This window comes from Leptosomus discolor, chromosome 9 (genome assembly GCF_034619465.1).
Source record: "Leptosomus discolor isolate bLepDis1 chromosome 9, bLepDis1.hap2, whole genome shotgun sequence".
NCBI classification, from domain to species: domain Eukaryota; kingdom Metazoa; phylum Chordata; class Aves; order Leptosomiformes; family Leptosomidae; genus Leptosomus; species Leptosomus discolor.
In genome coordinates, this window is record NC_141399.1 from 41855369 (window position 1) to 41927457 (window position 72089).

General features: G+C 42.8%; 1 protein-coding gene across 1 annotated transcript; it reads right to left on the minus strand.

Moving 5' to 3' along the window:
* Positions 1–7750: 7750 nt before the first annotated feature.
* Positions 7751–52427, minus strand: KIAA1210 (KIAA1210 ortholog). The gene is made up of 12 exons (XM_086470059.1): positions 52366–52427; positions 36915–36991; positions 31823–31991; positions 27037–27166; positions 24342–24500; positions 23236–23301; positions 18083–18295; positions 16362–16464; positions 13667–15250; positions 12746–12909; positions 11954–12059; positions 7751–8262 (listed from the first exon to the last, which is right to left on the minus strand). Exons 1-12 carry the CDS (start codon positions 52425–52427, stop codon positions 8090–8092), a joined length of 3006 nt encoding a protein of 1001 aa, XP_086326185.1. The 3' UTR covers positions 7751–8089.
* Between the last annotated feature and the right edge of the window lie 19662 nt (positions 52428–72089).

Sequence of the window (72089 nt, forward strand, 5' to 3'; positions counted from 1 at the left end):
AACCCCCTGGTTGACCCCATTGCACCCAAGCCAGGCATCAGCACTGCTGGCCAGGGCAGAGAAGGTGAAGCAGGGAGGGGAACTGGCTCTGGCATACCTGAAGTCTCCACAGAGGGATCCAGGCATCCCACTGCTCCATCCCAGCTCCCTCTGCTATGCCATTAGCTTTCCAGGGAGACAAACTGTCTTTCTAAAGGAGTGGCATGCTCTAAAAATGAATTAGTCATGGCAGTACATCTGTATCGTCTCAATCTTGAGCCACTGCCTTCAAAGGAGAAATCCGTAAGAAAAAGGATGGAAAAAGATCTAAACCAGCATTAATAAATTATCTCCCAACACAATTCCAGTCAATTCCAGGGACTTTGGTGAAGTTGCAAACGAGACTGTCACTACATGTTGGGACAGATCAGTGGCATGCAGTCACAAGGCCACCTGTGCTGTAGGAAACCCATTAAACTAAATTAATTAAACGTACTATGAAAGAGACCAGAGCTCACATCTGGACAATGACTGGCAGCAGCTCACTCATGGAAGTCCTGAAACTGAAGCTGAAGAAACATTTCTCTTGCTGAATTGCAGGAGGGAGCTTCTGTCTGAAAGTAAAGCAAAACGTACTGCAGAGCAGGGTGCCTGCTGGCGTGGACGCAAGCACGCTGTGTGGAGCAGCTACCCTTCATTTGGATTTCAAAGACTCTCAGAAGATACTTCTCAAACTTGGCTTTAGGGAAGATGTATTTGCTTGGAACCTCTGACTGATGTCATCAGGTCCTTCAGATAACACCATTTTGCGTTGCATTACCTAGGAATAAGTGAAGACCTTCACACCCAGCAAGTCTAAGCCAAACACGTCTCCAACAGGTGTCGGACGGATCACAGCCCCAGAGCCAACCATGTTACCAGACTTGGATTTCTGGGAGCAACCGGTAACACCCAATTTTCCCCCCCATCCAAGGGTGTTTGACTCGAGATTGCAACATTACGCTTTGCCACCACAGCCCATGCCATCTTAACCCCCAACTTACATTGCTTGGATTTGCAGGACATGATTGACTATCAAAACCCCCCACATTTTTCTGAAACATTTTGTTCCATTTTGCTTAAACATCTCTTAAAAGGGACCAAATCCCATTTCCACTGTGGTCAGTCAAGAACAGGACTGGACCTGTAGTCTGCCTTTCAACAAGCCACACAGAGTCAGTCCAAGCCCCAGCCCATACTGATCCATGCTAGAGTACTTCAGAGAATCTGGGCTTTAGTAGCAAGTCATGCTCTGAAACTATTAAATAAATAGCAAATAAAAAGTGATGTTGATTCTTCTAGCATTTTACATGCAATGTACATATTCCCAGTTATTATTCTAACACAGCACGTAGTAGTACTTATCACAGTCAAAGCTCTTATTTTATAAACAATGTAAAATAAGGAGACAGTTATTTTTATAAGCGATCATAACACTAAGAATGCTTATGTAATAAAATGTCCTGTCAAAGTGGGAAAAAAACAACATAAAATGAGGCTCTGTTCTGATTTCCTTTCATGCAAGTACAGATCAGGTCACTCATCTTTGGGCAGAACACCCTTTACCAAATGCTCTACCAAAACAGACATATATTCCTCCTCTTTGAAATATGTATGATTCAGGATCGAAACTGAGTAAATGCCTCTTGTGTTTAAAACACATCTGTAGTTTAATGTAGATAAATCCTAATTTGTCCATCTAGCTGTGACAGAAAAGTGACTTTTGGGGTCACAACACCCCTCCATTGCTTCTCAATGACTGTCACTTTACTCCGTTTGCCCACGTCACCAGTGACGTAGGTCTTTAGCACAGCAGGAACGACGCACTCACTAGGAGCCAGCCAGCAACATCTCCTCCTGCTTTGTTAGTTCTCAACGGTGTGGTGCCAATGACATCATTAGGGAAGGCTGCTGCATGTAATTTAAACTCTATGGAAACACAACAGAGCCCCAGGACTTCAACCCTTTCCCATACATCGCTGCAGTTGCTACAATGAACTTATTGTGTAACTTGGAAAAAGTTACCTCAATGCCACAGAAACATATTCCCGAGCAATGTGGAAAGCTTCTAATTTTAAAGCAGTCAACCTCACCCTTCTGTGTTGGAAAAATACCTGTAAATCAAAACTAATCTGGCACCAGAATGGTATAACAGGGAAACCATAATGAAGTTGTTTACAAGGCAGTGTTGCCAGTATTGATAGGTATGTGATCCTGGATTTGTCAGCTTTTCATCAGATTTCTGTAAAATATGGCTGACTACAAAACAGGTTAAGTAAAAAGTCATTTTGATCCCAGAAATAAAAAGTAAGACTGCTTAGAGAGAGGAAGTTACGGGTTTTTTTTAACTGAACTATTCTGAGGCAGATAGAAGAAAGGCTGGAACAAGAGTTTCAGGTATCAAACAATCTTTTCCATTTAGCTTATTTATGTCTCAGCAAGTTTGCCAACAACACCAAGCTGTGTGGTGCAGTTGACACACTGCAGGGATGGTGGGGAGGGACTCTTTGTCAGGGAGGGTAGTGATAAGACGAGGGGTAACGGTTTTACACTGAAAGAGGGGAGATTTAGGTTAGAGATGAGGAAGAAATTCTTCACTGTGAGAGTGGTGAGACACTGGCACAGGTTGCCCAGAGCAGCTGTGGCTGCCCCCTCCCTGGCAGTGTTCAAGGCCAGGCTGGATGGGGCTTGGAGCAACCTGCTCTAGTGGAAGGTGTCCCTGCCCATGGCAGGGGGTTGGAACTAGATGGTCTTTAAGGTCCCTTCCAACCCAAACCATTCTATCAGTCTGTCAATCAACCCTTTCTTGCTGCCTTTTAATTTCTACATCATACAAAATTATATCAATGAAACACTGCACACGTCAGCCATTTTCATACCTGTTTCTTGTTTAGTGACATAGATCAGTCTAAGAATTGACAGTTCATAATCCTGTTTAGGTAATCTGCCCCTAGACTTTTCTTTTAACTGCCTCTAAATAATGAACAGCTATTATAATAGCTTATTTTTAAAACCTTTCTAGCACAATAATGATAATAATAACATCTCAAATTTTCCACAGTCAATAATCTGCCCCTCAAGTCAGGGGAAACTGCTAAACTTTGGCTCAGCTCACTTCCGAGAAGCTGCATTTTTAACACAGAGATCATACGTTCTATTTAAAGTGCCTCATTGCTGTGGACTTGACCAGCAGGTCACAACATGCTTTAATTTGCAGTGCAGTCAAGGTGCTCACCTGCTTAATGCGGCTCAGAATAAGGAATGAGATCTGTGTTACCTCTCCTGGGCCAAATAAAGTGGAAAAGTAAGGACTGCATCAAATGAAAGAAAACAAAGAGCTGCAGATGGCAGGGGGCATCTCTGATGTATTTCCATTAATTTACAACACGCGAAATTCTGCTTCCTCATGTGCAGAGAGAAGAGATGCATGAAGAGCTTCACCACTTAAAGGCCCCTTTCAATACCCTTCCTTGGCCTTAGACACATCCCACTATGGAAGAGTAATTCGAATTGTAGCTTCCCACTCTAAGCCTTTTGTTTCTCAACTTGAACTGTCATTCTTCCCTAGTCATTCACCTCCATCCAGCCATGCCCCTTCATCCATCCAGCTGGAAATACCTGAGCAACCTTTTTGTTCTGGGCAGATGCACAGTTTTGTGTTCCAAGTTCAGAATTCACAGTTGTTTTCACCTGCCTACTTCCGTAAAAGACATAAAAAACATTTTCAATGAAAAACAGAGGTTTCGGTCAACCTCTGCACCAAGAACTAACCCAGACCATAACAACAACAGCCTGTAACAAATTTTCTCACTTTGGCTGCAATACTTCCTGACAACACAGAAGAGACAGAACACAACAGCTACAGCAAGCAAGAAATCAAGGTCAGAATCCTAAAGAGATGCTCAGACTCCCCAAATATGAGAGGTTCCACATCATCATTACTAACAGTCTGGTGACGGTTGATGAGACGAGTTTGTAAAATGTTATAACCAGGATAAATCTCTAACAAAATGTAGCTATGTAAGCTAACATACACTAGAGGAAAAGACAAAGAGAGATGTTTGTTTTCCTTATTTATTAGGCTGCTAATCTCATCTCTCATTACCAGTACCCTTCAGAAGCATCACCTTCCAGCAGGATTCTAAAGGACAAAGTATCTTCACAGGCTAATATCTTTCCTGTATTGATCTCAAAAGCACTTAACAGAGCAGGTGGCACAAATTGGGAACTGCAGCTTTTCTAAGCTGAGAACTTCTACTGTGATACTTCAAAACAAATTGCATTTAATATTTTAGACGACAGCACTTAAAAAGAAGGGAGGCTCCCTCTATCCAAACTTTCTAACAGGAAAAGGGCTAGTGTTTAGTGTTTTCAATATGGTTAGTCTTTCCTCACTATTCTAAGACTTTCTTTCTAAGTATGGTAATTGAAATGAGTATTGGCTCCTCAGTTATACCTGGATTTTAGAATTTATTCTTTGGGTCTATTTAAGGAGATGTGTACACAACATTCTGGTAATAAAAGTGTTGTCATAGTTGTGCTAGAGCAGAAGTGTGTAGCTTGGGAAACTTTGGAGTCTTTTTCCCTCACTTAAACTGACTCATTCTCTCTTGTCCACAAACCCCCTTAATTACAAGTAGATTCCCAGGTGGATGATAATGTAACAGATTCTCTTTTAGCCCAAGGCTTTACAGCTCACGGTTACAGCAAAAGGAATCTCCGTAATCTACAACTAGGTGAACACCACCTTGCTGTTTGTCTCTCTAATCTCCTTTGCAAAATGATCAGATTCTACATCTGGCTGGGGTGATGACCAACCTCTAGCCAGGCAGCAGTTGTTCCAAGCAGCTAAAATGCCAAACTGCGATGCTCTTTTTGGACACGTTCCCCTCTCTTCCCGCATGGCCCCACTGCAGGACTGAATTCATCACATAACCTACTTTCCCCATCGTTGTCACCAGTTCTCAGGGGCTTCTTGTAAGAATGAGGTAAAGTTTTTTTTCCATACTTTCTAGCTCCGAAACGTCTGTCAAATCACAAATAGAAATACACCTCTCTCTCAGACCTCTCTGTGTTAATGGAATAATGCATAATTCTCTGCGTTAATGAAAGCCTCCAGTCTCCTTACTGTAACAGTGCAGATACAAATGCATGCTGAAATATGCTTTCTGGAACACCGAGAGCCCTCCTGCGCACCTCGGGGATGGCACTAGCACCCTCTGCTGCCACACAGCAGCACCAAAGTCAGCTGAACCCCCACTCGCTGTACTGTGCACAGGGAATTTCAGGGACAGCTTTCTACACGCTCCACTAAAGCTCCTCAGCCATAAAACCTCAGAGTGACATTCTGCAATGAACTCTGCACTTCAAGACAGCTTATTTTCAAAGACAGTGACTATGTCTATAAATAATCACCCAAAATGAGCTTATTCTTACTGAGCACTGATTGAACATCTAAAAACTACATTAGGATGACAGGAAATCATAGCCATGACAATAGATACCAACGTCTATAAATGCTGATATTTCAATGTTTATCTTAAAGCCCCCTCTTCTCAACTCTTGTGATGACATGAGACTCAGGTTTTGCTCCACATGCTTTTTGTTCTCTTGGTTGCAGAGAGAAACTTGAAAGCGTTCATTTCAGAAATCCAGAATGCAAGTAAACTTCAAATGTAACATAACAGGATTCTCATGTGTTTTTCTTCTTTTTTGAGGCAACCCCAAAACGTCTTACAGCAGCTGGCTAGCAATGCCAAAACACACTCAAACAAGTATTTACAAGGCTTCCTGTGACCACAGGAGTGCTACCCTTCAAGCCAACCCTGCACTGAAGGAGCAATAACTCCAGAACAAAAGGAGATCCATCAGCTCTCTGGTGATGTTTTAAATTTTTAAATAGCCAGATTTAGAAAAGATCATTAGTCCGACCAGCTGTGTTGATCAGTCCTAGGCCACACAAATTCATCTCAAAACAGTATCTATGCAGAATACCCATATATAGAGTCTATATTGACCAATGGCCTCTTTTTTATTTTTTCCTTAATGAATGAGGGCCATCTATCACTCTTCTTTTCCCAGTAATTACATCATCATCACTGGCAACAGCATTTAATTGTAAACCAAATACAGGAATGGAGTACAAAAGGGGTTCCTTCAAGACAAGGATTACAAAATCATATATACATACCAAACATAAAAGACAGAAACAATATTAAGATCAAAAGCAAATACAGGGAAAGAGAGATTATAGTATCATTTGCAGTACTTTGGGTGAAGGATCACAATCCACACTAATAGAAAGAGAAGAAAGTTTGCTGCATATAGAAATGCACCTATTTTACACAGGGTCAGTAAGCTTGTGATGGGATGGCAGCTGTACAAAACTTCAAAGCTGAGTATGTTCATTTACACTACACCCAAAAGTTTCAGGGAAATACAAATGTTTCAGTTCTTTGTAAGAGAAGATATGCTTCCTAAAATAGAGAAAAACAAGTAGTAAAATAGTCATGGATTACCAAGCCAATGTGAAACTCTTAGTCTTTCTGGTGTTAGTACAAAATAAACAGTATCTATAGTTTCAGTGAGCCTACTTGGGTGAGCAAGTTTTCACCTATATAAAAAAAAAGTCACAGTCTAGCTCCTAATTAATACTGCTTTCAAATCGCAAAAGCTATGTATTAAATCCAGGTGAAGACTGGAAGATTAAAGTCTCACTTGAGCTGATCTGAAACTAAATCTTTTGTTTTGCAGTTAATTGTATCAATAGATAATATTTTCCTTAAAAATACCTACCAACTTTCCAGCTAAAAACTGTCCATCAGCCAAGTCAGCCTTCAAACTCTGTACTGACTGTAAACAAAAACTACATAAATGTGCAATGCTGCAAAAACTGAGGACTGGTAAGTGCCACTGCTACTTCAGCCACTAACATCATTTTACAAAGCTTCTTTTACAAGTGTCTGCTCCCTTCAGAGTCGATAGCAAAACTTCTGTCAGCTTAAGTGACTGCAAGGCCAGGCCCTCAGAGAATAATCCTTTCCTAGCTGCATATTCTTAGACTGATGGTTAGTTACTGGTTAAAGACTGGTGAGGCAAGGAGGAAAGCAGATGCCCTTTCTATCACTAATATTAAATACAACTGACTAAATACACATCCACCTAGAGAGTAAAGCAGCATTTGTTGAAAACAAGATGCCACCTTCTAGGGAGCATATAGTTCCCATCCCCAACTCACTCTTTAAGAGAGACAACTGGCTGAGGAATCTCACAAAAAATAAGTCACTATTTGCCATAATTAAAGAAAGGAGTTTGGGTTTTTTTTTGGTAGAATGCCCAAATTATCCCAGATTTCCAAAGGTGTAACCAAAAGCAGAGTATATGCTCGAGTGTGGTGGTTTTCCAGTGCATGGGAGAGAACAGGTGTGTGGCCCTGGGCCATTCCAGTGGGCATCAATGAGGAAAGCACAAGACCCCCAGCGCTGTGACTTCAAAGCACCCAAAAGCCAGAATCACTCCAACTCACGATGCTGTTTAGATCTCATAGCTATCACAAAACGGATCCGTTAACAATCAGCAGCAAAGTCAGACTACCCATCCCAGAGCATTAGCGAAAGAAGTGTGCTGGCATCAATGCCCATGAGTCATGATGTGTCAGTGCCCAGCATTGTATCTATTTTACAGCATACATTACTTTCTTAGCCAAAGCCACATTGCACACAATACTGTATGGTCTGCGGAAACTTTAGAAACATATTTTGCAAGGGAAATGTTTCAAAAGCCTGAAGCGTGTCTTCTTAGAACATCACTGTCAGCTGTGTAAGGATGTAACAAATTGATCAAGTTTTTCTATCAAGTTTTCAATCAAGTATTTGGTAGCAGGAAATGCTCAGCTTCCTAATACTTCAAATTAAGCCTGCGGTGGCGTTTCTTCATTGCGTATTTATATACAGCAGTCTGATAAAAAGTTTTAAGGCTCTTATTTATCAAAAAAAATGGTCACAGTAAAGAAAGGATTAAACGGAGTTAACGCAGCTATTGGCAATACAAAGAAAGATGCTCATGTCATTTGCTATTGTACAATCTGGGGCATTTCACTCCATGCTTTGGCTTTCTTCTTGGCCAGGGATAGCCACGGTGGTTCAGCAGGGCTGCATGGTGTCATTGGCAGGTTAGAGGAGTGTCTTGTTTCCTTTTCAACAGCAGGAATCACAGATGCTTCCTGAGCAATAGGTCCAACTTTACCTGCCAACAACAAGATATTCATCACTCATCAGAAGGCTAGAGAGTTAAAAGCTCAATTTCTGCCAATAAAATTTCCTTCTCTCTAAAGCAATTGTTTTATAGTCCAGAATGTTTGTGACTCAAAAATAAGTCAGAGGAATTGTTAAACTGGGTATTGCTAGAACGATCTGGTCCACCTACAACAATGACAAGGACTAGCTAAAAAAAAGAAAAATTGATGCTGAGCTGTTAGTGAATAATCTGCCCATAAAAGACTCATCTTCTCAGTCCCAACAGCAAGTGCCTAAGCCCTGATAAATGATGAAGTTCTTCAAAATTCTTCAAGCATGTGGAGACTATAGCCCCAGGTATTTTTATAAATTATATTCTTGGCTAGCTCATTTCTTAATCTTTTCAAACTCTTAATTTCCATGACAGTGCACCACAAGGAGTTCCACAGGCTTTTTCTGCTCTGTGAGTTCAAGAAAATCTAGGAATAAGACTCCCAAGTATGCAGCAAAATGGAAACAAAACATCTGCAGGGCAAGGATCCCCCCAGGCTTGCTGTGGGGTTAAAAGTAACTGGTATATGTTTTTCAACACTGAGAAGTCTTAAAGATTTTTTTTCAGTCTTCACTGCCGGCACAAATACTGCTCCAGCAACATTATTAAATACTAGGCAGGGATCAAACCAGTGCTTTACGTTCTTGGATCTGAAAGCCAAGAGGGTGCAATTCTGGTGGGGCTAGGTGTTCCTCTTCATGCAGCCTAACACAAGCCTGCCATCCTCACAAAGGATGGAGGAATACTGACAACACTCCTCGTATGGCTTTAGGTTACTATTTAGAAAAGGCCTCCTCCATCCATCTCGCTTGAAAATTTTCAAGATCAATGTCTTCAGACAGACAGCCTGGAATGGGCCTTCACAGAATGCAGCTTTGAACAGATGCAGCTTTCATTTCCCAAGACATGGTTCACAAGTCTTTCAACATCGTGCTCTCCCCATCCGTTTCAACCCAGGCAGTACTTCATTTCTGTGCACAAGTCCAACTGAGAAAATCCACATGTTTTCTCATACTTGATTAGTCTGTGCGCGGCATGTGGCAGGCATGAAGAGGCTGCTGTGCTGCAGCACAGGAACAGAGGCCACCTGGGGACTTAGCAATGTTAAGTACAAGAAGTTTGATCTTGCTTGCATTGAAATCAATGGAAAAAGACCATCAGCTCCATCAGTCACACTCCTGAGCAAAGCCAAAGAAGTTCCTTACCTCCACTCAGGAGGTCTCTGGTCTTTTAAAAATCCTGGCTCATTGGTAGTTCTTGCAGGAGGCAAGCTATACTCAGGGATACTGGAGGAAGTATACTACCCATTAAAACCAGGCTGTAGCTCCACAGACAGAGCAAATTTTTCAGAAGTATCTAAGGTGATGTAGGAATTTAAGTGTTACTGAAATTTTGATTTTGGAAATGAATTTTCCCGTTTTGGAAGACTTCCTTCTTTGTAATAAGCAAAAGCGAGTCTAAAGCCCTTCGCATGCTCTCAACAGCACAAGGTAAAACAAAACCCCAAAATGGTGGCTCATGCCTATTTGAGGGAAGATAGGCTTTGGGACAAACCTCACCATGCTAAGGGTGAAGTGGGAGAGAGAAGAGGCAAGCTAAGTAATCTTCCCTTGGTTATGACATGGGCCGCCACGTAGCAGTAACAGAACAGTAACAATACAGTAAGGATCTGATTTCTTGGAATCCTCTTCCAAATTTAGCTGACCTTGAGGTGTCCCGGCTCTTGCTGTTGTGTGCAGGATGTATGCATTCCACAGAAAACCTCAACTATCCATCAAGAAAACTGCTAACAGTTAACATAAGCCAAAAAGCATGATCCAAATTAATAACTCCTCTGGATATTAAATCTACGTCCTTTCCACCACCAGCACCTTCCACTAGACAAACTGGTGGCTGTGCTAATGGGAACCAAATCAGAGAAAAGGAGAGTTTACATTGGGGATTCCCAGTTTCCTACTCATGTGCTGACAGTGCTGAACATTTCCTAAACAATAGGGCATGGTTTTCTAAGCAGTAGAGGAGTAGTGTTTTCCTTAAACATCAACACTGGTCAGAGCTCTTTGTGATATTCAAGAAGTGGAAGACCAGAATATGCCTACAAATGCTACCCCTGGAGAGGAGGATACAGTCATTGGATGTCAGGAAACTAGGCCAATTCTTGGGAAGGGGTGATGCAGAAAAACTTGTAATTCTGCTGCAAGGACCACAAGTGGTGTAAGTTCTAGTAAACCAGTAGCAGCGTACTTTGTGGAGTTCTGAATTTTGACTGAAGGCTGCTGGGTTTCCAAGGTTTAGATGATTCAACACACAGAAATCCAGTCTGTTTGTGGCAGCCTTTCAAAGGAAGACCTTCTAATCTGAGCAAAAATCTTGGCCTGTTTATGTTTCATCACTCACTTGGCACTGAAAATGGTAAGACAAAGCTGGCCTGTAATAGAATCCCTTTTAAAAACCACAGTATTTTAACCACACACACAGAGTTAGGCTGGCAACTGACATCAGAGCCTGTGTGTCGGTGCACATCCTCAGCTGGTCAGCTACACGCAGTAAGGGAGAAAGCTTATTTTGTAGGACCTGTAGATTCAAAAATGGGTAACAGCTCTATAAGCAACTACTACAGAGAGCAGGCACAGAGGTACCCCCCAATATCTCCTAACACAACAATTCTGGAAGCTGGTGGATTATAAGGGGAAAGTGGCCAGGTGCGTGTGACATCTCTTACTGAGAGTGTCAGCAACAGGAACCTGGAACAGAAAAGCCACTGCTCTGACACAGTGGGGCATTTCTTATCTTCTCAGGCAATATCTGAAATCAATAGCTTTCAGCTAGCACAATATGCTTTTACAGTTGAAGAACTGGCTTAATCTATATCTAGCTGAAGCATGTCTCTGAGGTTCGGCACCACACTGAGTAAGCAGGGAGAGATAAGCTGCAGCCCAGCAGTAGCCTTGGAAGAGGTATGTGAGTCACGATGTCTGAGTCACACTCTTTCCCTGAATCTTTCTTACAGAGAATCACAGCTAACAGGCCAGGAGAGGGGCCATTGAGCCTCTGTGTTCACCTGAGGGTAGAACTGACTCTACCTAAATTATTCGTGGTATGTGTTTATCTATTAAACACATCCAGCAATGGAAACTGCACACTGTAAGCAACCTATGCTATTCCACACTTCACCACTCTTATTGTCAGAAAGCATTTCTTAATGTCTAAGCTAAACCTCCCCTGGTGCATTTTAAGCTCATACAGGACTTAAAGACTAGTCTTGTCCTCTGCAGCAAATTAAGTTGTCTTCTCTAGACTAAACAACTCCACTCCCAACAGTATTTCCTGGCTGACTGGAGGTCTAGAAGACCTGACCTTTTTTGCTGCTCTCTTCTGGACACCGTCCAACTTCAGCTGCTGTTCTTTAGTACTGACCTTTGCCAGTAATAAATCACCATACTGTTTATATGTCATTCCATGAACTGGCAGTGGAGATAAAAGTTTCTCACTTGCTTTCTCTGCTGAGTGAGCAAGCCACTATGCTGACTTATACGCAAACTATAGTCTGAACAGGCCTTATATAAAGTGTGCCAATTATCAAAAAGGTAGCTATCTCCCCCCACTACCTGTCACCCACACCACTTACTGGTGTAAAGAAAGAGAATACCTGCTGCAGCAGACACACTGGTCTTCATTTGCACTTTCTTGTCCTGAGAGCTCAAGCTAGAAGGCATATTCTTCTTCAGTATGTTCTCACCAGCACAGATCCCTTGCTATAAAAGGAGAAGAAAATAATGCAACTAAGAAACTTGCTAGCCACTGGCACTCAGAAAGCTCACCCTGGCAACATCTCTAAAGCCTGACTGTGGAAATGCAGCAAAAGCCAGACAAGGATGTTTGGGGACATCTGGAGGGAGGGAGGGAGAAAGCAAGAAGGAAGACAGCGGCTACAAATACAGGGTTACTTCACATGCACGCAGGTTATTCTCTCTCTCTTATGGACAGGGCATTGAAGAAATCGCCCAAGCTGCACAAGAAACCTGTGTGAGAGTCGGTCCAAAAGCCAAACTTTCAGTACAGAGTCTCCAGAGCAGAGCAGTGAATGCAGTCTGTAGGTCTGTAGGTCACTACCAGCGAGGAAGCTAGTGCAACACAAAGCAGCTCTTTGGCTACATAAATACATCCTGGGCAACAGGCAAGCTATGAGAAGGTTCAGGTTTGAGTAGTGAAAAGGAACATATAGGAGGATCCAGCTCTAAAGCTAATCACTGTGACAGTATAGTCAACACATGTGCTTGCTCACTTGCATAAAATGTTCGTGCCAATACATTTTAGAGGCCAGTCCTGAAAATCTCTCTTTGAGTAGTGCTCACAAAGTTCCTCCCATGAAGATGATATTGAACAATTTGCAAAAGTACCCAAGCAATCTGGTGCAGGATTCACACCCATGCAACATTACTTGGTACTTTACCTCCCCTTGATCCACTTTGGTCAAAGCTTTCTCTTCAGCTTTATGCTCTTTGGCAAGAGGGTGGTCCTGGAAACCCTTTTGTTTTAGTTTTGCCATGGAGACCCAAGCTGGTACACAGGAAGCAGTTTCCAACTGTGGAGAGGAGACTTTTTCTACAAAAGAAGCATTTTTGAAGTAAAGAAGAGATTTAGGTCAAATCAGTCTAAAGCTAGTGTTTTGTGTTTTAAATCCTTCAGCATCTGTAATACCCTTTGAACACTGTGTAGATAAAATTACCTTTCCTGATGATTTTGTCCTTGGCAGTAACAGTTTTTCTGTTTATTCTGGAGTTTTTGACCTGACTTTGTTTCCGTTTAAGTCAATGGCAGAACTCCCACTGAGATCATTGTGAACCGGATTTTGCCTTTGAAACAACATCCTTACATTGCAGATTAAATGAGCATGGTAACCATTATTTTTTCATGTAGGCAGTAAAATACAGGCTGCCTTTTCACTTTTTAAATATCTTAAATTAAGTGACTGTAGAAAAAAAAAAATCACGCCTAATGCAACTCCTAGTTAAGGTTTGAGCTGCTGCAGTCTGGAACATTAACTACAAAACAACAGCAAGTTTTAAAAAGCTGTGTTAAAACTCCAACTACAGGCACAATTAGGTCACACCAGAAATGTTTCAGAAGCTCTTAAACTATTACTCTTGTTATTCTTGCTGGAACACACCCCTCATTAAGATAAGCCAAGAATTCTCTTGACTGGCCAAATCATCAAGCCAATTAAACTGCAGTGCTGACGAACTCAAGGCTGAATTTGGTCCTCGTCAAGAGGATTTTTATCTTTTGTTTGCCACTCTGCCAAGGTTCTTACACAACCACTGTTTTCTGCAATGTTTGGATAAAAACACAGCATAAACACCTGAAGCTTTATGACCATTTTGCTTCTTTGCCACTTCTTCTGATCTTGCCTTGGGAGGACTCGTGTCTTCTAGCAGATCTGTTTTTTTAACAAATGACTTTGTGCTGACAGGAAGGCCTGGAGGTAGCTTCCCAGTGCCCACCGATTTCTGATCCTCCTTGACTGAAGCAGAAGAAGCAGTGGGAACAGCTGAGGGGATCAGCTTTGGAGACTCAGCACGGCTTTCATTCTGGTATTTTAGTAAAGAAGATGTTCTCCTTAGCCTGACCCCAAATGGGTTTTCAACATTTTGTGCTTCACGATCAGCCCAGTCCACAGAATTCAAATGCAAATCACTGTCCTTACAATCTCGATCCGAGTTGGTTTTTGCCGATTCCTGGATGACTGCATCAAAACGTATGTTTTCTTTTGTCACTCCTTCAAACAACTCTGGTCTTATAGGGGATGTGGGGGAACTTCTGTTATAGGAATCTTCCTTTGAATTTGAACCCCCTGAGAGAGATCTTTGCCATGCTGGTGCAATGGTAAATCTGACTGGTTTAGCAGAAGCAGTCTTCAGCAGACTTTTTACATTTTCATCTGAAGATCGCCTGTCTTCCACTGGTTTTCTACAAGAAGCTGTACTGCTTATCTGATACTCCTTACTGTCATCATCAGAAGAGATACTACTCTTCAAGCCAGCCAAACTTGAAGAGGCAAGACATCCAATAGAAAGTTTTTCAGAAATGTACGTTGTCTTGGCCTGCTGACTGCCTTGGTTACCCTTCGAAACAGAAAACGTTTCTGCTTTAAAATGTACTTCCAATTTACTGGGAGGTAGCATGCAACCTGCTTCCGAGACAGATGCAGCAGTGTCTTTTTTTTTTCCTGCATTGCCTTTGGATGACTGAAATTCCATTATTTCACAAGTTTCTTTGTCATTTCTTATTAGTGAACAGTTTTCAGGCTTCAAAACAGCCACTGTCTGGATGTCAGAAGAAGACTCTGAATCAGCCACTGCAACCTGTGAAGTGCTTGGTGCACTATCTGAGACAGCGTGGTTAGGATTCTCAATAGTATCCAAGCAGGCTTCTACTTTGCCAATAAACAGTGGATCTCCCTTTTCCCGGTCTTTGATATTTGTGTCCACAGAATTTACTGAGGACCCTTGTGCAACATCTGCCAATATATCCATGCCCTCTGTTTCCACACCACTGCTAAACAAGTCATCTGCTAGTATGTCTGGAAACACAACAGTTTCTCCTTCAATTTCCTGCAAATGTGGAAGTGCAGATACTTCAGCACTGGTATTTTGCTGATGTAATTTCAATTCATCAGCAGACTCCTCTGAACAGCATGACACTTTTGCACTGGGGTGTTCCTCCAGGTTCACTGAAGAAGGCTCAGGTCTCAGAAGGGGTGCAGCTGCTTTATAGTGATGGTCCGTGTCTGGAAGGCATGCAACCTCTTGCAGCAAAGCACAAGAGTCTTCTGCCACAAGTGTGGAATCACAAGAGTCACAGGCAGCATCAGTGGGACTTTTTACGCCTGGCGTCTCCTTAGAACCACCTCCCTTTGCACAATATCCCACCTGGGCTGACAATCCTATATAAACAGAGGAGAAGAGTGTGCACTTAAAGGTTACAATTCAAACACCAGCTGTATCAGTAATTCATTCCAGATAGCACAGTCATTTAGCCTGATTTCCCCATGTCTGGGCACTGTTGTCTGATAAATAAGGCTCTTAAAAGAGTATTTAGAAATGGGCTGTCCAAGTGAGGAGACTAGCAAAGTTTTTAGTTTGAACATACCTAATCCCAGGAATGACTGAAAGTTGTCGTCTGCTTAAAGTGTACCACATCAGTTGCTGTTTGGCTCTTTTCTGTGCATACCCCTACTTGTAAGACTACTAGCCAGATTTCCCTAGACATTTCTTCACATGTACGCCTAGAAACACTGTCTAGAATGTTCTGGAGGACTTTCTGTATTTAAGCAGAACACCTCAGCATCAGGTAGCTCTGCCTGCAGTTCCAGCAGGACTGCTGAACACCTGGATAGCACAGATGTGTCTGCACACACAGGAACTCTGATGTGTGACAGCATCAGGTCCTGAGTCTGCCCTGCCACCAAAGTGCCAACATTCCCACTACACTATAGCATTACCATCATCCAGTGCATTTGTAATACAGTGCGAAAGATAAAAGTCTTTGGTGCTGTTTTGGAGAAATTTCTTTTTTTTTTTTTTTACAATTTACAATTACAATTGTGTTACCACTGGCAATTTAGCTATTATTCAAATGATAAGGGGGGGAGGTGGCAAAGGAAAAATCTAGTAAACACAAGCCAATTAAAGTCATCTTACACACATAACAGATATAATGCTGAAGTTAAGGCTCTTCTGAGTTTCACGGAACGCGGATCCCCAGTCAATGAGATCTAGCCAACTGCGTAGCACAGGTTCTTCTGAACATGGTACTTTCACCTCATGTATTTTTTAATGCTGCCCTCAAAGTTCACCATTTCAACACCACTGTGTTGAGTGGAGTACATGACTTTTTCCATCATAACACTTTAGCATCCAGGATTGGGTTTATGACATAAAATTGAAAGTTGACTAATTTGAAAGGACTTAAAATTCAAATAGGTCCTGTCAGCCTTATGTAGAAGAGTTACAAGTAGTATTGCTACCCAAAGTACCAATACATGCCTTCATTACCTTCCCAAACGCTTTTATGCTGGTCACTCTCAAGTAATTCTGATGATTTTCCCTTGTTTTCTGGAGTTGCAGGAAGACATGCTTCATTTTCCAGCTGTTCCACCTAATGAGGTGCAGTAAGATCTTTCAGTTAAAAAACAATGCACAGAAATTGTATTTTATATACATGCGTGTTTATGAGCACTCAAAAGACAGACACAAAACCCCCATTCTGTAATGACAGACTCACAGAATGTTAGGGGTTGGAAGGGACCTCGAAAGATCATCTAGTCCAATCCCCTGCCAGAGCAGGACCACCTAGAGTAGATCACCCAGGAACGCGTCCAGGTGGGTTTTGAATGTCTCCAGAGAAGGAGACTCCACAAACCCCCCGGGCAGCCTGTTCCAGTGCTCTGCCACCCTTAATGTAAGTTTTTCCTCATGTTCAGACGGAACTTCCTGTGCTCCAGTTTGTGCCCGTTGCCCCTTGTCCTGTCACTGGCCATCACCAAGAAGGGCCCGGCTCCATCCTCCTGACACTCGCCCTTTACGTATTTATAAACACTGATGAGGTCACCCCTCAGTCTCCTCTTCTCCAAGCTAAAGAGACCCAGCTCCCTCAGCCTTTCATCATAAGGGAGATGTTCCACACCTTTAATTATCTTCGTGGCTCTGCGCTGGACTCTCTCAAGCAGTTCCCTGTCCTTCTTGAATTGAGGGGCCCAGAACTGGACACAATATTCCAGATATGGCAACTTATGAACACTGTGGATAATGTACTATTTCAGTGAAGAACCTAGAAATCATTCATGTTTAAAATGTCAAAGGCAGCCCATTGGTCTCTCTTGAATGCGAAACACACTGGGATTGACATATTCTGAGTGAAGAAGGATGTTTTTAAGACACCATCCAAGCTACCTCAGCATACAACAGACGAAGCCAGGGATGTTGTCATCACTTCTGGTACCTCTGATTGACACTCCACAATTAGCTTTACTCCTTCAGCACTGTAGTCATACCAGCTGCAGCACTAAGAATATCCAGCAAAGATGCTGTAGGGCCCAAGTTTCCAAGAAAACCTCACTCAGTATTACACTCATTCTGAATTTCTCCCCACCCCACCTTTAGAGCAAGGCACTTCTAACTCCAGGACAGATTTTGATGCATGACTCTCTGATGGAGAGGGGAACACACAGTAAAGAAGCGTTACTCCATATTTCTGTCAACTCCAGCTCAACAACCTTTTCTTTCTGGTGAACTTCATCTTCACAATGTGTTTCCCAGAAGCCAGGATGAGAAGCATCTCATCCTAATTCCCCACATGCAGAGCTACATTCCTTCCCAAAGCCCTTCAATCTTTACTTTGACATACAAAGAATTAAGTTAAAGCTAATCTGAAATTGTTTGTAGAAATAGACTTAGGCTTCTTTAAAATTGAAAACCAGCTTTTTGAACAACAGGCACATTTTTACAAATGAAGCTTAACCCGCAACTTTTTTGGCTAAATAATGAAAAAAACAAAGTTGTGCTTTTCTTCAGCTCCCGTGATATTGAAGTTTTGTGAGTCTTTTTTTTGGTTGGCTGGTAGAAAATAAGTGGTTTCCCTTCTTCCAACGGAAAAACAAAAGTAGTAAAGGAATGTGGACAGGAAAGAAAAAAATTTAAAAAAATATTTAAAATAATAATTACAAATTCACATCCATTTCCTTCTGCGCAGTGATTCTTTTCCAGAAAACACCTACCTGGGAGGTTCGCTGGTTCTTGTTGGTAAAGCCCTTCTGTTTCCGGGGGTTTATGGCAATCCTGTGCCTGGCTGCTGAGGTGTCCAGGCAGCCAAGGGGACTGGCAGGGATGGTGAAGTCAGCAGGAAGGAAGCTGCTGCCTTGTGAGCCAGGTGCCCCCAGGGTTGTGGAGGATGAAGGACTGATGGGCCTGGAGGAAACTCCAGAAGGTACCTGTAAAACAAACACATCACTATACATTTTCATAGAATCATAGAATGGTTTGGGTTGGAAGGGACCTTAAAGATCATCCAGTTCCACCCCCCTGCCACAGGCAGGGACAGCTTCCACCAGACCAGGTTGCTCCAAGCCCCATCCAGCCTGGCCTTGAACACTGCCAGGGAGGGGGCAGCCACAGCTTCTCGGGGCAACCTGTGCCAGTGTCTCACCACCCTCACAGGGAAGGGTTTCTTCCTTACATCTAAGCTAAATCTCCCCTCTTTCAGTGTGAAACCGTTACCCCTCGTCCTATCACTACCCTCCCTGACAGAGTCCCTCCCCACCTTTCCTGTAGGCCCCCTTTAGGTACTGGAAGGCCCCTACAAGGTCTCCCTGGAGCCTTCTCTTCTCCAGGCTGAACAACTCCAGCTCTCTCACCCTGTCCTCACAGGGGAGGTGCTCCACCCCCCTGAGCATCTTCATGGCCCTCCTCTGGACCCACTCCAGCAGCTCCATGTCTTACGCTGGGGGCCCCAGAGCTGGGCACAGCACTGCAGGTGGGGTCTCACCAGTGCAGAGGGGCAGAATCCCCTCCCTAGACCTGCTGGTCACACTTCTCTCGATGCAGCCCAGGAGGCGATTGGCTTTCTGGGCTGCGAGCGCACATCGCTTGGCTTCCCCACATCTCTGAGACAATTCTCCTGCTAGCTCATTCCATTTCAGAAACCTGAAAGGGCTGTATTTTTGGACATAAATCCACACTTTAAAATGCATGCCTAAAGTCACCTCTGCACAGAGAGTACTCAGTTCTGTGTGTTCAGCTGTGTGTTACACAAAAGTGAGAAATACTGTCTGTCCCCCTCCCACACTAAGAGCTTCAGCTTGTCCGCTTCCCAGTTCTTATCTGAAAAGCCATTTGCAATATGGGTATGCACCAGCAGGAGACACTGGTGCAGTTTTTATAGCTGCCTTTTCATTCCAATAATGTGACACATTGCAGGAATGTTATTAAAAAGCCACAAAAGTACCATGGATGCTTACTCCTCATTATCTCTATTTCTAATGAAGTTACCATAGACACTTCACTCTTTTAATATCCACTCTCCCAGGAAAACTGAATGCTTCTCACCAACAAATATCTCAAAACCATCTCCCAGACAGTAATGTGGATCTCACCCTCGCAGCAAGGCTACTCTGTGGAACTAAACAGCAGTAACCTTAGATTATGCTATCAAAATAACGGGTTTACAGAATACTTGTAGAGGAATCCCTAAACACACAGTTTGATTGGTTTTATTACTGTTTAGAAATGTAGACCAGACGTTCTGGAACATTTGCAAAATTTCACAGACACGCCGAACAAGCTTCATTCAGTATAACACACCTGCTATTTTGGCTTTGGCCATAAAGCTAGGTGAAACACAGCCATTTAACTGTGCTTGGCATTCAGATTTTAGTTTTGTTTAAGCCTAGGATATAACATGGCATTTAAAACATGTATGCTGATGAAGTTTTAAAGATAATGAAAACATCTTCCCATCTGATCTACAAAAATTGTCTAGGTACCTTGCCTTGTGTTTCAGGTAGCTAAAATTAATCCCCTTATTCTCCATTGAATTTTTTTAGTTCCTAGATCTGAAAGAAACCACAACAGTGTATTATGACAGATACAGCCTCTTCACATGAAAAACTTACACATTGTGAGAGAAAGAAGAACACAGCTGGTAAATAAGCCAAATGTTGTTATGATTCTACAAGATTAATGATAAACCTGTAAGGATCACTAGAACTTACAAAAACAGTAACTGTTACTTATTTCTACATACAAGTTCTTCTGCCTTTCAATTATAAAATTACAGTTGTGCTTATTTAATATAAAAACACCTGAAGCTAGTATCTGAGCTACTGCTGCGCATAAATGGCAAACTCCCTACTCCACTGAGGATTCAGGATATTTTTTTCTCTGAGCACTGACAGTTGGTATCTTCTCTCAAAGTGTTTAAGATAAATGTGGTGTTTGTTGGTTACTGGGCAGATGCAGGAGCCTGCACAAGGAGACTGCTGCAGCTAGGAGGCCCATTTCTTAAAGAGTGTTTTTGCCAAAACACTGTCCTCAACCCCATAAGCCGAGAGCTTGTTTTGCTTTTAATCAGTCCGGGTTGAAGATGCCAAGAAGGAAGTTGGATTTCCGTAATGGCTATCTGGCAAAGGCAGGGTAATGCTGGTTAATGTCTCTGTGAAGTCACTTACTGCTCACTTTGAGTGATAGCCTCGTATTTAGCTTTAGATTAGTCAGAAAGTGGGTATTTATAAAAGTGGAAGGCACTAAGAAGTTACATGGGTGACACATCAGGGTTTCACACAGAGGTGACAGCAGCTTGAAGCTCTTGGAAATCCCAGTGAAGCAGCACAGGGCAAAGAAATGAAGTAACTATCATCTGCAGCAAGAGCAATACAACAGTAAAATGTAAACCACTACACCCTGTGTAACACTGTGTAAATATACAACACTGTTAAATGGAATAACTGGTGTAGATTTCTTGGTGCTTTTCACAATTGTCCTCATCTTTGGGATGAGGTTATCCAGTTTAACAACTTGTGTTCTGCTAGCTCAAATCCTAGTATTACATACATAGTTTCAAAAGCTACTGAAAAAAATAATGATTATTTAGGAAAAGGTTTTTTATTTCAGATAAACATATTGGCAAAATTTCTGCTAAGCCAAACTGCTGACTCAGAAAAATATTTGGGTAAAGGAACATACAGAGTACTGTAGAGAAGCTGGCCGCATTCCTAGTGAGCTGGGGAGAAAAAGGAAGAGTCTTTAAGTGGGAAATTCCATGCGATATAGAAAAGAGGAAAAAAAATTCTCTTGTCCCTGTCTTTCTTTCGCATAGGAGATGAGGTTGTAAGACTGAAAGAGCTCAAAGACTTCAGACCTGGATAGAAAAGGGCTTTTTGCATTGTGAGGAAAAAAACAATATGCAAGCTTACAAAATGGAGCATATTAGTCAAAATATAAAATGGGACATGAGTTAATGAAATGTACATTGAAGTAAAGATAAAATATTGTGCTAGTTTTGGCTGGGGTAGAGTTAATTTTCTTCATAGTAGCTAGTATGGGGCTGTGTTTTGGATTTGTGCTGAAAACAGTGCTAATAGCACTTTTCGTCAAGGCCTTTTCTGCTCCTTACGCCACCCCACCATCAAGTGGGTTGGGAGTGCACAAGGAGCTGGGAGGGGACACGGCCGGGACAGCTGACCCCAACTGACCAAAGGGATGTTCCAAACCATAGGACGTCATGCTCAGCAATATAAAGCTGGGGGAAGGAGGAGGAAGGTGGCGATGTTCAGAGTGATGGTGTTTGTCTTCCCAAGTCACTGTTACGTGTGATGGAGCCCTCTTGTCCTGGGGATGGCTGAACACCTGCCTGCCGGCGGGAAGTGGTGAATGAATCCCTTGTTTGGCTTTGCTTGTGTGCGCGGCTTTTGCTTTACCTATTAAACTGCCTTTATCTCAACCCACGAGTTTTCTCACTTTTACTCTTACAACTCTCTTCTCCATCCCACCATGGGGGGAGTGAGCCAGCAGCTGTGTGGGGCTTAGTTGCTGGTTGGGGTTAAACCATGACGAATATATACAGTAAGTTACTAAAAACAATGGCAATCCAAGTTACCTAGATGACTTGGGCCTCTAAAGTTGTGTGACTAGTAGTCTACTACAAGGGGGAGACAATGCTTTATCTTTCTATCCCTAAAGCAAAAAATCTAGGAATGACTAAGCAGAAGAGCATCTGATCTCAACCATGGACAGGCAAGTTGAGCCGGCCAAAGAGAGAGTGAAAGGGAAAGCTGCCTTAGCAGTGCAGTTGGCACTAACAGTTTGACCCTCAAGATGCTGTCAAGGCTGCTTAAGACCCTCTTCATCAGGAAGGAATCTTCTGGGTACCCTGCTACCTCCCCTTTACTCGTGGGCTATTCTCAGTTTCACAAAGAGCTAAATTGTGCTCTCTCTGGTGACCCTCTCAAACAGGAACTCTGTACGGAGGACTGCAAAGCTTGGGCCAAAATGGCCCATGCCTGTTCTGGACACATAAATATTCCCCTTCTCAGCTAAGTGGCAGATTACTTTGTTTATACAATTGCAAGGGCTATCCCATGAATCAAATCAGCTGTTGGAGTGGTGCCTGCCTTTGTCACTGGCACTTGAAGACACCATTGGTATAACTGTGGTCTGACTGGTCTGTCAGATGTCTGACTGAAGAAAAGCAATATAAGCAAAACTTGCAGGCCTTGAAAGCATGACACGGGCAGGAACTCAACTCAGCTCCAAGTAGCAGGCACAGTCAAGGTGAAGGTCCCCAGGGCTCCTCTCCAAAATAACAACCTCTGTAAATTTTTCTGACCTCGTCAAGGAACAGACTGTGTTGGGCTGACAGCAGAACCTGCCGTTTCTGATGGCCACTTAGCATCCAGAGAAAACTGCAAATTGCACAGACCTTTTCCGGTGGAACACCTGGTGTCAGAAAGGGCTGATCCTGCAATTATTTCCCATGGTGAGAGCGATGCAGACTGTTGACAAGCAGGTGTTATTAAGCTATTACTGCTGTTGGGTACTGGGGCCCTGGGACATGGAAGCAGAACTGAAGTGCTTTGCCTTGTCCAGTTTTCTGCTGTGTGACTTTACGGATTCTGTGTCACAGAGCCGACTATGCTGTTCAAACAAACCACTTACCAGTACATTTCTGCCTCTCTTTATTTGGTTCTTATTCAAAACTCTGTGAGAGATACGTTTTCAGTATCATTTGCATCACTCTGGACTGCTTAAGAATTGTGTGCTAGGATACACTGTACCCAGAATAGATTAAAAAAAAATAAAGGATTGTACTGGCTCCATACAGACACCACACATGCTGTCTCAGCAAAGTTTATTAGCAGGAAAAGTATCTATTTACCTGTTCATCTTCACTGTCTGTCCCGCCTAAACTCAAAGAGCTATGACGCTGAACAGGGTTGGAGGACTGTGGGATAAAATAAGGAAGAGGGTAAGTCAAGGGAAGTATCACATTGAATTAGCTGGAACTGGGTATCTAGTGCTAATTATGAGAAAACACAAGAGGAAAGATAAAGGAAGGGTCACTGAATCCCTGCCTCACAGGATAGGTTTCATTTATTCATCTGGGATCAAACATAAAGTAGGGGAGCTTTATCCTGCTATGAGATACATCATGAAGGTTGATCACACAAGTCAATACATTTTATAGTTATTTTGGCTTATTGTTTTAAGACCTTCAAATTTACAAATGCTCACATGTTCACTCAAGTCAAAAATCATGCATCTGCTGAGAGAAGCAAATTCCTAAGAAAGAAGATAACCCAAACCCCCTCTGAGTCCCATGAGGACCCGTTCTCCTCAGACTTCCCTGTCAATTCAACGAATATTGCCCTGGTTTTGAGCTATTTCATTCCAGAACCACTAATTGTTTAAGATTCTCTTGCAGTCCCCATCGTTTTTTATTTCCTCACTAGCTTTAAAACACCCAAAACCTCTTCCCCTTTCACAGCTGCAGGAAACTGCCAATCTCTCCAGCTCTTTGAAGCTGGAAGACATGGGAAGTTTGTGCAGTGTGAGTACCTTAGCTTGTTCTTGGACTGCAAGTGGAACAGTCACAGTAACATGACGCTCACCCGTGAATAATTGACTTTTTATGCTTTCTGCCACGCGGACCTGCCAGGAGAGACTGCCTTGCCGAAAGGCACTGAGAGTTGTCATATCAACTGAGTTTCTCTCCTCTTTACCTAATGATATAGGTCACAACTGCCCCAGCACTAGTCTACATAAAAGCAGAGAAAATTATACTCAGAAGGGGTATTTGTAAGGCCACTTCTTAGGTATCCCACACAGTGACAAGTCCACAATACACCTAGGTAATTTGCTCTAGTTCTGATTGATCTGTACCATCAGATTTTAATCACAAGCAAGCAAAAAGGTCTTCCACTTCTCCAAGCAGATTTTATCTTTTCTGTACAGGTGGTCACTAAAGTGACATAACAATTATACCTTGCTCGGTGAATCTGTCAGAACTTCATGAAGGGTTGAAATTTCAGGAGGGCTTCTAGGTAAACCATCATCTTCAGAAACAGCACCTGCATCTTCCAGTTTCTTTCCAGTTATAACAAGAGGAGGCGATCCAAGTCTGATGTTCTGCTGCAGCTGAAGCTGTGGTTGAAAAGAAATTTAGAATATAGACTTTCAATGGCATCATTTATAGGGGATATTTTGGACACTTTTATCCCAGTTGTTCCCACCGGCCATGCAGAATCTCTTAGTTAGTAGAAATACTTGAAGAAACAGAACATTTACAGAAAATAGCCATTAATAAATTTTTATTTAGTTATATTCATCAGGGTTCCATCATCAGAACTGGTTTTGGTACAAAATTAAAATCAAAATCATTTTTTTTCACTAAGTTACCAAAGACAGAAATTTCACCATTCCAGAAATTTTACAGCAGTTTAAGTCAGGTTAAATTTAAAATTTTCAAAGCTCTAGATTAAAGTATTCTTTAAATAATTACATGTATCCAGATGTCCCAAAGAGTCACACAAAGTACTGTCAGTCAGCAGTTCCCAACCCCAGGTTTATGTGGTCAGCTTTCCTTCACAAAGCCCTTCCAAATATTGAGAGCTTGTCACCACCCTCTCCTGCACAAGTAGCTGAGTCCCATTTTTTATACAAAGATATTTTAATACAATTTCTGGTCCACCCTAATGAATTGCTTGTTAATTTTCCCCAGCATCACATCCTGCTCCTGCCTATAGCAAGAATGACAACAGCAGCCAGCAACAACTTTGTCTGTAAAGGAGTATGGGGCTTCTTTTCCAAGACTGCACAAAAGAATGCTCTGGCAGGCCCTGACCCTAGAAAAATAAAACAAAGTCTGCAACCTCACAAGCAGCCAGATGTTCCCTCAAACTAAAAAAGTTCAGATCTCAGGAAACACCATTACTAAAATTCTTGGCTTAAGTCTGTCAGCTATGTCAAAGCTGGAAAAGAAACAAGTCTGAACAGAAACTTTGTCCTTCAACTAAAAACACCTCAACTGAATATTCCCAAGATAAATATGCAGACCTGTTTTTTTTTCTGTTTCTTCGCTTATTAAACCAGATTGGGAAATTCTAGGCCTAATTCCATGCTCTTCTGCAAGCTATGCATTCATTTGTATCTCTGTAAAACAGATCTAAATAGCTGCTATTCTTATTCAGCAAGATTCACTTGGAGTGTAATTCCTACAGACCTAGCAGCCACACAAGGTAGCACAACGTCAGTCTTTAATCCACCAGTCCCCCAGTTCAAACAGCTTTCTTGCCCTCTTACCCCACACAATCAAAGAAATATCACCAATATGATCTGCAAAAGCAGGACTGATGACAAACTGCACAAAGATGGCAATATATGGGCAAGACAAGACATACAACATATTTGTGCACCTCATGGGAAGGAAAACACAGAAAGTCAATTTTGCTTTTCTCTCTTTTCACAACTTCCATCTTTGATTTATTAAATTTATTACATGCAGACAGCAAAGTGTTGGGGGGAAAACTCTGAATTTACAGTCTATCTTCTACTGGTGGAAGTTAACTTACATTGCTAAGAAAATAACAGCTTTTATTAGTGCTTGGCTTTTATTCTGACAAGAGTCAAGCTCACAGAAAAAGGCTCTTTTATGGCTATAAAAATAGTGCTGGCAGTATTATGTTACCATGCAGGATGATGGATGGATAAAGAGAGGGCACAGTGGACCGCAGATAGCATGAAAAGAGCTTTTTTTTCCCCCAACAAAGTTCTGTCATACATAAACACGATTTCTCCTGCTACTCCTATTGTTATACAAAAAATACCCTGAATTGAAGCTTAGCCTATTTTGCAGTCTTATGGAGGAGCAAGTCCCTCTGTGCATATTCTGTTACTTAACATGTGATGCAATTGTGTTTTGCAACATGAAGCTCACACTGAGCAAAGTAAGAATTTCAATGGCCTTTGGCTGCCTTATCAACAGTTTGTTTTCGGTCTCTGGAAAAACCTTAAACTTTTATCTCAGTGCTCTGAGCTGGGTAGTTATTTAAATGCAATTAATATAACCAACAGTTGATAAGAGAGCTGTCAAGGAGGGTTCAGTATGTGCCTTGGAAGAAGGAAATGACCCAGCAGAATGCAGTATCCTTTGCTGGCAGAGATCGGAAGAATAACGATATAAATAAAGCTGTCATTAAGCGTGCCCTGACATATCCATCATCCCACACACTTAACACAGACACTGGTGCTAGCATGTTCAGCGAAAACATCATAGCCAGAATTGCCAAAAAGAATAACATATAAAGAATATATAAAGAATAACAGCGTAAGGGACACGCTACAGTATAAATAAATGGCCTTAACCCAAAGGCAGTAGCTATGAAGTGAAGAATGGAAACCCCACCGGACAAGGACATGGTCATTACGGAAAGTTTCCAAGAGTCCATGAACTGGATTCATGTCACTCGCACACTATGAGACCTGAGCAAGGCTGAAAGCACGAGGACTGCTTAAAGATGCAGCTTCCAAGAGTCAGAATAGATCCAAAAGTAGTAAATTTGTCTTTGGACACTTTAGTCAACAAAATCTTAAGGCACAAAGCAGAGGAATCAAGCAACAGAGTTTCCTAGGAGATAGCTAATGCAAAGCAGCACCATGAATAAGAGGACAATGTTCTCACCTGCAAAGTTTTCACTCTTCCAGGTATGTTTTCCTGAGACAACATCTCACCTGCCACATTCCCCGGTGCAGATTCAAAAATAAAGACGCTGTCATGGGACAAGGCTTTGTTCCCCATGCTTCCTTTGGGCCTGGGAAGGAAGGAAGAGTGGTCAGTGCACTGGGTACAGCCCTCCAACACTTCCCTGCAGTACTTCACTAGGGCAGAAGGATCATAAAGAGGCCAGGGAGGGATGCATCCTGCTGAACTTCAGGTTTGTGTATGTTAGCTGTCTAAGGTAGTCACTGCTAGCTCCCTTTGTATTCAGAAGGGAGGAAGAAACACTTTTTAGGATGTTGATCGAATGCAGATGTGTCTTTTCGGGGGTACTCAACATCAGCATTGAACACACAGGCCAGTCTCTGTGGACTAGAGAGGGCGATTAAGTCAGATGCTGGGATTTAGTTGGATGCATGCCACCCTGAGAGATGTCTACAGCACAGAAGGGCAACAGGAGACCCCTGCCCTCCTTTGGTGGGAATGTGCCTAGTATGACACATTCAGGATACCACCTTTGCAGCCTGGTGTGCGTCATACCTGCCAAAGATTGTGGCTTATTTTTCCCCTTCTTGCAAATGCGGGCAGAAAATGTAATTCTACTACGTTAATGAATTTGATTCAAATCCTCTCCAGTCCAGCAACAAAACCAGTTTTGCTCACCTGTTCATCAGGAACGTCACCAGATTCCAAACATATTAAAAAATGTAGATGGGTCAAGTGTCCATGGCTACAGTTATATACCTATCCATGGCCAAGTTAAAGCACCCAGGTAAGATATTCCTGCTCTGGTTCTGTGCTTACTGGGTGTTCAGTCCAGTGAAACACTGCTGAGTTCCCACAGCAACTGTTAACTGAGTTGTAATCAACTGAGATTGATTGGGGTTGGGCTACTAGGTTGTGCAGAGCACATTCTGCACTTGGGTGGCACGACCAGGAAGGCTTCAAAGCTTTTATTCACCAAGTTCCACCAGTATAAGCAGGTACTGTCCGCACATTACTTCATTCAAAAGACCACAAGGATGGCCTCTACCAGTATTTCATTCTAGCATTTAACTGGAAAACATGAAAGAATATTCATGTTGTTGGCTGACAGCCTCGTAACCCACAAGTTACAAGGATTCCTTGGCTCAGCTGCTGTGCAGGCAATGCTCATTGACTCTGAAAGTTTGACTCTGGGTAACAAGGGATGATTAGGAACAGAACTCTGACAAGGAAAATCCAGTAAGTCTAACACTCTTCTGCAAGGAAATCAAATAGAATAGGTCTTTGCTATTTGCCTTAACCCCAGATTCTCTCTTTATTTAGAAGAAACCCCTGAAAGACTGTGAACTTTTCATAAAGTAAATACACCATGTAAAAAACCCCAAACAAATTACTCTTTTTTCCTCCTGCATCTCCCTTCTTTTCATCTCCAGAGACAACATCTCCTTTGTTTGCGGGACTAACCCTGCTGTTGCCCCAAAGGTGTAGTCAATCAGTATACGGTTATGACAAGTCTCACAGTAGGGCAAAATAATTTTGCCCTGTGTTTATGTTGTGTCAAAGACAATCTGAGCTCTTTCTCTCACAGCTCAGGTCAGAGTTTGTGCTTCCTCCCACTACATGTAATACTTAATGTCTCTGTTAGTTTATAGGACAGCCATTCTACACACAAGTAAGGCACTTGTCTTATTTCATCACCAGAGTGAATGAAGCCATCCCATCTTTTTGTGTGTTCAATTTTACAGTCCTTTTCAGCATGGAAGACACTCTGTATGGGCAAGACATAATTTTACTGCATTCAGAAAGACAGTCACGCAACTTTTATTTCCTGTAATGTGTATTCATTATTAGTTGGCATATTTTATTTACTGCAAATAATGCATGTGCATTAGGATGTATTAACCTTTTTAATTGGGTATTTCCTCACTTCCTTTACGTGGAATTCTTTAGCAATAAGAGCTGAGGTTTCCTTGTTCTCGTGACTGCCAGTACAAGATCTGTGTCTGCCTTTCTCTCTCTGCATACCTATCATATGCGTTTGTAAGAGAATTATTGTATTTTCTTCTGGCAGTCACAAGATGAGCATTGGATTAAATACAGAATTAACTGCAGCTTTAGTACAGATGAGTCTCTTATGTGCAAATATACATTCACGTGTAATTCCAGGCAGTGTATTTATATTTGTGCTGAACCTAAAGACACACTGTTAGCTAAACCCCCAGATGTTTTAGCCACTGCATCTCCACACTAATTTCCCGATACAAACGCTCAATTCATTCATGTGTATCAACACTTGAGCTCCAAGACTGAGGAAAGGATGAGACTCTACAGCCAGCAGTAAAGCCTCTCCTAAACTCATCATGGCCTGTGCTCTCTTCCACTTCTTATTGCTGCGACCCCACTCCTTTTATTAGTGTTTGAGGTAGGGGGAAGAAAGGTAACACAATTCCTTCAGGCAGCTGCTCTCTCAAAAACAACTGCAGTCTGCCAAAGGAGTGAGCGTTCGTTACGAAGACCAGGACAATTTTACATATTGTCCCAGCAGTTTTTCCTGCTCGAAGATTTTAAATTGGAATAAGACTATTTGGGACCAATTTTCCTCTATGTAAGGTCTTTTATCCTTTTGATGATACAGAAAAGAAGTCATCCATGGCACACGCTTTAACTTTGCCATCAAGGTTTTTTCATTTCTGCTCAAACCTCATGCCTCAGAAGATAAAGAGGCAGTGGCACATAATGCTCCCTTCCTCTTCACAGATGCCCAATCCCATTGATCCGCTACAGCACCTTGAAATCTGGGCACATCCCTTTGGCTGTTACAAGAAGCATTTGGCACATCTGAGGGTTTGGTCTCTGGTTAGTACTCAGGAAAGTTGAATTTTAAAATGATTACATGGTTTAAAATTTAAAAAAAAAAAAAAAAGAAGGAAAAAAGAAAACGAATGCTTCTGCCTCAAGAACAAACAAAGGGCAGCATTGTTCTAGGATTGGTTTTGGTATTCTGCATGCCAGAAATTGCAAAACTCAAGGTCCTGCTATAAACCCCTCACAAGTTGTATTTCCACTGGCTTCAGGATCAGGTTTTTCCAAAGGATTATGTAGTTCAGTCTCTCTAGGTACTTATAAAACTTATGCCATGAAGGGTCTGGACATGATAGGGTTTCCAAGTAGCACAAACATACTCTCTAATTTTTTGGGTAGTCCATCTAATCCTATCTCTAAGAGAAAAAAACAGAAGGGTTTTACTCACTTCATGATCTCTGATCTTGCAAAACAGTTCATAATCGCTGGAGGATAGTGCTGAGGTAAACAGCAATTGGACTTGAAGTACTTGGTTAAGGGCAAGAGAAAGAGCTTGCACCCACACTGCTTCTGGAGCAGACAGCTGATTTTAAGCCAGATCTCCCTCGTATGGGCTGATAGGATAAGCTCAGCTGTTCCTAAGCTTTTTGGACCAGGTTAACTGAGTCACTCTAATTCCCCTTACCCCAGGGGACTGGTTGTGTGGTCACTTACTCTGTTGCTGTTACGCTAACAAACAAAATAGAGAGATTGTTTTTCCATTCCCAGATCATTTCCATGATTCAGTTGCATAAACACAACAGAGTGGGGAAAGGTGGGGCAAGGAGGAACAGGCACCCATAAGAAAGCAACACCTACAAGCTGTTTCACCAGAAGAAACACAACGTCCAGCTCTACCAAATGCCTCATTTGATGATTCAAAGCATTTGGCAGCAATGCTGATTTCAGCATGTCCCATTCTAATCACCTATTCATGCCCTCTGCCAGTGTTACACCCGCTCAACATCCCCTCCAACAAAACACTGCAAACCATAGGATGTGGCCAGTGTTTTGTCACACTTTGTTAGTCTGCAGCTCCACAATCCAAGGCCTAGGGTAATCAAGAGAGAGACCAGGCTGAATAGCTAACAGAGGAGTATGAGGAGGGTGGGCAACTGGAAAACAGCCGAATTACAGGTTGCCAGATACCGATCTATGACACCCCTGGCGAGACACATAACCATGTTCAGAGGGTTGTCCCACCCCAGAGTCACTCAGAGACATGCAATGGGAGTGTGTAGCTTGATAGCCTAAGGTTATCAGTGAAGCAGTGTTAGCAGTGCAAGCTAATAGCTTGTATTACACTGACTGAAAAAATGTCAAGTTTTTGAACTAACGTCATTCAGGGATCTGAGAATTGCTCTGGACACACCTTAAGGACCTGCAAACCTGGCTCATGTGCACAGCCTTTCAGTGGTAGCTGACACAAAACTAGAGGCCTTCAGTTGTTATCTCTACCTAAGAAAGTAAGAAAGTTAAAGCAGCAATCTCATCCTGATAATACGCCAAAAATACTTCTTTCCCTTTACCCCAGCCATGACAGAGGGCACCACTGATGCTAAAAAAAAGCAACTCAACTTCATGTGTATTCTCTGTACTAGCACTACTCAACCATCATCCTCTTGTAAAGTTGCCGCTGATCAGATATTCCTGGACAGATTTTAAATGCTGAAACCAATCAAAACAATCTGGGCTATCTGCACTTGGATCCCCCTGCCACTGGCTGCCCTCCCCCTCCTCTCCAAGCTGGCTTTTGAAGCACTAGCAAAGAAAGAGGAAATTCCTGGAATTCCTTCATCAGCATTAGGGCTTGTTTTGCACAAACTTGGACAGAGGTTGCTCCTGAGAGGCCAACTCATGCTTTCATCCTACTGCTGTGAGAGGTCCGCTTTTATTTATTTATTTTCCTTCCCCACCAGCTTACCCAGCCTCCTTCGGTGAATGAAGTGCAGTAGTATCAAGCACAGAGATGCTGACATCGCTGCTGGACTGGCTAGGTTTTAAATTACTCTCCCCCCTGGGAGGTGGAGGCTCTTTCCTTTTCTTCTTGGCAAAGAAGTTCTTGAAAGTCTGAAATTTGGATTTTTTCTTTCCTGCAACGTGAGAAAAGTGAAAATTTATGGAAGTCGGAGGTGTTGCTTAGCTTCGGAAATGTTATCTCTTAAATTCTGAAGGAAGCCTCAAAGCTAGAGCAGCCCATTCAGTTTTAGTCAGATCCTTTGTAAATAATTCAGTGCTGGAGTCCAGTGAAAGGTGAAGCTGCAGTTCTTACATTTGCTGCCTATAAAGCAAAACTGGCATTAAGCTGACAATAGTGGTGCCTACTTAGGTTCCAGTTTATGAAAAATACACATTACACAGAGAATGTATCTACCTACAACTGCACAGTGATCATGCCAATCATACTTGATATATTTTCAAGAAAAAAAAAATCATGTCAACATCTTTAACTCTTATTGTTCTTTACTTAGCTCAGTTCGGTTCTGCTTTCTCTTTACTCAGTGCTGTAAGGAGACAACACCTGAAGGATATTCAACATTTGGCAAGAAGACTGAAACTGGCAAAAGAATTTATAAATGCTAAAATCAAAATATCTGTTTCCACATTAAACCACTTCCCCAAAGTAAAATCAACAACTCCTCCAAGGGCAACTTAAATTAAGACACTGCCCTGCAGGACAGACATAGCAAACATAGCAGCCCTAAGAACACAATTAGAAAACTGTTAATCTGATTTCAGATTTTCCATTGTCCAAATAAAAATACAAAAAGAAAAAAATAAACCAGAAGAAACATCAGTGACTTCTTTATTTTTTAATAACTCAACTTCAACATTCTTATTTACATTTTCTTTCAGCACAAAAGCACTGCATTTTGTCACTGACCCTTACATTGAGGGGTCAGTTTGGAGTGGTTTGGGCCAAACTATTGTACTAAGACCCCTGTGATTGACTTAAATACATATGCAGAGCAATAGCATCACTGCATATCTGAGCCAAATTCATTGTTCAATTAATACTTTACAACAGTTGGCATAATAAATGCCCACAGCTGGAGGATTCCTTCATAAACAAGGCATTATTTCAACACAATTATTGTCTTCTCCCAGCAATGATTTAGTCGGCGATGCTCTGTCTCAACGTGTGCCCTGTACGTGTAGGGATCCCTGCCAAGGGGCCTTATCTGAGCTGAAACTGTGCCACCACACAGCTGCATCAGACAGTAGCCACTTTGAGAAACAAACAATGATGCTGAGATCTACTCACCCTGTCTCCTCCCTGCTCTCAAGGCCAGTGCCAGCACCATGCGTCAGGACATACAAGGATGCTGCTGCACTGTCCGGCACGGACTGACGAAATGCCTACCTCTCCGCAGAGCCAGGGCAGCCACAGAAGACCTGCACGTTGCTTTTCAAGTGACTTGGGCTGTCACTGAGACCAAATTATCTTTCGAACCATGTAGAGCAAAACTACCAATGGAGTCTCCCTCATCTGAATAACAATGGGATGTGGCGCTCCTGTGGAAGGTTTTGTCAGTGGAAGACCTTTTTGTCTTTCACTGCTGCTTACCAGGCAGTAAGTGAATGAGATAGTCACAGAAAACATACAGGCTATAGTGCCTGCCCCAGACTACAGCGTTGAGCCTGAGGCTTTTGGATTTAAGACTCTCACGGGGCTCAGTGTGTTTCATGCTGCACCCATAGCAAGAACTGGTGAGAGAAGACAGGTCACACAGCAACTGGAAGGCCATAGTGCCTCCCAAATAAAAGCAGCATGTTGAGTGTCCTTTAGAGAGTTTTCAGAAACGCCTCCCTACCATTACTGCCGTTCATATCAGCAATTAGACAATGAATATAGTATTCTCCCAGGAAACTTGTCAAAGCTGAGTTGGTTTATTTTAGACGAGCAAAACAAAACATCAAAAAGTTTCATGGAAGCAGTGCCGCAAAATTACCGATTCAGCAATAGCTGCTAACACAGTCCAATGACTCAAAGAACAAAATGGCAGACTGCTACACGCAGAGAGCTCTTCAACTTAAAGGCAGTCTAAATGCAAAACAAGACACTGGTCAGCTGACAGCAGTATGGACAGAAAGGAAGTTCGATTCTAGGGCAAGTATTACTGATGAGCTTAATTAGATGCTGGTATTCCCAGAGAACCAGGGGAATGTTGTAAAAAAAAAAACCAACAAAACACCAAAACCCAAAACACAATCAGTGTGATCCTAAGGACATTTAAGAGAAACAGACATAACTCCTACCACAAAGGATAACATTGCCAAGGTAATACTCCAAACACCTTTTAGATCAGATGTGGTTCTAACTTTAGAATGGAGCCCAGGGAAAGGATTTGCAAACACTGCCAATGAGTAAACCTCAGCTGGCATGGGACAACACTTGGGTACCATTGTGAAACAGAGAGTCCTCTGATGCAGACACATCGGTTACTGCAGCGCCTTCTCCAGCCTCTAATTTATTACTGATGTGCAGGGCACACTCCCTCCAGCACTAATTCCTCTCCAGCCCCGTGCTGCTCAGCTCCATGCCTTCAGCTGTTTCAGATGAATGAGAAAACAGTAAGTTTCCCTGCCGTTCCAGAAGATGAGCACTTGCCATATTATTATGCAAAAAGAAAAAAATCACTACTAGGCACTTAGCGCTGCACGCAGATGAAAACTGGGACTGCTCTTTGTGACAGCGTTTGGCAATAAAGACACAGTTCAGAAAGACAGTGTTCGTATTCGTGTCCTGCTGTGAACAGTTGGGCGCTGGTTTCGCACACCGTCAAAAGGATGCCACATTTCATTTGAAGGTGCCTACATTCCAGTGCACTGTGAAGTAGCCCAACATATCACTAAATTGGTAGAGTGCTCTATGATACTTGAACTAATACTATACAAGAGGATCTTGTTACTTAAAATGGAAAAAATTCATTGCATAACAAAAATCCAGTTAAAGCAAGGAGAGAAAATCCAAGCTCAGACAACTATGCCCGTTTCCCCTTCACCCACCGATGAATAATGACTCATGATTTTTGAATTCTTATGGTTACCAATCTCCATTTTTATGGCATTAAAAATAAAAGATTAAATTTAAAGACTACTGCCCCAAAAAAGCAAAAGCCTTCCCAAAAACTAGTTCTTTACGCCAACTATGATTTAGCCCACTGTAAAAGAAAAGGAGCAGGAGTAAGCATTTTGGTTTCTCTGTAAAGACCATTCTGTATTTTTTACTGTTTCTGTACTGCCTATTTCATTGTTTCTCCTGTGCACAGAGGGAATTAATGCATGTCTTTTCTGCTCTTTGCATGGTTCTTCCCAATAAAAAGACCAGAGAGAAAAAGATGCTTTTTCCAGTGCCAAATTGAGACTGTAAAAAGCATAGGGAACATCTGATTTGGGAGCTCGATTATCATATTTAAATTAAACAGTTAATTTTGGGACCTTCTATACTCTCTGGCTTCCTAAGGTGTGTTCAGGTCACATTTTCCACTTTCTCCTTCAAGGACTAGAATTCAAGGACTAGATACTTTCACCAATAAAAACAAATGGTAAAAAACCCAAACAACCACAGACAAGATTCTCAGAAAACACCATGATTCTAGCATCATTAAAAAATACCTGATATTTCCAGAAAGGCAATTAAATCATGGAATTCAGTAAGGCTAACACTGCGTGCTGACAGTTTTTGCACAGTGACCTGGTTACTGCCATCAAGAAGGAGCGGCATGCACTGGAAGCCCCCTGCTACTTGTCAGACAATAAGTTAAACCTCAAGAAATTAATCTAATTGACTACACCGTGAAGGCTGAGAGTTTTAGCCTCCTAGAGCCAATTAAAGCTATGAAGAGGAAGAGGTGAGGCAATCCTATGTTACGTGGGAAGTAAACAAAAGATCCTCAAATGGCTTTATCCAGGCCCAGTCAAGTGTCTCTTGAATACTTCAGCAATAGTGCAGCAGCCTTTAACTTTTTTAAATTTTGGTTCAGTTAGAGACAGAAATATTTCTGGTGATTTTAGAGCCGACACTTAAGACAGCAAACCATCGCCTGCCCTCCCTGTCACCCGCGTTTGATCCATTTTCTGAATCTTCTAGAGAACTTCAGCACAGAATTTGTATGCGTGGATTTCACACAAGTTCACCAGTGTGCCGTGGATAGCACTGGACTATGTGATAAACTAGACTACAAATTTAAGAAACCAGACGCTCCTGAGCACCCACCATTACACTTTCTTCACCCCTATCCATCTGCCATGCAGAGTTCAACTAACAGTCACTTTGCCATTTGCTTCTCTCTTCTACCAATATTCTGATGGTGGCAAATGTATTTCTATAGGATAAAGCAAGATGACCTTTGAAACACAAACATTTAAGAGGACTGTGAGACATTAACCAAAGAAAAGAAAAAAAAAAAATCAAGTGACATGACAGCCACTTCTCCTGAAATGCCTCAGCCATGAAGCTATTCTCCATGTTCACCTATCTCCTCAAGAATAGTCTAAACACTGGCAAAGGGGATTTCCTTTAATTAAGACAACTCTTTGGCATAAGAAAGGTATTTTCCTTTCTTGCCTATTATTCCATTCCCTCATGGCTGCTTGCATCAGCCCATGCCACTAGATTAAGTTACAAATGTTTATCTGTGGCCAGAAGCAGAGAATGAGGCTGCAGTGAGGGTACTGATACAGCTCCCACAGACTAACAGGCTCAGCTCCCAGCTCTGTAAGATCCACCAAAGCAAGCACAACAATCAGCCCTTCAAGCTCTAATGTCCCATTTTTGAAAATCCAAGCCAGAATTGAAAAGAATATCCTCCATCAGGTTATGACCCTCCAGTACAGCACACTAAAAGATCCTTCCCATAATATTGCCAGATGACAAAGCCGCACTGAATTATTTTTTTGCACTACAAAAAACCAAAACAACACTGCAAAACAAGTCACTACAGACCCCCCGACCCGAAGAAAATAAATCTTGACTTCCAAATCAGCTACATGTTCAGAGAACAACCGCTTACCTGTGCACTCTTCAACTGTCTCTCCTGTTTCAGGTGACTGTGTGACCTCTGTTGGCCCCGTAGCCATGATATAGTCACTGAAACAGAGACAAAAGCATCAGTTAAATTTTAGTCCACCTTCCCAGCAGAGTATGATCCCACCCAGCATGAAGAAAGAACATGGCTGGATCCTTTCTGAAACTGCATATCCAAATGCTTATCACAAACATGGCTTGCACACTATTGTGCACTTCAGCCACAGAACTTATCCTCACTTTTCAGTAACACACAATTTCCAGCCAAAACTAACAAACCAGTCTAATTTCTTGCCAGTACCTCTCTCTGTTTAGGAAACCAGGATCAAAGTTTGCATTGAATGCTTCCCAGTCTCAGAATAATGAACCTTTATGATTGCTCTTTGCTAGAGAGTGACATGCTACTGTAAAAAACATCTTAAGTAAGTGCTCTGCTGCTGAGGACTCATGTATTACAGTGTCCTCACAGCAGGCACCAGGCTAGTCTGTCAGCATTATTAAAATTAGTTAAGCTTCAGCACTGAAGCATCATCCCGGGCTATGCTACATTTGTGGAAACCAATAGATCAAATTTATTTTGGATCCAGTGCAATCAGCTTTTAGCCACAAGCTTTGAAACCTTATCGCACGCAGGGCTATTGATCAACCAAATTAGCTGATGGCATCATCTTCCTCCCTGATGAAAACAAAAGTTCAGCTTAGTTTTAAGATCATTCAATGTTAACTGGCTCCACTTTCTATTTTCCAAGCCTCCTAAATGGGCGTCTGTCAGAGACAAAGGAATCCAGCAGCAGACCACAAGAGTTACAGTACAAATGTCAAGCAACAATGGAAATGTGACAGTTTAGCAGGGCAGCTCATAAATACTGTCCTTTGTTATGGAAGATATCTAGGTGATACATTTACATAGTTAGCAGTTCCAATATGCTGTATCAGGACTTAAAGAGTAAGAAATCTTTGCAAACAAATTAAAATACCCAGAAACAAATCCTGCTCCCTTTTCTGCATAGACCTCATCTGACAATTTGCTGTCTCAAAGTGGTATAACTGCCAAGTTCAGTATCTCAACAGCAAGCAAGATTATGATTCTATACGGACTTGGCTAATCAGTAATCTATTCTATTTCTTCTTTATCACTCCCAAATTCTATAATCCATCATGCCCAAAAGCACTGGGACTTTCCTCTGAGCCCATGTCCTCAGATAAAGGAGATAAGGTGCACAAAATCAGAGGCAGAGGTGATGGGACTGTCAGAATATGCAAACTGCCATGATGCTGAACTGCAGGTAGAAATGAAGGAGATAACGCTACAGTCTTCTTCTGTTTTATAACAGATCATCTGTGAGCAGCGAACACAGGAGTACATTAACACATTGTAGTTCCAAACAGTCTCATCTCAACTTGCTAAAATCAACGAAAAGTCATTGCAGCAACCAGGGCTGATTATACCTTTTCTAACTAAGTTGCACTGAGGACATTTTTGAAACAATCATTAGACAATATTGAGAAGCAACAAAAAAAAGATTTTCCCTTTTGGGTGATCATAACCATTCAACTCGAGTTCTCCTTTTTTCCCCCCCACGTCTCATCAATTATCCATGAAAATATCTGCACTTCCTGCATGTTTTGATTAAAGTGGTCACCATCAGACTTTCTCATAGACTCTGTATTAAAAAGAATTTCAGCCCAAATTTTCCCCCTCGACTTTATACACCATGCATATTGATCATGTTAGATTTTTCTTGACGGAAAGGGAAATGCATTTGAAATCAAACATCAAGAAAACATTTAATAAGCTTACAAGGACAAACAGGCAAGTCCCCAGACTTGAGCTTCTTTTCACAGAATGTGAGTGGGCCTGACATTTGGCTCATTTAGACCTCTAACTTCTGCTTTACCCACCTTCAATAGAATCAAAGCAAGAGAAAATGTTGCTTTCAGATCCAGCTTTGTTTCCACCAGCTTTACATTTATTTAAACTACTCAGTCATCTCAGCTGCTCACTTAGAAACCTTCCAGCCTTTGGAGATATTTTGACTGCTGTGTTTATTATAACTGCAAGCATTTCTTTCCAATTGGTGTATCTTTTATACAAGTAGAACTACAATTGCAAAGCAGTTCAGCTCCGAGGCAGTTTCTTCACAGCCAAATCAGTTCCTGCAGTAACTCGATTTTATAGCTGGGTTCTCTGGGGCATATGGAGATCAAGTGTCAACTGCAAGGGTGCATCGGTTGTTTGCAAATGTGGCCTATTTAGAACCTAATGGTTTGATGCATTTGTATACCTCATCACAGTATAATCTTTTTCCAGTGAACTGAACAGTGACTTGAGGTGAGGGAAGCCATCACAGATTTCTCCAAGCTTTAAGTTAGCAAGTATTTAAATGACACACACACACACACACAAATATTTACAGCAAAGTGTAAGATCTATTTTTAAAAGCTTGATGACACACATGAAGGAAAGTTAGCAATTAAATGACACTTAGACTTCAAATTCCAGTGGTAGTGAGTTGTACTTTACAGAGAACAGCTAGCAAATGTTCTGAGCACAAACCCTAGCCTGGGGATCAATGTAATGAGAAAAAGAGGACAAAACCCCATCAATACAAATACATGTGAATGCACAGGCATTAACTGATCGAACGTTCAGACATTCACCACTTCCAGGCCTTAATGACAGCTGACAGACGCAATGTCAGGATGTATCAATACCATGTACGTTCAGTTCAATCAGCTGCATGAACCACGCGCGCCCTGTGAGCTCTCACAGAGCATTACGCCATTAGAAACAAAGTTCTAAACAAATACTGTACGTGTATTGATTTGTAGTGATAAAAATTTCAGGTTAAATAAATGGCCCTTTCGGGCAGTATTTCTGATACTTTCAGGCTAGGAGATGCTAGAGGACAACTGGGAGAAGGAGCTTGCAGAGGGATGAAGGAGACTGTCTCCTCAGTGAGGGAGCAGTCAAGGCAGAGCAGCGACAGACTGACAGCTGCCAGCCAAGGTAGTAGAGTCCCAACTACTGTTTGCTTTCCACCAGAAGCAGAACAGTGGGCACATTACACCGGCCTACAACTTTCTAATCATGTTCTTAATCCTCTCTCAAACAGCATTTGCAAACCCTGCATATGCACAGGCCTCCTGCTGCAGAGGTGCAGTACAAACAAGACGCTGAGTCTCTGCTAGACACCTTAAAAGCCAGGCCTGGCCCTGCCTAGTAAGCCCGCTGCAGCAATTCCTGTGTAAGGCCATGGAAAAGACTGAAAGCTTACTGAGAGCAGCCAGGATTGACTACACGGAGTTCACCTCACCTTGCACAGGGTGATGGACTGGATTATCACACCTACGAATTAATGAATTACTTGCAAACAGTGAAGTGGCTTCCTACACAGATGGAATCACAACAATAAACCTGACAATACTAGACCCGACTTGCATTGCCAGGGTGTATTTTAAAGCAATAAAACTCCTACAAAGTTGCAGGGCTTCCCTTACTTTCAAAGCAATCATCACTACCCTCACCTGGTTTGATGGTTCAGTTCTAGGCTCCCTGCTATCCCATACAAAACTTCCACTAATAAACCTACTGCGTTACATTCACTGCGAGCTCTTCAACTCATTAAAGGAACTAATGAGTCTTAAGAGAAAAAAAGAAAACTCCAGGAATGGGAGAAATATCCTTCTCTCCCTTTTACAAACTGGGGCAACCGGACAGACATTTGGAGTGCTCTATGGGGATGCAGTGATAGGGCAGAAGAAATCAGGTCCCAGGGTGGTGTTCTGACTGTTCCATTTTCCCAGTTGAGTACATTACTGAATCTGTACATGGGGTGCGGAGGGGGCGGGGAATGCTAAAAGAAGAAAAGACAATTCCCTTTCACTGCTTGGTTTGTGTATTTAAGGACTCCTGGGAAGATAACATTGCACAGGACTCAAGTTTCCGGCATTTAACAAAGGCCCAAGACAAACAGAAACACTTTCTGCTCAGCCTCAGAAAAACGACACAGCCTCTTTGCTGTCTCTTCAGTGGAGCAGAAGACTTGGAGACTGTGCGGCAAGCAAACTCCTACCCCCCCTTTAGTACTTCTTCAGCTTCAGTCATAGAATCATAGAACAGTTTGGGTTGGAAGGGACCTCAAAGACGATCTAGTTCCAACCCTCCTGCCATGGCAGGGACACCTCCCACTAGACCAGGTTGCTCAAGGCTCCATCCAACCTGGTCTTGATGTCCCATGCTTCTGTATAAGCATTCTGGAAGGCCTTATGATAGAGGGCTCAAAGGAGATGCTGAACCCTGAACTGCCTCTTTCCTATCCAATAAATGCTTGAGGAAATAAAGACTTAAGAATTTGAGGTACTGCATTCAGTTAGCATCTTCATAGCCTATAGAAGACAGACAATGGCAAGCAGCCAAGAAATTTTTGCCTGGAGCTTTTAAAGACCGATTTCCTTCATGCTACAAAAATTATTTGAAATCAAGCCTATGCTCCAGATTTCAGGACACACACTTTGCACAGCAAGATGGATCAGCATAGGGAAACGCATGCCCTTCATCTGGTCCTCTAGGCCACCACCCTGCAGCCAGCCTCCCCCAGAACACACTTGAAGCTACTGCAGGAGGACCTCAGAGAAAGGCCCTCTATTTCTCCTGAGCACCAAGTTTCAAAAGAACACAGAACACAGGATGGTTTAGTATTCATATTCTGCAGCAAAGGGTGACTGACAGGTTAAATTTTTACTCTGTCTTATTAAAGCACATTAGAGGACTTTGTTCTGACAAAATGTGGTTGATCGCTTTCCTCTCTGGGAATCCTACAAGCTAACTATCAATGAACTTATTAATCCAATGACAGCTAAGTGAAGTTATCCTCTGCAATTCCACAGAACAGGATTTTAGAGTCAATCATAAAGCAATAGCAGAGCCAGCAAGATTTCTCTTCAATTTTCACATCCCTTGAGCATATCAGAAACTCAAAAAAACAAAGCCCCCTTTGCTTTCCATGCAATGAGCCAAGCGAACTGCACTTCAAGGTCCACATCCAGGGAACGTGCTGAATAGTGCAGGATCCCAGAACCAGCTTTGTTGAAACAACCCAACATGACAGCAGGAACTGGGATCTGACCTTGCACAGCTGATCCCATTGTACTCTTCTAGAGTGTAGTGTTTCTAGGACGAAATTCGCAGGGTTTTTTGCCAGCCCCTAGCTGGCATGTCCCTTGCCAGACTGTGACTCTTTTAGGTAGGCATAAGAGAACAGCACAAACAGCAGTTTACGTTAGGACTCTTGCTACTCTCTCCACTGATAACAGTGAGGGGAGGAGCCTATAAAGTTAACGAATATTGCCCTTCTAATTTTCACAGAAGGCAGGAGAATTTAAGAAAGTTTAAGGTCCTTTTCCAAGGATCACAAACAATAGAGCAACAGTAGCCCTCAGGAAGTCTGGATATGCAACTAGATAATATTTAGTAACAATAAAATACTCTCCCAGGATCAAGCAGGGGGTCATAATTCCCCACAGCAACAGACAACATTTAGCTCCTACCCTTGACACGATAACCAAAGAAAACAACGTTTCACATAAAGAGATCTATTCACAGCTTTCACACTTTGCATTCAGACAACACCCCCTCACCACTCTCTGTCCCCACACCTTGGCTTCTCCGAGAAGGCTTGCCAGAAGACAGGTCCCAATGTGCTGAAGTCTTTTTACCTACAATCTGCTTTGAGAAGCCTCTGTCTGACAGCGATTCTGAAGGATTTCTGCTATTCAGCAGTGCCTGGAGCATTATGTGCTGCCCTCCTAGTGAGTGTGTGTGTAACACTAATGGAAAGCAGCTGGTGGGCTGAAGCCGACTTAAAAAAAAAAAGTAACAGGAGGAAATGCCTTTCATACAGTCACACAGGCTCAGTCTGTAATTGTGTGAGAAGCCAAAAGGATAAGAAGGGGGAAGGGAACGAGACAAAAACATTCATAAGCTACTACAGAAAACAGTGGAAATGCACTGTTACCAGTCCAGAACCCGAGAGAGTAAATGCCTCTGTCCCCTTCGTGCTGCCCCATCTCCACAGACTCACTCCCTCTCAGCAGTCCTGCCATTTGCTAAATCACTGCAGAATGGTCTCCCTGCACGTGGGGACGTGACCGCAGCACACATACACAGACCTGTGTTACCTTAAACCTGGGCCAGGTACCAGCAGTAGAGCAGCTGTTAGTCTGTACTCAGCTCGAGAGGCCAACTGAAGGCCAAGCCACCATAGCTGTGCGGCACTTGGTACCCACGCCAGACAGATTGGCCTGTTTTGGACATGCCAGTTCAAGCGGCCTTCATACACCTAATTACTCTGCAGTGCTTATTAGCACGACCTTGTGTGGTTGCTGTCAATGCAAGGATCCCCACTGCGAGTTTGTACCTGCTCAGACAATAGAGCAAATATCTACCTGTTTGACAAAAGGCAAGTAAAATGTTTTTGAATAGCCCATCACTGATAATAATTTATCACATAGTTTTTCCAGTGCATTTCAGGAGAAATGTGACAGAACTTTGCTCAAACCAAGACTGGCACTAACATAGTCACGATCTAAGCACACGCAAGAGTTCAGCCAATATTTTGCACCCAGACTGCCTCCATTCTAAAGGAATGTACGTTAAATAATCCAGTTGAATTGCACCATTTGGTATTTGCATAGGAATAAGTCAGTGTTTTTCCCATGTAGTAATTCTTTTTCTTCACACTACCACACCAGGGAAATTTCAGGAAACAGCTGGAATGAGGATCTTCTTCCACTTTTCCTAAAAAGAAGTAGAAGAAGCAGCAGAGTCATCCAGCAGCCGTGCTAAGGAGCTAGTATATTGCCAGCAGTAGGAGCCCCTCTGGATCTAGCTGACATGGATACATTTGGAGTAGTCACAAAGGAGGGGGAATATGCATTGAAAAATCAGCAAGGATGTAACCAAAGGCTCCCTTTTCCAGTTAGGGAGCTACACCCAGTAAGCATCACTGCCTTGGGAAACAGTTTCAAGAGCAAAGCAACAGGAAATGTCAAGCCACTATCACTAAACAGCAGACATGCCTCACGTTAGCAGAGTCAAGATGTCAGAGTCAAGTATGGGAATAAAAGTAAAGCTTACTGTGTCTCCCTCTCCACATGGCAAATTCAACAAATACATGTAATCTTCCATCCCAGACCTCAATGGTTGGTGCATTTGGACACCGTGTGTGTGCTTTTTACCCCCTCTCCAAACTCCTAATTGATTTTCTTCTACCCGTGGCCTCCCAGCCCAAAGTTAGATGACTGGTATCTGACCTGTGGTGTCCAGAGCCCTGGGAGTCCAGGGCTGCTTTGCAGGGATCAGCAAAAGGTAGCTGAGGAAAGGAGTTTACCATCAGCTGGCTTCAACATGCTCTACAGAGGTCTGAAAAACTGCGTGTCTGAGAAAACTCCATGGAAACTGCCAATATCTGTGAACTGTGAAGGTGACAATTATTAGTTTAGACAGTAAAATCTTTGAGACAGAGCTCATCTTTTAAACATACCCTAGCAGACGGAGACTACTGGGCTGGGACATGAGAGAACTGGCTGATTTTCCTGGCTCTATCACTGGATAACAGGGTGAATTAATGGATTGCTGTCAGTAGCCGAGTTATTTATCGCTCAGCCTTGAGTTACTCTACCTGTGGAATCGAGGTGGTCACACTGAATGCCTGGAAAGCTTAAGGAGCCCTGCGGAGGAGCAAAGCACTACCTCTACTATGAGAGACCAGCATGCTGGAATCGTACCAACTGACATGAATATCAAGTGCTACCACTACCCAAAAGATAAAATACAAAAAATACAAAATTTCGTAAGAGTAGCTTGCATATCTGCCATGCCCCTGTATTTGAGTCTCACTGTGATTTCCAAGATCTTATTCTCACAAAATGTGAAGAATCATTACATCCTGGGCTTGAAAGAAAGAGTCTGGAGACATTTTCACCAAATTAAGCTGTCTGAATATTGCAGGGGAAATGAGGCAGAAACAATAGCGAACTGAACGCCAGAAGTGAAACATGGGACTTCAGGCTATGTCTAAAGCTTTCTTTTTTTTAAGGTTTTTCCAAAACAGTAATTTATCCCTCAATTTGTGGGTTAAAGAGCAGCTTAAGGTTGGGGAAAAAAAAAAATCTTCAGAGAGATCAAACTTCTTCCAAGAGGAGATAATATAGATATTTAATGCCCAAGAATTCAAAGTGCACTGAAAGAACGGAGAGGCTAACAGAAATTTCCAGGGCGAACTGTGTTACAAATTTTCACTCTGAAGATCAAACTGTCATAAAAACAGTCAGACATTTTTTGGCTATAAGAGAGCAAATAAAATGCAGGCTTTGTGGTCTCAGAGGCTGCCTTTGGCAGGAAGCTCAGGAAATCTCTCTTCATGTGAAGTCCCAAAACCTAGCTGGGGCAACATCTACTGCCTGTACACACACAAAACTAAAAACAAGGCCAGCTCCTTCCTATGTTGAAACATACTGTGTCTGGCTGGCTAAACCCCCTGAGTTCCCACTGCCTGTGGGTATTTCTGGAACTCAGACTCCATTTTGGCTCCCGATCAAGGAGGGCCTGGGGCAGCTTCCACGCAGGCAGAAGGAGCTCTTCTGGAGCTGTGTGTGAAGTTTGAGGGTCTCCCTTCTTTTGCTCTGAAGGAAACGGCCTGCTATCCCTGCTCTTCTCTCCTGGCTGCTCTCTTTGGACCCTCAAGTTAGGCAGCTTCTGAAGTACACTTGGCCTTGAAACACATGGAGAACCGTTACAGCCAACGGAGATCACACGTGTGCTTAAAGCAGTCCCTGAGCCACTTCTGTCTCAAGGGCATCTACCGACTCCTCTTTAGTACGAGCAACCACTAAAGAGGAATCCTACTTCTCCGGAATTCCAGACACAAATACCTCTCTAAAATATAATCATCTAAAATAAGATTATCTGAGCTAATGCTGTTTTGCACCAATGGAATATCAAGATGTATTCAACCGTGTTTTGAAGAAGGCGGTACAGAAGCAGAGAAGGTACATGACAGTAGAAAAACCCAGGAGGGTGACTCCAAAGACAACAGGGACTGCAAGACGGGGTACTGACAAGTAGGCAAGCGGGGGCGAATCAGATGGGAACAGACATTCTGTAAGGTCTTCACCAGCCAAGGTTGCAAGAAAGGAAGCAATAAGACAATTTGCATTTTTTGAAGGAAAGCAACGAAATTTCAGCTTCTGGAACATTCTTTTCACTAAACTGAGATGATGAAAAGCAGTTTGACTGCTAAAGTGAACCAGCAAACAATTCCTCTGCTCCTCTGTCAGATCTGTGTTTTCCCGTGTACACAGATAGCTTGATGATTAACGCGATGTCTGCATCATAATTCTGATCTAAAGCATTCAAATACATCCCATTTGCATCTGAACTACTGTGTGGATCAGAACTGTGTTGTTAGATGAGTGATACTTACAAGGCCTGGTAAAAGCACACACTTACATGTTTCTGAGAATGAATAAGCATAAATGAATTCATCACAAATAAAAGTCAAACATTTCGTTCACTAATTAGCACCAGATCCCCGAAACTCGGAGGCCAAAAGAAACAACCACCACAAAAATTTGAAGCTGGAATGCTGCCTTAGCTCTGGCTAGATGGTTAAAAAGCAAAATCAGGCGGCTTCGTCTGCACAGCCAAGTTACCCTGCTCTGACTGAGAGTGCTGCAATCCCCTCAAACAGCCACAAAGATACCAACGTGCTATAGCACGGCGACAGGATAGGACAGGCCACAGAATACCTTGGCACCTGTACGAATGCAGCAGCACGCACCAGTATAACAATATAGTTAAAAAAATGAATAATGATGTGTGTGGCCCAGGTCTCAGCTTTTTCATGTACGTTGTGTTGGAAATGTTGAGCTGTTAGCACAACCCTGACTGTTAATGCAGTGATGAATGGTGACAGCTCAGCACCTGCAAGCAAAATCAGACAGGATACCAACTGACTGACTTTTTGTTGTTGTTTAAACAGTGACTCTCACAACGGAGCCTTGTAGGGCTACCTGCTATCTTGATACAAATAATTATGAATAATATAACAACAAGATTAAAAAAAAAAAACAAAACCTCACAAAAAGTCTGCAGTTAGTATTTGCTGTATTCAAAATACTGATTAAAACTTCTTGATGTTGAAACTACAACAGATTTAATGCAGAACTATAACCTTGATCACGTTAGAGTAAAGCACCTTGTGCTCAACTGTTTTCTTACAGCAGCAACCCTTAGGAGAAATTTGGGGGAAAAAAAAAAAAATAACCTTGGAATTACCTTGGGGTTTTTTTCCTTTTCCCCAACAGACAGACTTATCTCAGATTTTCCCAAGTCAGGCTGGTAATCAGCTCTAGCTGCCCAGGTAGGTTATCTACTGGAAGTACTACAGCTATAGTACTACATTTTTGTCCCACATATCTACTATAGCCAGTTTCAGCTTCTAAAGACAATTCTAGGCCTTCACATCACAGCTATTAAACTTTCTAGACCTCTATACAAGGAGGAAATGACAAATTAATCTCTCCAGTTGGCTGTAAGCGTACAAAGCTAGACACTCTGAGCAGCAGAAGTTTCTGCGTAAGAAGAGAACACAAGACAAAATTATGACAAGATGTTCTCACAGCTCAGTCTGGCAAAATAACGTTGACAAAAAACCTGACAGCCAAACAGTGCAAAAGAGTGAGAATCACATTCAGCAGACTGTCCCAAACCAAGAAGCTTCTGCTCCAGTGCAAAAGAAGTAGGACAGGCAGCATTAGAGGTGCACATCTGTCAAATACTCAGCACCTTGGTGACAGGGAAAGGGCTGTTCTGCTGATACCAAGCAAACGGGCATGCCTGCTTGGAATTCCTCTGCCTACAGCCAGCAAATGCATGGCATCACTGTGGCTGCTAAAACAAACACCATCCAGCGAGAAGCACGAGAAGCACGAGGAGGACTGAGAGACACGGAGTGACTCACTGGTGTATTAAGCCAGAACTGAACTCCTTGCACAGAGATGAGTCAAATGGAATGAATCAACAAAGAGAAATAGTTGATCTTTTTGTTAATAATACAGCACCATTACACTAATTGTGCTCAACTGCCTGCAGTGCCACGGCTCTGCCATCTCCTGACTGCTTTTGTTTCCCCTCTCAACTATTCTTGAGTAAGAAAACAGGATTTAAGCCTCCACGCGTTTAATACCAGGCATAGCACTGAACAATCCCTGTGGGCTGAAGACAAAATGCTCACAAATGTCCAAATACCCTGTATAATTGACACGTACAGGAACATGCTCGTAGGTCTGTATTGAAAGATTCCCCTGAGAGACTCACGATGCCCAGGGGGTCCTTTCACCTCAGCTCACCCTCTCTGACTTGGCCCCAGCTGGGAGAGCTCTCCACTTTCCACAAAAGCACATCCCTTCTCCTGTTCAATGCTCTCCCCCTTGCACACCCTGTAAGCTGTTTCTTGAAACCCAGTGTTGTCATTCCTGTGTGGATCCAGGGACTGTCTCTGCACTGGTGAACTTGCTTTGCTGACCAGGAACCACCTTTCATCCTCAGGTGTTTTCATCTCAAAAAAACCACTCAAAAACTGTTAATGAGTGATTCTTGCCAAAATACTGTGTTACAGTGGAGTACAATAGAGGTAAACAAACATATTTCAGGATACCAAAGTGCTTCATGGGAAGCATTTCACCTCACCAGAATTCATCAGCCACACAGACAGACCCCCCAGCTCACCACGGGACTGCAGCACTAGCTCTGCCACAGCTCCCAGGCAGCACGCACTGACTCCAAAGCTGCCAGGCCCGCTGAGCCTATGGACCGCTGCTGAGCTGAGCTGAGCCCGGGTATGCTGGGGGATGCCACAGGCAGGGATGGCCAGGGAACTCAGTGTCTGACTTCAAACGGCCTGTGAGTCCTGGAGAGATGCTCCATGTCTAAAATCGTGCCAGAGAGCAAAGCATCATGTAGTGTGGACAGTCAGTAAACACAGCTACTTAGACCCTGCAGAGATTATATGCCTCCAAAAAAGTGACAGAGGCTACAGGAGGCAAATGAGCTGCTGACAGAGAAGAGCCAAGAGTTTTAAACTGCCCCGTTCCCCACGGTGCCAAGTTGCTACTTCAGTAGCAGTTGGTGGAGCTTTAAACCAGTTCCAATTCACTTCTAGTCTCCAAGCTAAAACAGCAGCTGCTTGCTGTGGAAGGGGAACCAAAGGCTCTAAGGACCCCACGCAGATACAAAAGCTGTAAAAAGGGACTTCTGGCACTCCTTCCACTGTCCCCTATCAGCCTCTCCAACAAGAGGGCTTGGGGCGAAGGTGTGGGAGGCTGTGAACAGACATCTCAGCTTAGCTGGTGGACAACACTATCACTACACCATCTTTGCAATACTCCCAGTAAACACCAAAATCTCTTCCTGACACTCCTCTGAACAGGCAATAACGCAAGCTACAGCAACGCAGCAACAGCACCCAATCCAGAAATCACATTTTACTCAATTTCATGGTCAAAACATCATTTTACATTTGCAATGACTTTCATCTCAAACAATCTAAAAATATATTGAAAATTATATTGATGCATCCCTGGACCAACTTGCTTTATCCAAATGCTGAACTTCTTTGCAGGCTAAGAGTGCACTTCAGCACTTTTTGACAATTTCGGACTATAAGAAAAGAACACAAATATCCCAGTGGAAGTGCAGAGCTTGGCATAGCAGAAGACATTCAAACTGAAATATGTCCATAATTCTGAGATTGCTTCTGAAAGGCACCATGAAATCCTGAGTGACCACATTAAGTACAGACCAGTTAAATACATTTCCTTATAGTCTGTTATAGAAATCAGTTCTGAGCTGGCATGCAAAGCCTTCAGCCAAATATTTTATATAGCTTCTAAGACACTATATTTGTCTTTGGAAATTGGCAGTTTGCATCGACCATCAGTGAACCTTACTATTCAAGCAACCACATTTTCAGCTCATAACTATGTATTTGGCTAGTGCCAGACACTGAGAGATGTATGAAAAGATTCCTCCACAGGCTTTAGAAAACTTCATCATATCTGTCCAGGTCTAGTATTTTTTTCCTGACACTACACTAGGACCAAGCACAAAAAAACCTTGCAACAAGGATGATGAGCTATAAACTTACTGGAAGAACAATTTAAAATTATTCAGGTTGCAGATGCTGGTTACAGAGAAATATGAAAGCAATCTACAACTTTTATTTCTGTGGAATAACGCCAAGATTGGGCCTGTGACAAAGAACTACCTGGATTAGGCTTTGGGATTTTTTTTTTTAATGTGACTTCTCATGAAAGAACATTAACAAAGCACAGGGACAGGACTCTCTGCACAAAGATCAGATTCATCTATACATGACCACAGTGTACCAAGGAAGAGCCAAATGTTGCGAAGTGAAGGTAAATGTGACAGCAGCACAGAAGAGCACTACCCAAAGCAGCTTTTAAAGAGTCCAGGTGCTTTAGCTGGACCAGCAGCTCAAAGCCCTCGACAGACCCCTTTCCCAGTGCCAGTGGCAGGTTTTATGGCCTGCACCGAGCTCTATGCCGCTTTGGCTAAATCCCTACTGGTACCCAAGCCAATTCTTTAAAACATAAAAGTCATTTCACTCCAAAATAGCTTTCATTCAGAAAGCAAAGACTCCTACAGGATGAATGACCCCATGAGGATTTGGGGAAGCTGTTCCAATGACCCATTTGTCCAGAAAGACAAACACTTCACATCAAAATCCAAACAAATTTCATCCAAAATTAATCTCGGGCTAAAAACACCACTGTTACTGCAATTGGTGCCTTAAACTCATTTTAACTGCCAATAATCACAGCCAAAGCAGCACATAAAACTTGTAAAGACTGCAAAGTATTAAGAGTTGCACTAATCCACTTGGGAACACAACCTGAAATAACAGGTTGAGGAATATAATCTGTATAGATCTCAAGTGTAGAGACCTAACTGAAGAGTAACAAGAAAGAAGAATTTGTTGAAGAAAAAAAACACTGTTCCCCATAAATGGTGGAGATCCACCAGGAAAGAAGAGATCGTACGCCACACGAAAGAACCTTCATCTGCTCAGCCTTTATAGCCTCTCTCAGACTTCCAAGTTTAATGCATTAGATGCTGGAGGATTTGGGGGAAAAACAACTCAGCATAAATCAAACAATGTAAACTGATTTTTTTTGTCAATTCAAGTGCTGATCCTCCTACCTTCATCAGGACTCACTCTTAGCTCTTTTGCTAGTTCTGATCGCATCCTCCCCCATTATCAAAGGCAGACTTACTTTCCGAATATTACAAATTTCAAAGGAGGAAAAGAGACAATATGGGATGGAAATGCGAACTGAAGTCCAATAGGAATTACATGCCTTAGAAAAAGCACATTTCCAACAAAGTAATGTGACAAACTGCTGGTATGAGGGCTACAACCTTTAGGAGAGGGAAAAGGAGAAAGAGCGAATTTCCAGCTTCACTTTTGACCTATTTTTTCCCCCTCTCCTAACCATTACTCACCTATACATTTAACTATCAGAATTCACATCTTAAGCCTCAAGATACAACTCTTAAGCCTCAAGATACAACCTTGCTTGCCTTTCACTATGCATTTTCACCTTCTGTAATCCCATACTGTATGAAAGAATAGAGCCCTCTACAGTCTGCTGATGCAAAATATCATCAAAAACCACTGCTCAGTTTTTGCACAGAAAATTTTGTTCCATTCCTTAGCAGGGAGAATATCAAAGGAAAAACAGAATGTATCTTCACGGTGGTTTAAAGCACAAATACTAACATGCATTATCCCATTCTCTCCTCTCTTTAGAATCCGCTCCAACAGAGTATGTCAGTGAAGCAATAAAAAATACTTACTTTAAATACAACCAAATCTCTCAACAGGGTGTGATTACAGAAACAAACCTCAGGTTGCTTATACAAAACCCGAGCACATCAAGCTCTCAAAGAGCTTTTACTGCCAGATTTCTAGCTGAACATTTTTTAAAAGCCAATGTGCGTTTCTGTATTTCTCATTTTTATGCGTTAATATATAAACAATAAAACCAATCAATAAGGAAGAGGGCATTTTTCCTCTTGCTATAATCATACAGGAAAAGGATCTTAATTCCTTTTTTCAATATTTCATGTTTACACGTCTGAAGGTAAAAAAAACATGACCAATTTTCACCGATTTGGTATTTTAGCCAGGACTGATTTTTTGCACTTTTGTACTCAGAATGGTACCTGGGTCTCAAGGCTTAAGCATTTTGTTCAGTGCTGCTGCTGAAATACAACAGACAGAATTTCAAAGTACCCATTAGACTCGCCTCACTTTGGAAAGGTGGAGGGGAGGGCTCAGCATGGCACTTACTTTTTACTTTTCAGGCAACCGTAGAATCCAGCCATGGTCCTTCCCGGGAGGCGTGTGTGCATTTAATTCATCCTTGTGTGCGGATGCCGGCACAAAGCTTCTGCAGCTTCGTATCCTGCTCACCGAATGCCCCCACGCGCGCACAAGAAAGCCAGCATGCCGATGCAATTACTAGCCAGATAAAGTTCCTGATCTGAGGCCCTCAGACTCTGCTGAACTGGGTCCAAGGAGGGCTGTGCCTGTTCCATAAATGGTTATGAATTGTTAACTCCCCCTTTTCCTGTCTCCTTCCAGCTCTTGGTAAGCACAGCATCCTAAGTGTAAAATACCATATGGCATTTGATTCTGTCTCCCTGTGGGACTAATGAGAGGCTTGGTTGTAATTAGGATGTGAAGAAGCCCTGAGGAGATTAATTGTTATTGTTATTTTTTAGACAGAGAAAGGCTACAGAAAATACTTGCAACATCTTTGAAATAACCACTAAAAACTGTAGTCATTCTCCAGCACATAAAGGGTGCACAGGACCTTCCAGAACAGGCATTATCCCCCCTCACTGTAAACCACAACCTATTCTAACAAGCTATTCTGCACATTAACACACAAGAAAAAACACAACCCTGCAATATTGCAAGGTCTGTCAAAAAGGTCTGGGGTTTGAAGTAGCCAGCACACCCATAAAATACTGCCTGATGATGCCCTCTGACAATAGTTACTCACTACCACAACTAAGGAGGCCCTCACTGGGTGTGGAAGGAGGAAAATGGCTATGGCTTAATGCTGGGGAATGTAAACCTCAAGCAGCTTAATTCACAGGGGTGACCCAAGCCCTGGGGACAACACAGCTGCACACGTCTCTGACATTACATTGCATTAAATTCATATGGCAATGAATCCACATCGTGGCTGCTACTGACCTCTGTTGAGGTAAGAGCAGAGAAGTGAGGCAAGACGTTGCTTGAGCTGCTAGGGACTATCAGCAGCCAGTAACAGTGTTAATCTGTTCTGGAGTCGCACGTCTTTGTAAGAATCTCAGCTCTCGATTAAAAAAACCACATGCCTAGTTAAATGTAGTTAAGTTCATCACTCTTATACTGCAAAGGAAAGATTTACACTTACTCCTAAAAGATCAGAAGAAAACCACATTTGTTTGTATTTCTCAGCTAGCACATAGTATTTGAATACTTGGGTCTGGCAAGCCAGTAAGAGGGAGTATTATACGAGTATTTCTATACAAGTTCCTCTTCAAGGCGCTGAGTAGCAAGACCAGACCTAACATGGAGAAGTTCTTCTGGAATACTAGGAAAAAAATATTTTATTCTAACACCTTTCCCGTAAGAGAGACATGAAGTTTGAGAAATGCACCTCTGGTGAGGAGTCCCGTAACTGACTCAGCTACAGCAGTTTCATAACGGTGCAGAACTTTGAAATTTATGAACAAGCAACTCCGTTTCTCTATTTTCTGTAAATCCTCCTACACAAAGGAAAGCCATGGCACAAATAATAAATGATGGCAAGTGCAAGGGCCATCACAAACAGGAACCAAATCATATTCTAGTCTAGTCTCCCACTTAGCAGGAAAGAGAAAGCCTCTACAAGCAGCCAACTTCAATGCCACCCACAGAAGAACTGCAAATCAAACCTGTCCTCAAGCAGATACACTTTCTCGCTCTTGGGAAAAGACAAAGAAGCAAAAATACAGCAACTTTAGTTGAAGTTTTACCCAAATGTGTTTTGCTGTTGTCCTGAATTACTGCATTTGTCACGATGACTTCACGCTGAACTCCTAATCCTAACAGAAAAGGCTAGCTAGAGAGCATCAGTCTCCACCCATCAGAGAAAGCCCACAGAAAAAAAATGTCCAAATGAAAGCTCTGGTTATTGGGTAACAACCACCAAGAAGGAATTCCTGGAGATTATTGGAGAAACCTTCTGACTGGCTTAATATACAAAACCTTGGATGAAGGATTGCATCTGAAATCTGCCCGGCATTTAGTTCAGAAAATGCTGCCAACGGAAACATTTATAGTAAGAAATGAAGGAGACTCATGAGAAATTCACATTTGTATTTAAAAGCAAGAAAGATCAAATGGCCTTCCAGCAGGAAGGCCCAGTCCCTAAAGCCAGTGGAAAGGTGTAATCCTGATGGCTTTGGAAGAATTTCATCACTTTAACTGGTGTCGAATATGGCCCACAAGCTTCAAAAGATCTGATTTTTTGCTAACACGAAGCAGATTCCCTGTCTCCTAACCTCCTCAGACAGTTTGCCTTCAGAATATGTTTCCTTTCATTATTCTTTTTTCTTTCATGTATTTTTGTGTTTGTCTTGAAGTTACTTACTTGAACATGCAAATCCTCATCTCTTGGGTTCCATTTAGGTCAAACATAGTCGTGTTCCCAGGAACCGGCAGTTTAGCAACACACATTGCACCACCTAGAAACCCCCTTACTTTCTAAGAAGCACAGACTAGTAAACAGTCATTAAAAATAATTACCCCACCTCAGGATTTAGTCCTTTTTAATTCTCTATCTTCGTATCAGTCTCCAAGCCATTTCATGGTAGCATTTATTATTCACTGCTCTGTCTCTTTATCACTAGCACAGCTCCAAATGGCTACACACTGAGCTTTCTGGTACAGATCTGAAATCTTAGATGCTGATAAACATCATGGCTCTATGTCCACAGGCAAATCAGCGCACGTAAGCAGTTATGTTACTGCACCCCAGGTCTGACAGCCACACAGTCGCTGCACTGACATTAGCTCTTCACTTGAAAAGCTAAAGCAAATGGGCTGCTCTACTGCCAGTTAATTAATTAAAGCTGTTTTCAGCTTGGAAAGTAGATGAACACCAAATAACCACAGAATACAGACTTTGGCAAGGTAAAGATGGTTCTTTATAGATAGGAAAGACGGCAAGTTTAAACAACTGGAAGTTGAATCAGGTCTGGATTTCCTCTAAAGCTTGTGGCTTGGCTTGATTGAAACAGCCCAGTCTAGGCCCACTTTAATTGGAGAATTATGGCCTTCCCTATTGACTTCTTCAAACTCACTGTCACTGCTTTCCCTCAACAGCCCAACATTGCATCACCCCCTCTGTGATCACTGCACATCCAAATTTGGCTCGCTTCATCTTCTGAGTCCGCAGGCAGAACAAGTAGTCCAGGGGGCTAGCTGCCCGCCCGCAGTGGTACTGGCAGCGATGAAGAGGTAGCAGCAGAGCTCCCAGCGCCCAGTAAACTTCCCAACGAGTTTCTTAATTTCTCCAAAGGGAACGAGGGAGGCAAGTCTGAGCAAGGCCCAGCAACCCAGTCATTGAGAAATGCTTGCACTAAAATATAGCTCCTAAAATCAGCGATTTACTCGTTTCACAGGCACTTTCACTTGTGTCATTGCAAAAAAGGCCTCTTCAACATAAGTAACCAACAGCAACTAGTAATCCAATGGGGGAAACTCCAAGTGAGCTAAAAAACACTGGCATGTTTCCACTGTCACTTCCTACACATATACACGTACACAGGGTACATGCCAGCAGCCTGACAGCAGACGTGTCGGGAGCTACACACAACCAGCAATTCAAAATATGGTTTGTGTCCAACAGATCTACTGCTTTTCCTGCAGCCTCTTGCAACTAGATCTCTAAAGGTTAACTATGTCTTGCCTCCCCGGCTCTCAGACTTCACACTTCAAAAAACATCCATGCAAAGCTGGCTTGCATGCAATCAGGACACACATACAGTGCAACGCAGCAGGAATGGACCAGATGTCACACAGTCAGGGGATCCCATGATTCACAAACTGTGTTTAAACATGGATGTTTGATTTACCTTTTTTTTTAAATTATTTTCAGAAAGGGACAAAAGTTTCATATGAAGTTTTCACCAAACAAATGTAGGGGTGGGAGCAGAAATCCTACAGCAAACTCATAGACTATAGCATTTCAGATTACCTCTGTATTTTTATGTTTCTGAACGGACATCTTGTTAACAAAGCAGACTTTGGTCTCTCATTTTTAGCCTTTAGCCTCTACCAAAATCCAGTCTACCTCCCTCCCTCCTGGTCACTCTAACAGTCACATTTCGACTGCAACACTCTGGTAAATTTTGGTGCTGCAAAAAACACAGTGTCTATCAGGTGAGAATTCACTGAAGCAGGTTTGCAGCTCCCCCTGTCACCATTGCGATGGGGTGAGCTGTCATATACTGATCTATATGCACTTGGATATTATATAATGAAGATTCTGTGTATTTCTTACATGCATGTCGCATTTGTACCCCTAGCAACGGTTTGCACCCTCTCCACCTTTCCCAGCTACTGTCAGCCTGAGCACCACATGCCGTCCTGCATCCCGTAACGCAGCAGAGGCTATGCAGGTGCACAGACCCTCCCCGCCTTTTAGGGCAGGGCTGCATAGCCTCAAACAACTGACATTTTCTATTCATTTGTTTAACTCTGAAAAAGTAACCCTGTCAGTATCTGGACATCAAGTGAGGTATTTGGGAAAAATCCAGCAGAATCCAAGCCCTGCTTCCAGTTCTTGTATCTTTACCATTACGCGATGAAGCCTAGGTTAATGGAGAACCAGATTTTATGTTGCACTTGATCTTGCCCAAGTATTTATAAAAATGGGTCGTTCCAGCTGAACTGCATGTAAAGCACTCCGTTCATTACAACCTGGAATAAACCTTGCACAGAAATCTAACCATAACATTGCAAGACACTCTTCCCATACCACAATTCTCTCTGCATTTGGTATGTGGATTGCTTACCTGTGTACTAACATAAATGTGACTCTCAGGAAACACCTTCCTGAAACAGAAATGGATTCAGCTTTCTTACAAGTGAGATTCCCAGGCTGGCAAATGAGCCTGGCTTGGAAATGTTCGGTGAAAACCCTTCAATACTGAAGAAACAACTAAACAGGCATCACTGTTAAAAGCTGCAGTATCAGAGCTTTAAGCAAACAGGGTTGGAATCACACACAGTACTCTGCAGAAAACAAAGAAGTGGAGATAAGAGGATTTCTGCCTTGCAGAGTTTATACATCCATCTGTGATTAATATTAGGAGGAAAATGAGGGTCAAAGCCTCTGAAACTGAAAGTAGACAGTGTAGTCAGGGGCCTCTAACTATGCAATCTATCAGCTTTTTATGGATGCATATAAGCCTGAAAAATTCGCCATGATACTTGCTCTGGAGTCTAATTACTGTATGTTGCTCTACTTACGTATATTTTTACACTTTGTGCACAATGTGTGGGATTTGGGGGATTTTTGCTGTTGTTATTCCCTGTTAGAGGACTTCCTGCGAGCTCCTTCAATAAAAAGAATATTTCAAAGAAAGCAGCAATACGCGTAATCTCTTTGATTCCAGTGTTTGGTAATTCTGAGTCTGAATCATGTCTTGCAGTTCACCACAAACACACAGTCTCCACCTCTGAGGAAGGAGCGAAGATAAACTTCAGTATGGGGTATCCAGTGCATTACTGAATTCTAAATATGGCCAAAAAGATTCTGGTATGCTAAAGCTGTCCTTTGTCTCCCCACAGTCAAACATGAACTCTTCCTGGATTATCTGGAGATGAAGGTCAGGCCATGTGTCATTCAAAAGGTAATTTCCCCTAGATTTGCAACAGGATCACAGATGTAACCTCAGACTTCAATGTCAGAAAATACCAACTGCCAAACAAATATTATAGATAAAGAGATAGAAGTGTTTGACATTTTACACATCTACAATGATTGATTTGCATAGAAATATGTCATTTATTTATAGAGAAAGTAACAGCATCCCTGTATACAAAGACAATGTAGCCAGGATGTGCTGCCTCTCACATATCTGCTTTTTTCATCCAAGATCATAAACCTAAAATCTAAGATTTTAATGAATCTGAATGAAATGCAGATTGGTTTTGCACACAGTGGAAGACCTTGGTATTTCCTGTGAAAATACTAGTACGGTCAATATTTTATATACTGGGAAACTGTGGTTCTTTTGTCTAAGGGGGGTTAGTGCAGAAGCCGAACAAAGGAGCTCTATTTCTACACATTCTGACTTAAGAAAATACCATGTTAAAAAATATTAAGTTCCAACAACACAACTTTTCCTTCTCAGTGTCCAGGCAGGCACCAATATACAAGCCCATGTGGAAAGAAATGTGAGACGACAGTATGTAGCTACAGACACATGGACCAGTGCCTAGTCTAGATGTTGAACACCAGAGGTAACAGTCTAAACAAATATCCTGAGATGATGTGAATAACGAATTGAGTTTTCTACACCCCATTCTTCCCAAATTCCTCTCTAGGGACAGATCCAGTAAATGTCCTTGCAACACTCTTGCCAAGTCCCTTGGAGACAGATCAGACCGACATAGCCACTAACGCTTGTGCTGTGAATAGCAATCAAGTTTAATGACTTCCCATGTATATTAGTTTTGCGCTAATGTAGGCCCACCTCTTCAACAGAATTACTCCTGATTTGTTTGTACAGGTATAAGCAAAAGGAGAACCAGGGACTTGCACATCTGGAATAATACTCCTGAAACCATCAACATCCTGAATTTCAACTGCAACTGAAATAAAAATTCAAAAGCGAAGGTCATCTCTGATACCATCTCACTGGCTGTCAGCTGAAGCAATAATACGGGAAATCACGGAAGCACAGCTCTGGGGAAAAGGCTGTCTGACTCCAGTGCCTGCAAACACAAGGCTAAAGATAAAGTGACCATTAACCTTCAGAGAAGGGCAGTGAGGTCCCAGAATGTCCTGCCTGCAGGCTTTACTGCTCGAGGGGGAAGTGAACAGAAAAATAAGTCAAAACTGCATACTCTTGACATTTAACTCAAATTAGTAGGCAATGGTAACATCACGCTTTCTTTGTTAGCTTTCTTCTGTATAAAGGCACAAATACAGTGCCTGGTTCATTCCACAAACTGTAAAATAAGTAGAAAGTATTGAGTAATAATAATAAATTTACTCCTACCACTTGATATCTGCAAGATTAATCACAAGCACCAGACCTGCATCCCTCTGCACAGAACATAATATTACTCCATATTGCAGATACAGCTGGGAAAATCGAGGCAGAGTAATTCAGTGACTATTCCAGAATCCATAAACTGCAACTGAACCCAAAGTTCCTGGTGCCTGGAACTGTGTCTTAGAGTCTTTGCCCATCCTCCCTCGCTCAACAAGGACAGCCAGAAAGACCCTACAAGAATAGGCACCCTATAAATATCCAAGATAACTTGTAAGTTCACTAGACAGCCTTCAGCCGTGGGAACTCTTACAGGATCACTGGCATCAAAATGGTGAGTTAAATCAGAAATCAATGACTGCACTACACGATTTGGCCCAGCCTGTCCAGAGTTCTAAAATCATCACATAATAAAAAATACCTCATACTGAGGCAATTTCACCAGAACAGACCCATAGCACAGCAGAGTCCTTACACAGCAGCCCAATGCATTACTCAGATTCAAGTTCTGGGAATCTTCAAACATCCCAGTGTGTTCCCAATTGTCTCTTAAATATGCTGGAGCTGTTCCCACCATAATGGGAAGGGAAAATATCTAATAAATATCCAGAGGCAGGAAATAAGCTAATTGCAGAAGAATTCTACTAAAACTGTTGAATAAACTACAGTTCTGTGTCACTAAGTCATGTAATCACATGCTTAAACTGGATCTCCGCTTGGTCTTTCCCATTTCAAACCGTGCAACCACAGAACTGGGCATACACTTAAGTAATGCGCTGAGCTGATGGATCTGTCCATCACCCCAGGATCAGCGGTATCTGAAAAAGCTACAGTTAAGAGTCATGACAAACTGAAGTCCATTGCTCTAGTATCGTCTGCTTTACCACAGAGATCAGGGGATACCTAAGGCTTTCCTAGGATAAATGCCACTCTCGGCCTCTCCACTCCGGCCCCTGTGGCTAGCCTTTAAACAGAACATACTTGAGATCCGCTGGTACTGGCTTCAGGTATTGAATCCTTGCTACTAAGCGCTTCCTTCCATCTCGGTAGTTTCCATCCAGTGAAATACCACCGACACTGCAGGTCTGAGCAGAAGGAGAAGCGGTTGTCACCACACGCCACGTAGCTGAAAAGTCACCTACCCCTTCCACAGGTTTTATCAGCACTTATGCAAGAACACAAACTCAGATCCTCTCCTTAAACAGCTCCTCTGCATATAACGTAGAGGCTAATATAACTGACACCGTCTGGCACGGTACTAATGGAGTCCTCAAGGGACTCAATATAGTGCCTGAAGATAAACTAGTGCAAAGTCTAAAGATTAGCTGTGCTTGTTCTGCACCCAGAGAGCTCCCTTTGGTCATGAAAAAACTAAGCAAGCCCTCCATCCGCCAAGGACTACTTATACTTAATGTGTGTAAGACCAGATAGTATTAAAAAGCTACTAAAGGTGGATGAGCTAAGTTACAAGTTGGGTTGGCACTGCCTTCTTGATTACACCATATCTATATTGTAGTATTTCTCACTGTGGATGAGATCTAATATTTCACAAAGGCAGCTGCTACCAAGTACTAAAGGTTAATAAGAATTCTGGATTTTTTTCCTAGTTTGTGCAAAGTTTTCTCACCATGAATTCATGTGTAATTGCTAAATGCAATGGGATGTTAGTAAAAAACATCCAAAGGAAATGCCACTGAAGGCTGCAGAATAACTGCTGGTCATCCGTAAAAACGGTATTAGTGATGATATGATCAAGCTTTTATTTTTATCGGAATCAGTTACAAAACCAGCAAATACGTTACCTGAAGAGTCGCATACACACTCCAAATGCAACACCCCTTCCACTAAAATGAGAACCTATTCCAAATCTGAAATATTTATCCTTTGGAGGAATGAGGGCAACGATTGTGCTGATACTGTGTATTGTATAGTAAAATAAAACCTAAGTCACACCCTATGACTGTTTTTATCCCTTTTGCAACTCCAGAGTGAAGAGCAGTGGCAATGGCCATAGTCTGAGGGCCAGTAGAGCAGAAGAAATGTGATCACCAGAATCAGAGCACGGAAATTGCTTGTATGCCTTCTTTTCCTCTAATCCAATCCATGAAAGTTCTGGTGGTGGTGTTTATAACATAGTTTCTTCAGACTCATCACAATGATAATGGCTGGTTTACTCCTTTTTTTCCTCTTTCCTCTATTTAACATGATCTTACACTGCTTCGCACAAAAAAGATAATACAAAACCTTTGGCATAGCCTAGGAGCTTGACAAATCAACTAAAGCAAGAACTTTCGAGATAAACGATAGTCTTTCCTTGACTCAGATTCCTTGCTTTAAGCTGATTTATTTTAAGAACCTTAACATTCTAATGTATTTTCTTGCACAATACGATATCATTTCTAATTATTGCAGACCCCACAGCTTTAGGAGTTTAACTCTCATTAAATCCACTCTTCAGTCAGCACAGTAGCAACAAAGTGACAATGTATGAAAGATAGGTTCAGAAAAAGAAAATAAGGATTAAGAAACCAAATGCTTAAAGAAGTACATGCTGGTGGTTAACAACAGGGGTATAAACAGTCTAATGTTCTGCTCACTGCATTGCTCTTGAACTCTAAGAGCACACAAACATGTTGCATTGTGGTTTTGCAATTTTATCTGATGTCAAATAGCCGCATGCTACGTCTCTTTCAAAGGACCAAAATCTTTAACAATTTAAATCTTTATGCATCTGTAAATAACGTCTTTCTTAATAAATCTGCAAAGAAAGAATGAAGGATTTTGGAAAGAACTTTCATTAGTATTGTACACAAGGCAATTCTGAAATGGCATCTCCAGCTGAGTTTACTCTTCTAATGCTCAGGAGGTTCTCTGTGCCTCGTTCTCTATAACATTGTGTTGACATCTCCCTTTTTTTAAACTAAGATTTAAAAAGCCAATTATATAAATCCACAAGCCCCCTATGAGGTGTTAAATCATTTGCTAGCAGACTCAAATATAATATATAGATTGAAAAACAACAAAATCATGCAAGAACCATTCATACACACTCCCTGCTTGTAGCATGTTCCTAAGTAATCAATGTACTACAGGTCTATAGTTTAAATTTATAGAGAAACTCTTGGACCTTTCTCAAATGTCAAGTAAATCACACAGCCGACCTCCTCTGCTTTCTTTCCCTCACCCTTTCACTTCTTCCCACTGAGATAATGAAATGTATCATCTAAAAAAAACAGAGGGAAAATTCAGGAGAACTCAGAAATCCTGATTGCGCTTTGAAAGAAAACAGGGTGAGAAAATGCATCTTCTCTAAACTGTCTCACTCCTGTCATTACCAGTGCTTTGGAATATACAAATAGTTTCTTGAACCACAGGGCCATAAGGATAAAATGTATCCTGACATTGTGAGGAAGAGCCTTAGACCCCTGTCATCTGGCTGCAGTCACGTGCAGCAATTCTGCCACAGGCCTGGGAAAAAGATGCTGGTTTGTCAGACACCACGATCCAGGGTGAGACAAATGTCCCCACATCGCAGGGTGAGGGCTGCAGCTCCAACTCTCCTAAGCTAGGAGCCTTAAAAAAAAAAAAAAAAAAAAGTCCTGGCACTCAAAAGAGCAAAGACTGGCAAAGAAGCAGCCAAACCACAGCAGCATCAACGCCTTAGCACTGGCAGGTATCCTTCCCACCCAACCTAGTGGAATACAAAAACGGTCTCGTAAAGTGTAAACTGGGAGAAAGGAAACGACACACTCGACTGCAAGCTACTGTAACATTTTCTGGCAAATTACAGCAATAATATTTAATAGACTTCTATGAATGATGGCAGCCTCCTCTTGCTAGTAAGAAATGCTTGCTCAGCAGAAAGAAGAAAGGGCTGGAACAGCAGATGAAAAGCCAAAGAATGGCAGTGAAAGCAGGACAGGCTGTATAACTCCTTGACATGAAGTTAGCTCCAGAGAGGGCGTCAAAGTTGTAAGTAAAATAAGTATGGGCACTAACCTCCATTTTCCCCCACAGGCTTTTAAGGAGCAACTTAAAAAGAAGCTGTGAAATAAGATCCTCATTACTTCCTACGGTTTTAAGAGCTTAGAGTAGTGCAGCCACCCCAAATTCAGCATTCCTGAGTCAGCAAAACCATGTGATGGCTCAAACAAGCAGGTACATTGGAAATAATATTTGGGGCTCTCTTCACTTTCCGTTTCTGAATCATTAAAGATCCTGCTTTCAAGCTTAGTGGCTGAGTACGTATTTTGGCAGTTTTGCCTCATTTTGGTTGGTCAGAAGAACGTTCAGAGTCTTATATGATCGCTTGGCTGTGCGAGCTATAACCTGATGAGATCCCGTGAGATTTATAGGGGGAACTGCAGCAGTCAGCAGGAGTGAGGGAGGACTAGTAGTTAAAACGATCCTTATTAATAACATCAGCTGCAAATCAGATTTGCAGGTGAGAGTCTGCTGCTCACCAAAGAGGTGGTTTCAAGTTGTAAACTGCAGCACCCTTTCCATTGCACATATAAGCTGTCAACGAAAGATACGGAGATAAACCTCTCCAGATGGAGAAAAATCTATTTAGATTTCTGCTTAAACTACACAATAGATTGACCTCAAACAGGCAGAAGAATCGGCACAGAAACGCGTCGGAGGGAATGAGGAGGGGACAGGACTGCATTGCCGCTAAAACCAATGTCAAGTAACAAAATCTCATGCAATGTGTTCGAATTAATTTAGAAGAAACTGATGAAATTCAAATCCCATCTATGCTTGTGGCATTGGTGTTCCTTTTGAAAGTGATTTTCAACTTTAAGAGGATGTGTATGTATCTGTGTATGCAAGACTCAACATGATGTTTGTGGCATTCCAATAAAGTCAAGCCACCGATTCTTGAGACTGGGCCATATCCAGAGCTCATTAAAATCAACCACAGCCTGTGCACTGCATTCAACTCCTCCTATCATAGCCTAGGTTTGCAGTCTGATGTACAACAGGGACTACAGTCAGGCTGCTTTGTCCCCTGTGTGACTTACTGCACAGCGTGATGTTTATGTTACATAACTAAAGATATTGAGACCAACCACACCACGTACACTGCCCGCAGTACAAATATAAGGATTACTGAAAATCCTCAGGAAAAAAAAAAAAAAAAAAAAAAAAAAAAAAAAAATCAGCTCCCCAGTTTGCTAAACCAAAGTGTACTTTCTTTTCATTTAGAGAGAGAGTTCATATAAATAAATAAATAAATAAGTATGAATGAATCTCTAACACACTTCAACAGTATCACATACAGTAAGCATTCTGGTCAAAGTTGTACTGAATTTTAGTAGATACTAAGCAGCAACAATTAAAGACGTGTTTGTTGATATTACACATATTAGACTCCCACATCCACAAAGTATCATTCCCTGAGCGCCTATTTTCACAGCTGCTCAAAACTGAGCAACATCTTAGCCCTTCTCTTAATGCTTATGCGTGATCCCAGTATTTGCACTTGCAGCTAGTGCTTCCTTGTCAAATATTCTAAGTGACTACTGATCTCTAAATAAATTTATTTAGAATCTAATTAAATAGACCTGTATTAAGCAGATCTTTGGACCAAGTACAATTTCTTGTTTCTTCTTGTACTGTCATACATCTTCTTCTGGCAAAATAAAACACAGCTGTGCATTTGTCTGGAACTGTCTTCATCTACTGACAATCTTTAGAAACAGATGAACAATTTCACTAAGTCAATGTAACTTTTCAGGTGCAGTATTCTTCAGGAATTGGCCTGAAAGATTGCAATGTAGTGGTAGATTATATATCTAGGAGTCCAAACTACAAACCAAATAGCGCGAAAAGATATTCTATGCCCATGAAATCACTGGATTAATTTTTCATTGCATTTGTTTTACAACAGCAAGACAAATATATATTTGCATTTCTCATCTTCTAAGAAATAGAAAACTCACGTTCATGAAGCTGTTAATAAAAGATAATGCCACCAAACGTGCCTTTCCATTTTAAAGGTTCCTAACAGCATACTTCAAGTTTCCTGCAGCCTCCTTCAGTTTCCATGAAATATCAGAAGGACAAGACAAAGTGTAGAAGATCTACAGTGACTGCAATCCCAAGCAGCTCAGAATATGTGTACTAGGCTACCTCGCTCCACTTCTCCAATCTGATAGAATATGTGTACTAGGCTACCTCTCTCCACTTCTCCAATCTGCTACACCAGATCTGAAATGAGTAAAAGCCCATCCAAATCTGCATCAGACAAGCTCTGATGATTGCGTGGGTCGAGGCAGAGGAGTCCACTCACAGAGTTCTCCATAGGACACGGCGCAAGGACATGGCACAACAGCTGGAAGGGGAAAGGGCCATTTCAAACGACATTTCCAAGAAAGCAGTTGGACTAGACTATGGAAAAGGCTAGAGGTGGTTCGCTGGGGTTCTTGGATACTCTGTGCTCAAACCCTGCCTGCAGCTTGTTACCTCGAGGAAAAGCACTTGCCCTTACATGAGCCACTCCTGCTTGCGCAAGGATAGTTATCATAGGAAATTCATCAAAGTTGTTCTGTGATTAAGGCTTTACTCCTGCCTACAGAATCACAGAATCACAGAATGGTGGGGGTTGGAAGGGACCTCTGGAGATCATCTAGTCCAACCCCCTGCTAAAGCAGGGTCACCCAGAGCAGGTTGCCCAGGATTGCATCCAGGCGGGTTTTGAGTGTCTCCAGGGAAGGAGACTCCACAGCCTCCCTGGGCAGCCTGTTCCAGTGCTCTGTCACCCTCAAAGTAAAGAAGTTCTTCCTCATGTTCAGGCAGAACTTCCTGTGCTCCAGTTTGTGCCCGTTGCCCCTTGTCCTGTCACTGGGCACCACTGAAAAGAGCCTGGCCCCATCCTCTTGACACCCACCCTTTAGATATTTATAAGCATTGATAAGGTCCCCTGTGAGCCTTCTCTTCTCCAGGCTAAAGAGCCCCAGGTCTCCCAGCCCTTCCCTGCAGGAGAGATGCTCCAGTCCCCTCATCATCTTCATACCCCTCCGCTGGACTCTCTCCAGTAGTTCCCTGTCCCTCTTGAACTGGGGGGGCCCAGAACTGGACACAGTACTCCTGATGTGGCCTCACCAGGGCAGAGTAGAGGGGGAGGAGAACCTCCCTCGACCTGCTGGCCACACTCTTCAGTTAAGTTTTCACTCTTACAGTTGTTTGTAAGATCAAGCTCTCAAAACCATGTGGCGTACCAACAAAATAATCATGAAAGAAAACGACAGTGGGTGTCTTTGCATTCTACTACAGGTTATGGATCCAACCTGCTCCCTTCACAAGACCAAACTCCTTCTCTCATGTCCCCACTGCACACTCGCTCTGAGATCGCATGGATTCTCCCAGTCCCCAACACCAGTGGTAAGACTTCGCATCCGGGAGACAGCCCGCAATTCCACTGACGATGCAAGACACAAAATGAAGTCCCGCTCGATTACTAACCGTGACTACTCCGGCTAACTAACAGGTTTAAAAATCGGTTTAGGGCATAAACCGCAGAGATCTGACACTGGAAGCCGCCAAGTCGATCCGTTAAGGATGCAGATGCCAGCTCAGCTCGACGGACCCTACATCCGCGGGAGGCGTAAGGGGACGTTACCGGCAGCCGGTGAATAAAGCATCTGAACAGAGAGCGCATCTGGCCGCTCGCGTACGCCACAAAACACCCGTTCGCGTTATCCCATCACCGCCGAGCACCGAGGGTTCCGCGCCCGCACAGCCCGACCCGCGGAGCTCTCACCGGCACGGCCCCGCCACGCCGCTGCCGGGGGCGGGAGCAGCGGGCAGGAGCCCTCCCGCTGCCGGGGCAGCGCGCACGGAGCCGCCCGGGCCGGAGCCGTGGCCCCCCCCGGCTGACCGCCGGCCACCCCCCGCCGCCACTCACCGGCCGCGCGCGCCGCGCCGCTCCGCACCCGCCGCCCCGGGGCCGCCCCGCCGCGCCCCGCCCGCCGCCCAACGCACCGGGACTGGCGCACCGGGTGGCAGCCCCACCTCCCGCGCACCGCGTGGGCGGCGGCGGGGGGGGGGGGGGGGGGTGACCCCCGTGGGAGCGAGCGAGGGGAGCAGCACGGGCACCCCGAAGGGCCGGGGGCGGCGGCGGGGCTTCCCCCCGTGGAGCCGGGTCAGCCCGCGGGAGCTCTTCGGCGCCACCGCGCCGGGACTGCCCGCCAGAGCGCGCCGCGCTGCCGCTGTCGGGGAGTTGCGCTCGGCCTGGCGTTAAATGAAAGGGAGGGGTTTGACGTTGCGGGAAGTTGGGGTCTTTCTTCTGCCTTCATGGGGTGGGAAGTCGGTGCTGCCTCCAGGGCTTCCCCGCTGGTTTGGTGTCCAGGGAATCTGACGGGCTCTGGCCTGGGATACCTGCAATAACACAGCTACATGAGGCAAGGCCACGGCGTGGAGGTGGCAGCGGTTCTGTGGCCTAGCTCCTGAGGTTGTCACAACTGCCTGGGGAAACATGACGCTTGACCCAAGACTGGTCTGCATTGAGCACGTTACCTTGAGGGTCTGGGGCACGGTGCAAGGCATCCTCACAGAATCACAGAAGATGAGGTTGGAAGGGACCTCAGGGATCATGTGGTCCAACCTCCCTTGGTGAAAGCACGGCCTAGACGAGATGGCCCAGCACCCTGTCCAGACGGATCTTGAAAGGGACCCATGTTGGGGACACCACCACTTCCCTGGAGAGATGATCCCAGTGGCTGATTGTTCTCATTGTGAAAAATTTTCCTCTTCTGTCCAGTCACAATCTCCCCAGTAACTTGTCCCCATGGCCCCTTCTCTTTTCCATGTGACCCTTTGTAAAAAGGGAGTCTCCATCTTCTTTGTAGCCACCCTTTAAATGCTGGAACATGGTGATAAGGTCTCCCCCGAGCCTTCTTTTCTCAAGGCTGAACAAACGCAGTTCTCTCAGCCTTTCCTCACACGGCAGGTTTCCCAGTCCTTTGGTCATCTTTGTCATCTTCTCTGGGCCCTCTCCAGCCTGTCCATGTCTGGTCTGTATAGTGGGGACCAAACTGGACTGTGCCCCAGGTGTGGCCTGACAATCTTCTCAGCATACATAATTTGCATAACATCTCTCAAGCTGTGGTATGACTTTGAGGGTCTGAAAGATTTTCCCATTGAGAACTAGAACAGCTGGAAATTAAGAGAGTGCTTCCTTAACGTGTTGAAAAATGGATTCCACCGCATCACTGCGATCTAACTTGGTGTCAAACCAAGCACGACTGAACTGTCTTCAACTGTTTTATAAAATCAGAAAACCAAAGATAAAAGGAACCATTTGTGGAACAGACAGAAACTTGGCTTGCACCTGGAAGTGTATCTAATCTAACTAGACACCTAGGTAATTCTGGAAAAAAAAAAAAAACAAGTGATATTCCTTCCATATGTCTGTCTTCCTGCTGCTGCTTTCTTCTGGTTACTCAGTCACACCCATCTTGTCTGTGCTGCTTTGGATTTGACCTCCTCACTAAAGTAGACCAAAGAAAGGTAGCAAAAGCCCTCTTAGTAATCAACTAGGGCGTTAGAAGCAGGTTTCAGCTCGTTGAGACGAGAACCCATGCCTATCTTGTTGCATTTCTGCAACTAAAACATTGCAAGGTTACACCTAGAAAACTCGCTGTCCAGCCTAGTTTGTTTTACCTCCCTTCTTCTAACCTTTAAATCTCTTGACGTTGAAGCTCGTTGTCAATTCACATTGAGACAGACCGATCTGCTCTGTAGCAGAACTAGCACTCACTCCATCCTAGCGGCAGAGAAGTAACAGGCCCTGCTTCAGGGATATAGTGACATGAGTGAAGGCGGCTCATCCACTCCAAAACGCAAAGCGAACGTCTCCTGTGTAAGTAGAAACTGGTCCTTGTGAAGAAGACATGTACACTCAGTGGATTCCATCTCCCTCCCCGACACCTAACGAAGCAGAGATAGCATTTCCTACTCCCTCTAACAGTGCTACTGATTTGACTCAATCTGTGAATGCATCAAGTTTCCTTCAGGTCATCCAGTTATTTTTGATACATAAAACCCCCCTGGCTCATCAGACCTGTAAGCAAGTCCAAGGAGTTATTTTCAGGAAGCCAAGGATTTTCTTTACTCTTTCAGTGTCAATCTGTGTGCTTTCTAGGGACACTGAGCCTGTTACATTGCAAGAATCGCATGCAGACTTGTTTCCTTTTTTCCTTGCCTCTTCCAGAAGTATCCACAGCTTGTCCAGATCGTTTTTGACATCTGCTGCCTTTCAAAAAAGAAGCCCATACTGAGAATTCACACCCAGATTTTCATCTATAGTTAAGACATCTCCAAAACTTCCTAGCGTAGTTGCTGGACATACTGACCAAGCAAGCCTTCTTGTCATGGTGACTGTCAGTCCTGTTTGGCACAACTGAATTGAAAACCGTAGTCCTGGCAGCCTGAAAGACAAGCATGTACGGGTGAAGATGAGGTTGGGAGTGGGGAGTGGGGAAGATTTTAGTCACAAGCTCACGTTAGTACGTTTCTCAGGAAAGCAATTCTCCAGCATGAGCAGCCTCTGCCTTTCCCACCCCCCTCTGACACATTTTCTAAAACTTGGTAAAAATTCCCATCTGGAGCTGGTTTATGCTGCAGATGTTTACACATATATCTCCAGGAATGACAGGATCTTGATAGCCTTCAGCATAGTGTCATCTTCACATTCCAAATGTCTTTCTCCTCACACTTAGCTGGATGAAGAGCACTCCTAGAAAGTCAGAAGATGCAATTGAAAAGGAAACAGAAATGTGACAGAGATGGAAATAAACACTAAAAAAGAAGGAAGTCCAGCAGAAAGACGGTCTATGCTTGTGATCGGAGGACTAGATGTAATTCAGGGCATTCCTAGGTCAGGTGCCTGCTCTGCACCTGGAACAGACCCACTCTGACAACAGCTTAATACAACGCCTGCTGCCAGCGTTAGGAGTACACTTGACCTACTGGACCTCTGCAGTTTAGGGAGGGGTTCTGTCTTCTTGGCACAGGCAGGCACTAGTTAGTAAAAGAAGAGTAAGATTACAGTATCTCATCATTCCTTTCTTCTTCCTTGTTAGTAAGTTAAATTATTACGGGGGAGGGGAGAAGTATTACCCGTATTACACCAGCTGTGAGAAACGGGCATGTAGGATAGAGCTTGCCTATGTAAATGCATTGGCAGGTCTCATATAATATGTTGTCTCTCTCTAGAAGGCTTGGATTCCTTGTGTCCTTGTAACACGTTTAATTTTGCTTTTTAGTTTCTTTACTTAGAGAAGTCTACTGATTCCAAGAGGCCACCAGACCACAAGGCAAAAACTTCTGTCTGTGGCTGCTACTTGGTGTTTGTAATGCAATCCTGCGGTACGTTACTGAAGTCTCTCAAATTCTCAGGTGGGAGTTACAAATCAGACTGTAGGCTGGACAGTAAAGCTGTTTTATCTGTCACCAGTTCTCAGTAAGCTCAAAGACTTAGATACCTCATCCCTACTTCAGAAACCCTGGGTCCTTGCAGGTCAAATGAAAGCCAGGAGTAGTTGCGGGTCACCAGCAGCTCTGGGACTCTGCTCACAATTTGAATTGAAATTGTCAATCAGGTAAGTTAGAGAGAAGAATTCTTGTGGAGGGCTTACAAAGGAACAACGAGAGAACGTGAGGACCAAAACCAGCTGGGCAATAATGGTCTCCATGTACTTGGCCAAGGTAAAGTGTATTATGGGGAGCTGAGGCAAAGCACACTTTGTTTAGAAGCATTAAATATGCTCTAAAAGAGTCATTAAATCTACCAGACAAGTTCCAAGTGGGAATAGAGCAGTAAGAAGAATGTTGCGGTGTAGTAGAGCTAATTTTGCTTCATCTCTAACAGATTTATGCTGGTTATCAAAAAACCAAGTAGGAATATTTTAAAACTGTTTGAACTACTCTGATTTGCAAGGATACGAAAGCAGATCTGAGTTTCAATGTTTTCTCCAATTAATAAGAAGAGAGCATTATATTAGAACTGCTTTATCAACCCATCTCACAGATGTTTTTAACAGAATGGTTTCTACAGAATGGAGAGGAAAACCTGTGTGGGAGCATAGCTAATGCCTGTGGTATTTAACTGGAGCTGGGGCCAACTCCGTTCTGACTAGAACCTCAGTTCCATCTGAAGAAATTGCTGAGAAAGCTTCCTAGTGAGAAATGTACAACAAAGCGTTCATGAATTTAGATAGCTCTGACTGATGTACCATAATTTTATTTATGCCCATTTATTTCTAAATATCTGTTCTCATTTTTTTCTTAAGTAAGATGCATTCTGAGGCATATGAATATTTTTTGATATGCTGCAAGATAAAATGAAAGCTTGAAGTTGGGCAACTGTAACTTGCAGTACCAGTGCTCGTGTGGCAGATAACTGGACATTCTACCAATCTTGGCAATGTTTCCTGGCCCTTCTTTATCTAGGAATGAACTGTTCTTGGATGGTTTCTCTAGGATACAAGGCATAAACAGTTTCTATTTCCCTCCCTTCAGCGTCTGGTTCATGGTCAAATACAGGGTTGGGTTTGTTTCAGAGTCTGGGTTTTTTCCTCTCTCTTGAACAAAATGTATTGCAAATAATGAAAGAAAAATCTCCCTCCAAATTTCTGGGTTTTCTACATCTATTCCTCCAACATGTGATATCAATACAACGAAGTGTAATAGTGTCACGACTACTTTAAGCAGAATTAACTCTCATCTAGGTAATACAGCTTCTAG

Excerpts from the sequence above, each read along its gene's own strand:
- KIAA1210 (XM_086470059.1), bottom strand. The coding sequence starts at position 52,427 with ATGCACACACGCCTCCCGGGAAGGACCATGGCTGGATTCTACGGTTGC. Across the intron at positions 31,992-36,914 it reads GACAGTTGAAGAGTGCACAG|GAAAGAAAAAATCCAAATTT; the intron begins GTAAGCGGTTGT and ends CTCACGTTGCAG. Across the intron at positions 23,302-24,341 it reads TGACAGATTCACCGAGCAAG|TCCTCCAACCCTGTTCAGCG; the intron begins GTATAATTGTTA and ends TTTATCCCACAG.